The following is a 62,659-nucleotide window of genomic DNA, read 5'->3' as shown; positions in this document are numbered from 1 at the left end:
TGACTGGGATAACCCAAGCATCCTTTTAGATCTATCCCTATAGATCTTCATCCCTAGGATGTAGGATGCTTCATCCAAGTCTTTTATGGAGAACTGCGATGACAACCAAACTTTTATTTTCTGTAGTGCAGGGATGTCATTCCCTATTAAGAGAATGTCATCCTCGTACAAGACAAGAAATACCATAACTGGATCATTTGCCCATTTATAGATACAGGGCTCTTCTCCATTCTTAACGAAGCCATACGTTTTAATCACTTTATCAAAATGCATGTTCCAACTCTGAGAAGCTTGCTTCAATCTATAAATGGATCTCTGAAGCTTGCACACCTTGGACTCATCTGTGGATGTAAATCCCTCAGGTTGTATCATATACACCTCTTCGGTCAGCTCTCCATTCAGGAAAGCTGTCTTTACATCCATCTGTCAGATCTCATAATCCAGATGGATAGCTATTGCAAGCATTATCCGAATGAATTTGAGCATTGCCATAGGGGAGAACATCTCGTTATAGTCAATACCATAATGTTGATGATACCCCTTGGCAACCAGACGGACTTTATAGGTCTCTACCTTTCCGTCTACACCCCTCTTCCTTTTGAAGACCCATTTACACCCAATGGGTTTAACCCCTTCAAGTGGGTCAACTAATGTCCTCATGGACTCCATTTTGGATTTCATGGCTTCAAACCATTTCTCAGAATCAGATCTCTGCATTGCATCCATATAGGTGATCGGATCCTCATCGTTCTCATCGAGTTCGATGGGATCACCGTTCCGAATCAAAAAATCATAGTATCTATCCGGCTGACGCGATACTCTACTAGATCGCCTTAATGGTGCAGGTACATTAGGCTCCAGATCTGATCTAATCAAATCCGACTCAGATTCAGCTATTGGTGTCGGTCTTCTATCTGTTGAACTTCATCAAGTTCAACCTTAGAGGCAACGATTCCTTCACCAAGGAACTTCTTTTCTAAAAAAATTACCTTAAGACTGACGAATACCTTTTGTTCATCAGCATGGTAGAAAAAATATCCTTTAATCTCTTTGGGTACCCTATGAATGTGCATTTGTCAGACCTAGGTCCAAGTTTATCAGTAACTAACCGTTTGATATAGATCGGGCACCTCCAGACCCTAAGGTGTGAAAGTGCTGGCTTACACCCTGTCCATATCTCATATGGAGTCTTAATTACAGACTTACTTGAAACCCTATTTAACAGATAACAGACTGTTTCGAGTGCATATTCCCAGAAGGATATCGACAAGCTGGCAAAACCCATCATGGATCGGACCATGTCTAACAGAGTCTGATTTCTCCTTTCAAACACACCATTATGCTGTGGTGTTCCTGGAGGAGTCCATTGGGAGAGAATCCCATTCTCTCTTAGATATGTGAAAAACTTACCAGAAAGGTATTTCCTCTTCGGTCAGATCAAAGAGTTTTAATACTCTTTCCAGTTTATTTTTCTACTTCACTTCGGAATCGTTTGAACATTTCAAATGAATCTGACTTATTTTTCATCAGATAGACATATCCATATCTGGATAGATCATCCATGAAAGTGATGAAGTAGAAATATCCACCTCTAGCACTTGTGCTCATGGGCCCCATACATCAGTATGTACTAGGCCCAAGAGCCCAGTAGCTCTCTCACCTTTTTCAGTAAAAAGTGACTTGGTTATTTTACCAAGAAGACAGGACTCACAGGTTGGAAGTGATTCACAATCACTGACTTCGAAGATCCCTTTTGAATCAACCTATTTATCCTGTACTTGTTTATATGACCTAGCCTACAGTGTCATAAGTAGATATCTGATACACTATCTAATCTAGGTGCTTGCCAGTAGAATAGACTACGTTAACAGGTTGTGATAACATATACACATCATTGTTCAAATGTCCACAAAAAATAGTAACACCATACATAATGATATTACAAACTTATTTCTTTATTGAAATTTCATAATCATTTTTGGCCAGAAGACCTACAAAAATAAATTTAAAAAGAAATTAGGACAGAAATGACAATCATTAAGAACAATGATATGAGACTCAAATACAAGTTTCAAGATTCTTAATGCTAAACTGGAACTGGTCTTCTATATCCAACGTTCAGGAACCTCTCGCCTTGCTCGAATCTCCTATTGACATGTAACTCCTGCAACGAATTGCAAATATGGTAAGGGCTACCGGTATCCAATACCCAGTCAGTTATATCACAAATAAAAAAATTACAAGGAGTTATTAGATAAATACCTTGCCCAGCAATAGCTTGCTTCTTTCTCTGCCTGTTCGAGTCCAGGGAGGCAATGTACTGAGGATAGTTCCTCTTCCAGTGCCTCCGCTTCTTGCAAAAGAAGCATTCAGCTTGACTCTTATCGGGTTTGTTCTTTCTGATCTAGCCCTGCACTGATGTCCCAGCCTGAACTTGCACCTTCTTCACTTTCTTCTTCTTGTTCTTCTTTCCTTTCTCAAAGGATCGAGAACCAGAAGACGAACCTTCCACTAAGTTCACCGACTCCTTGTGGAGTTGGTGATCCTTCTCAAAGTTTTGAAGCAACCCCGGTAACCCATGGTAGTTTACTTCAGGCTTTGTCATTCTATAATGAGTGAGAAATAGGAGATAAGACTTGAGCAGCGAGTTCAGTATTGCATCTTTCCCAAGCTGCTCATGCAAGGAAAAGCCGAGCTTGCTCAAACACTCCATCAGCTCGATCATGTACAATATATGATCAGTGACAGAGGCACCATCCTGTATTTTGGCGTTGAAGATGGCACAACTAGTCTTGTGCCTCTCCACATCATCGGGTGTGCCAAAGGCATCCTCCAACACTTGAAGCATGTCCTTTGACTGAGCCATCTCAAATCTGTGACTGAACTTGTTGCTCATGGCAGCCAGCATGATGCAGCGCACCGTGGTCCGATCACTGAGCCACTTCTGATAAGTGTCTCTAACTGTTCCACGTGCATTGACAGCAGGCTCCTCAGATACAAGATCCTTATCACATATAGGATCCGTTTATTCTCCAGGACTATCTTCAACTTTCGGTACCAGCTACCGAAGTTGGGTCCCATCAAAATTTTATTGTCCAACAATGATCGGAGCGATAGGAAAGTGGCCATATCTGCACAAAGAAAAACTATAACCTAATTAGTAATTGATTTATTAAACCTAAAGATTTAAACTTTAATCAAAATGTTTCTCTCACTATTTTATTCGAATTGGTAGTCTCTACCTCCAATTCGAGGAATTACCCCAATTCCTTAGTGGGTACTAGAATCATTTAGACTGCACACAAGCCCAACTTTGGTTGGCCAACCCATGTACATCTAAGGGTAGGTTTATAACCAATCATTTCTCTAAATAATTTTTAGTAAATTAAATTTTGCCCCAGTCCCTAATCAGTAGGCTTTGGCCTCCGCTGAAAAGGTCTGGTTAGGTCCAATCATTAACATGACCATACTTGGCCCATCTAGCCAATGAATGATTAGGCCCAACTTTGGTTAGCTAACTTAACCACCATTTAGAAAGATGCAGTCAAGAAATCATATTATGAATGACAATTCCATCAGCCGATAAGTATCAGGCTTTTGGGCCTCCAATGATTATCCAACTGATGGATCCATTATCATCCACTTAATGGGAGGCTATGATCTAGTTATCACCTTAACTATTTCATTTTAAGGATCTAATAATTTTAGAAGATTTAATTGATTTAGAGGAGGAGGTCAGATGAACCAGCTTATCATGATCCTCCCACTGGCTTCATCAAGTTAGCTTAAGGGAGACCATCAAAAGGGCTGGTCTAGGAGTACCTAAATCAGTCACACTGATTTACCTAGCTGACATGGGTCAGCTTGAATAGTCAAGTGATCCGATCAAAATATAATTTCACCAAAAGGTCAGATAAGTTCGATCAGTGGGAGGGTCTGCTAAAGCTTGCCTTAGACACCATCAGAAATGGCCAGATAAACGGACTGCCAATTAAAAACCACCGGTCTGGTTTACCTTAAACACTAACTGGTTTAATTAGTTTCAATTAGATCAACCTAATAGTTCGTGCTAGATCGCTTAGCTAATAATCAAATCCATTTGGTTCTCATTAAAGACATGGACTTGCCAACTATAACTATTGTAATTGATCTAGAAAATTTTTGACCTAATCTAAGATAATAATTGATTAGATTTAGTCAATTCTCTAATTAAGTCTATTTTAATCTAACCTTAGGTCTAACCCAATTAATGGACCTAATTCCACTAACCTATTAACCCAATGTGTTATGGTTTGTGTCTTAGGTTCTTCAATTCACAATCTTAGAACCTAATCAAACAACTTCTTAATTCTCAATTAAGTTTTGGGCTAAGGGTTGGGGTTCGACTTTTCAAAAATAATTTTCATATTTGTAAAATACTTTTACAACATGATTCTTACCAACCAAATTGCATGTTTGATTCATATCAAAATGTAAGTGAAATAAGCATGAAACTACTTTAGATCTAATCTAAACAAGTTCATGTAATTGAAACAATTTCAACTTTAAACTGTGCAAATTTTTCAGACAAATATATGATGGTTCTTTGCGCGAGAATTATTAACAAAGAGATTTTATTTTAGATTTAAATATCTTTTAAATCTAATAAATTATAAATTTAATCTAGATCATATCTAAAAATTTATGATGAAAGATAGATCTACACGAACTAGGATAACCTTTGCACTGTAAGGGGTAAACCTTACAGCAGGACAACCTACAGTTCGTGATTGATCTAAAAATTTTAATTTTAGATTTAACAATCAGATTATAAATTAGATCTAATCTAAAAAATAATCTAAATATGTATAAATAATCATGTAATAAACAACCTAGGCTCTGATACCAATTGAAGGAACCAGATCTAGGGTTTCAGAATTAAATCTTGAAACTTTTTCAAGATCAGACAGCGGAAGACTAAAATAAATCAAAATTTATCTTATAAAATTAGAAAATTTTTCGATCTAAGATCCTATTATATAATTATTAATGACATTAAATCAAAAATTAAAATATAAAGAGCAAGAACTACATGTTGATCAAATCAACATGTTTCTATGCTACATTTAATGTATGTAAAATATAATAGATCAGATCTATTACCTTACAAGTTAGATGTTCTAACTTTGCTGATCCAGACTTGAGGATGATGTTGCGAGCTGCACATGCATCTGGCCTTTAGGAGTCGTCCACACGAGCCCACGAATCATGATCAGAAGTCTTGATCCAGAAAATCAGCACAATATGCTAGTACTGTGCTGATCCTTCTTCGATGATCGATCAGATGTCTTCTTCTTCTTGATTTGGACTCTTCCAAAGATGAGAAGTAGGAGAAGGAGTTTTAGATATGAGACACTCTAAAAAAACTCACAGATGGAGGAAGGAAAGAGGTGAACACAGCAACCCTAGAAGAAGATCCTCTTCTTCTTCTCTTTGCTCTAACCGAGATACATAGTTTTGTTTCTATTATATCTCCACACCCCTACACTCTTTCTCCCTGATTTTCACACACCCCAAAGGCCTCTCAATGCTCTGTAATCCACAAATATCTCAAGAAGAAATTTATCTTAAATAAAGAGATATAAAGAATCCTTATCTAGGTCAAATACCTAGTTAAGAAAAATCCAAACAGGGCAAGAAAGGGGTGCCCAACTCTTGGGTGCCTTCTCCTTCTTTTTCTGCCATAGACCACCAACAAAGGGTGCACAATATGTGCCATAAAATTCATAAAAATTTAAAAAAAAATCTGGATAAAATCAGTGCCATAAGGAAAGAGTTTTAGTTTCCTAAAATTCTATCTCATAGAATTTGAAATCCAAACAAATTCCTACTTTGACTTGGTCCACAACCACATTCCATATAAGAGAGAAAGAGAGAAAAGCTTTGGGTGTGCATGAAGGCCTGGAAGAGAAGGTTTTGTCACACAGAATAAGAGAGAGTGGGCATGGGGGGCTAAGGTGGCTCAAGGTAGAATCCTAGTCTTACTAGGATTCAATCTATGATTTATTCAAATTTGGTTTCTCAAACCAAATCAAATCAAAACCAAATCAACCCAATTAAAATAGGTCTTAACCCAATTAAGAATCTAATTTAATCAGATTAAATTAGATTTAAATATGATTTAATTTTTTAATCGAATTAGAAATTAGGTTGACCCAAGTCCTAATTGAACTAGGACTAGTTTTTTCTTGCACTTGGCTTATCCAATAAACCAATTGGACTTGATTCAATTAAGCCTAAATTAAATCTAATTAAATCATATTTAATTAGACTTAATCTCAGCCATTGGCTTAATTAAATTAAATCAATTAGCAATTGAATTGCTAATCGATCCTCCTGCAATATTTGCACTAGGTTAAATGTCAATCGTATTGATCATTTAATCTTAAAACGATTCTTAATCATTGATCAACCATCTGATCAGATATGAACTCTAATGTGTGTGACCTCATAGGTCGAACCTAAGCTGGTAGTACAGAAATAAATTTTTGTACCAATCAAAGTGACCATCTAGCAATGGTACCCGACGGTCGGATAGGTCGAATGTGTAGGACAACATCCTTAGAACCCATGCAGATATAGTTTTCATATAATTCATCTCCTTGACCAAAATGCTCATAAGATACCTCAGAGTTCAACTGTCAACTCTAATCAGATTATCCACATTGTATTTTAAAATATCAAATCCATCTGATGGATTATCCTGGCTAAGATTTTGCTAAATTGAAATACAGCGACTCATTCTTCTCCAACTCTTAGAGTGGTCAATCCCATCTTGATCACACTCCGACTTTGCAAGTACTTGACTGTGCCCAGAAGCCTTCCGTTACTGAATTAGAAATTCAGTTAGTCCAGTACTAAAGTACAGTGAGTTGCTTGCAAGTCACTGAGGCGATCTCAGGTCTAAGGGACACTTATACCTTATCCCATCAGAGACATTCTCGACAGCAGAATGCTCTGGAGTTGGTCACGTTCAATGACGATGTATCCTTACATCTCACCTGTATGCCATACCAGTATTTTCACACTCCTTGGTTAAGAGGACAACCAACCCATATGGTCTATAGTGACCTATGCTCGATAGAAGCTATCGTCCTTATTAACAGCTTATCATTTGGTCGTGAACAGTTTTAAGGACTAATCGATAAATCCTCTTTTTATCGAATCTAAATAGTCCTAAGGACTTCATCACAACAATGGAGTTTATTAGAAGATGAAAACTTATGATGAAAATATCAAAAATATATTTTATTTATTAACAAATCAATTACAATACAAGGTTGCTCAACCATCAACAGGTTGACGATTGGCTTTTGGGACATATTTTCCAACAGGCAGCGTGTGGTCTGAGCATGTAGAGCCTGACCCAGCGCACAGGGCACGGCTCAGGCTCAAGCGTGCGAGCGCGCAGGCCGGCCCAAGCTCAGGCGCACGTGCGGGCGTGACCCAGGCCCACACGACCCGTGCTGGGAGCCCGTAGCCCGATCCACCGTGGACTGGGCGGTGCACAATCGAGCGTGTGGACCGCATGGGCATTTCTGTGTGTTTCTCACGGCCCACAGACTATTTCATGGATCGACGTGTGATTGAAGGGCGTGGGTTGCTTCCGCTTTCGATCCGACGGCTCCAGAGCTTTGTTTGGGTGCTGTAAGGACTCCTAAACCTAATTTAAAATGGATTTAAGCCTTATAAAAGGTTTGTTCATGAACAGGGACGTGTGGTGGTGCGGCGTTGATCCGAGAAGAGCCCAAAAAATAAAAGCGAACTCATGGAGAGAGAGAGAGGTAGAGACGCTGAGAAGAGAAGGAGCAAGAAGGCTCCTGGACAGCAGACAGCGGTCACTTCAGAGGTTCAGGGGGATCTTCCTAGAGAGAGCTTTCGTGAGGAAGAACTTTCTGTGATGGAGAAATTGGATGTACGAGAGTTGAAGATAAGATCTCCTTTTGTAATATTTCTTTTCTCATAGTAAAGTTTGCATGTCCCGTGGAGGTGAGCTCTTTTTTGACTGATCCATGTATTTGATTGTTTTCTGTTTTATTTCTTCTTTCTTCCTGCTGCATTGCGCAGTATCAAAAAGATCTTGGGAGGTAGTGTTCTGGCCAGACATCCAACCAACAGTCTTCACAATGGCCAGTGAAGGCGGCGAGGAGGCAAAGGGTGATGGGAAGGCCATTGGTGCGAGGGAGAGAAAGGAGGAGGCCGAAGAGGGTGAGGAAGAAAGGAGAGCACGGGGATCCGAGGGGTTTCTTAGGTTCCAATTGAGGTTTTTTCTCGAGGATACAGATTTTTGTGTGAGCTATGGCAGTGTGAGTGATAGAGGACCGAAAAAGTTGAGGGCAGAAGCATGGAGGGGAGTCTCGCGGTGACCGACGAAGGCGGTGAGGAGGTGGAGAGCAGTGGAGAAGCCATCGACGGGGGGGAGAGAGAGGAGGAGGCGGAGGAGGGCGAGAAAGAAATCGCATTTCATGCATGACATAGGATTATAGGCTAATTATTTTTTATTATGAAGGCCAAGATTTATTCTCAATGATATATTTATATAACTTCTAATTAATCTAGATAAGGTTTGCAGTAATCCTATTATTTTAAATGATGAAAGTTTCATATTGAAAAAATTTTCACATCAAAATTGTGGTATCTCTTATTTGTAGATTACTTGATTATTTTTGCTCATTAATTGGTTAAAAAGATCATAGAGATTATTATTATTTTATAATATCTTATTTAATTACATAAAAAGAGAAAAAAATTTACGGCATTATTATTCATGCTTGCAGTTTTTTCCAACACACTTCCATCTTGGATATGGGAGACAATGGCTTGCTGCTAATACCAACTGCACTTCCGAGATCTCGTGGGAAGAAATCTTTGCTGTTAATGAAACATGCAGCCCAACTCTATGTGGAGAAGGGATACAGCTGCACCGTCGAGGAAGATCATGGTGAGAATATCCAGCATTGGCATGGTCTCCAAAGGTCATCCAATCAATAGCTTCACGAAGTGTTCACCGTTGTTGATCCCATAAGAAACTAGCATTGTCAAGACTTGAGGACAGGAGGATTTTAGATTGGATTGGATGAAGTTATGGCATGTGATGGACCATTTTCAAGCAGACTTGAAGATGGTGAAATTAAGAATATTGTATGAAGGTGAGATAGAAGAGTTTCGGTGAATGAGTTAGGTGATGCTTGGCATGTTAAGGTGGTAACATGAGGATCTGAAGGAGAGGAAAACAAACTCAGTTGCGAACATGTCCAGAAGTTCTTGGAATGTGTCACATCTTGCATTGAATCAATTTGCAAATGATACACGTAACAACATTAATTATCCTACTTCCATTCACCTTGATTTTGTTCTTCCTTTCTTTGATATTTTGATTTCTCAAGTTTAGCATCTGGATATAGGGAAGAACTTTTTTTTTTTTTTAGCATTTCACATTTTCATTGAATTTGCAACTGAGCAAACCGCATCCATCTCCAAAAGAACAAACGAAGAAGGAGAGATACTTCTGAGAATCTGGACAGCTATTTCAGACATTGCTATTTTGGATATTGCATGATAAGTATCAAGAAGAATCTCTTAGACCCCAAAAGTTTAAAAGATGGTAATCAACCATCAAAACTTCAAAGTCATCACAATAAAGTCTAGTCATCTATCTTTGTTATAAAATGTTATAGCATAAGTTTTATTTGATAACTAAATTTCTGTAAAATTTCAGAACTATCCTTCCTGCTCGCTCGGCAAGAGACTTTTGTTTTGGCACAAATTGAAAGGATAGGTAAGACAAGTCACATGGTCAAAGTGTTTCAACATCTATGCAAACAGATGGATGACAAAAGATGAAATACTTTGAAATTTATGTAAGCATATAAACAACAAATGACAGTAGGCTTTGAGATCTGTGCGGACAAATGAATGATAGAGGATATAGTGCTTCGAAATATATGCTAGTCGATAAATAATAGAGGATGAAGTGCTTTAAGATTTATGCAATCAGATAAATGAGATAAAATTCTTTAAAATTTATGAAAGTGGATGTATGATAGAGGATGAAAAACTTTGATACCTATGCAGATGAATGGATGATCAAAGGAGTGCTTTAAGATCTGTGTAGGTGGATGGATGATAGAGAACAAAAAGCTTTGAGGTCTATGCAAATAATTGGATGATAAAGGATTGAGCATTTTGAAATATGTACAAATAGATGGATGATATTGGGTGGAGTGCTTTGAGATTTGTGCAAACAAATTGATGATAGAGGTTGGAGTAATTTGAGATATATACAAGCAAATAAATAATAAATGATTGAGTGCTTGAAGATTTTTATAGTTGGATGAATGACTATGGATATAATGCTTTGAGATCATATGAAGGCCACAATCTAGCCTCTGTAAATCAAGAATATTTTTATCTTTTTTCTCACTATGTTAAGTGTGTTAGATTCCAAACAAATGGATGAGTTATGTGGAAATGAATTTGAAGTTTTGATTACCAATTGACATTTTTAAAACTTTTGAGGTATAAATATAAATGGTCCAAATTTGAAGAAATCTCTATAATTTATACATATTGATATGGGAAGTAGAACAAGAGCCGCACTGTGAGAGAAATTATTAGTTGGATTGGATAGTCTACCAGCTCAGCAGTGGACTAGTCTACTTGTTAATTATTTTATTTGTGAATAAAAATTTATTAGAAAATTTCAACCTCCATTGATTTTTATATTCCCTGGGCATTAATATCTACGAAGACAATGTTAAGTTCACGACTCATTATGGTTTTGTTAGAATATATTTAGAAAAATAATTTTTTCTATCAAAAAAAGAAAAATAACTTTAATGAAAAGGTTTCCATGTTTATTTTCTTGAGTAACAGACATTCTCCAAATAATTTTTTTTTTTATGTGCTGCTTGGTACAACTCCAACTCAAACCTTTAGGGCTCATTCTTTAATGGATAAATATTATAAAAAAATTTATCAATTTTTTTATTGACCAACTTATTCATATTCTCACACTTCTCTAGATAGATAAATTATTTTTTTATCGATAATATTTACCCATGAAATGAGAGGAAGTCTTACCTATCTAGGAGCTAGATAAATCATTTTCTCATCAACTGAAAAAATAATCTTTTTTATTTCATTCTTAATATAACCTTAACCCTACAATAATAATATATAATACTATCTTATATATAATATAATATTATATTATTATCAAACAATAATAGTTTATTATTTTAATATAATATATTATTATAATAATATAATATTATAGTATAATATCTTATTTTATTATTATAATATAATACTAATATCTTATATCAATATAATATAATATAATATAATAATATATTTATTAATATTATATACTATATTATAATATATATTGTACTTTATTATATATAATATAATTTATTATGTTATATTATATATATAATATATATTATTTATATTTAAAAATATATATTATATAATATAATATATCATAATATATAAAATATAATATAATATATAATAATATTTATATAATAAAAGATTTTATGAGAAATGTGGAAAGATCTTAGCAACTTATCTAAGAAACTAGTAATGTAAAAGAATATACATAATAGATTTTTGAATTATTTTTTTAATATATAAATAAATATAGATTTGAAAAATATTTATCTAAAAAAATATAAATTTTTGAATAAATTTTTTTACTCTCAAATCTTAGTGGGAGGGCTAGAAACATGGACTCTTTTCCTTGAAGCAGTTCGCGCAGGGTTCACGCAGATCCAAACCAAATATGAACGGTCTAGGGTCGGAACTGGAGAGGGCCAATCACGGCCATGGCACGACATTCACGATGGAATAGGACCCGCATAATACATGGATAACAATATTCTAAGGGGTTCATTCAATCTCAGCCATCAGATCATATATGGATGGCCATGATTGGCGGAACCCCTCAGTTAGGCTGCAAAGGCGAGTTTGGTTTGCTTCTTTTTTCTTTTCTATAGCATAACAAATTTTAAACAATCTTTTGCTTCAATACTTTTATACCTTTTCGTCACTGGTGATCGGTCTTTCTAATCTCTTGAAACGAGTCTTGGATAGCCCATTAACCACTATTCTATTCTCTTTGTCATAAGTCCTGATCCAAGATGGATAACCTGCTTATGTAATCTCCAATGCATTCACCACCAACTTGCAAACTCACATGAAAATTAGAACGAACGAACAGATCACAGTTCACCAATCATTTCTACGCCATTGAGTTATTTCTGTCAGGAAGGATCTTATCCCCAACATTGTACATTGAAATAAAATAAAATTACTTTTAGAATGCATTCGGTCCGCAACCAAAATTAAAATTGGAATGGATGGAAGCAGAAATTGAAACAGCCACGTTCCGTAACATATTTGATTTGAAACCAGAATCAAAATGAGAATAAAATTTGAATACCAGAAGAAAATAAAAATTAGAAATTTTCTTTTGAAATTGGAATGAGGACTTCTCTGGATCAAAAGATTAGAATGGAAGTCACTCAAACATGCCCTCAAATAAAACCTAGTGACCTTGACTTTCACAAAAATCCTCACCACCACTATAGTATCAGTATAAAAAAAAAAAAAAAAATACACAATTACATTACAACAACAATCTCTAAACCAGTGAATTGCCAGTTTAGCACACCAAGGAGCACCTCAGGGAAGCAATGCGACACTGGTGATCTTGATCCTTCCAACTAGTTATAAAGGAAAGCAAGAAAAGCAAAGTCTTGCCGATTTCCCCCACTTATCCACTAATTACATGCACTTTACAAAGATTTAAAAAAAAAAAATTATGGAGAGCACGGGGGCAGGAATAGGACAGGTAGCCCACACAAGACAAACATGTTGAAAATTACAGACTAGTGTTCCTGCTTCACACGTGCCTTTAGAATTCCAGGAATAGGAGGTGAAGTGGGCAGCTTATGTGTAGAATTTGACCTCACAGGTTGTTGCACGTGATGCTGATACATACTCAGCGTGCTGGAGGACTCACCCCCATTGGAACTGGAATCATGGGCACCATCCTTCTGTGCTCTTTCACAGAATCTCATTTCTTTCAGAACAAATGAGTCATCGTGCAACTCAAAAGGAGTGCTGCATTTTGGGATTACATAAAACGATGTCAGTGAAACAATACAGTAAGAAATCGCTGTAACAGCCAATACAGGATTCTTCTTAGGGTTCTTGTGTAAATAATAATCTGTGTTGCACGATCCTCAAAAAAGTAGTTACAATCCAAAAGGATGCCTATGCTATTTCCAAATCGATTGTGTTTTTTTTTTTTTCCCTTTTTTCTTATATTCTTTGGAGTCTTTCAAGAGTTTTTGATATCTTCTTTAATTAATACTTTTGCATTCGTAAAAAAGTTCGAGACTAAACATGTAGAAAATTTATTTGATTTATGCATTTTAATTCTAGAGCACATATTTTGGAAATTACTAAAAAACAATGGAAACTACAATAAAACTAGGCATAGGCTTGAAGCGTAGAAGCTGACACTGAAACGTAGCTTACAAACCTTGCAAACGTGGAGAATAGTAGCCACATAAGTAACAGAAATCACCATCTCATATTGCTCGGCAGAAAACCAAACAGAGGCACGGCTTAAGGTTGGACAGTGATTAAGACTTCAATATGCACATCTCCCCTACCACAACAATCATCCGTAGAAGAACCCCCATTTGTTTTATCAGACTTGATGATGGAACTCAGAATGCATGATCAAAAGGACCAAGGTAAACACTTATTAAAGATTTTCAGATTTCCCAACAGTTTCTATTGATGAGTCCAAGTTGCCTATCATGCTTGAAGTTATCAATTTAAATATTAAATCTAGGATTACACCTAAATTAGGAGGAAATAATTATGTAATGATTGCTAAGAGCATTCAACTACTCACTTCATTAATGACCTGCATACACAGTGAAAGGCCACCATCTTTGGCCCGATGGACAGACAGACAGAGAGCACCCTAGCAAAATTTTTGGCCTTCTACCTTCATATGTATTCTGAGACATTAGTTACTAATCCTCAAGAAGATGCCAAACAGGCCCTGCACATTCTTTGCATGGTCATATCTACTAATCTAGAAAAACTTAAAAAACCATATCCAAAAAAACTTGAAAGGAGGTATTTGGTTTGCGACCGGAATTGGAATCGGAATGGATTGGAGTGGGAATCGGAAGGCCATATGTCCTCAAGCATTTGGTTCGTGACTGGAATTGAAATTAGAATCAGAATCCTTAGAGGAGAGTCAGGATTGGGTTTTAGGGGGTTAGGCCATTACAATTCCACCCTGGAATTAGAATCGAAATCGAAATGGCACTCCTTCCAACTAAACAATTAGAATGGGAGTCATCCATTCCTACTCCCATTCCAAGCCCAACTTCTCCACCAAACACCCTCTCATTTCTCACAAATTTAACATTGCAAAAGAAAATGTATGAGGGTGTTATTAGTGGCCATGAGAATTGGAATGGATCATGGATGGCCGCTTGGGCAATGGAATCATTTAAAAGAAGTCTGCTCTCATGACGACACTTTAAGAAATATAGAGAAATTAGAATAACATGATTTTCAATTCACAAGGCATTTAGATCATCCTCATTCAGTTGACAGATAACCAGAGCAAGTTAACTTTCCAAAGGTTGGCACAAATACATTGTCTAAATGCCTACGTGAGGCCCCTCTGTTTCTGAAGCAATCTAGCATTACAAGCAATCAAAATGGCAGCATACAGCAACCAAGGCTAGGTTACCATTTCTGAGGGCGGGTAATAATTCATAGTTGAAAAGCCTTCTTAAGTCTCCACTGTTGTTGAAGCAAGCTAATGTTATGCTCATGCGCATGCGCACACAAAAAAAAAGAGATAAGGGAATATATTCATTAAAATGGCAAGCCACAGCAATTCATTCCTAGTGCTGAACTAGTATTGCTTCAATATTCATCAAAAAGGAAGCACTGGGGGCTGTGCATCAGCTGGATTTTAAGCACACATAGATGAAATTCAGTTTTGAGGATTTTATACATATTGTGCATGAGTTCATGAATGAACATATGCATCTCTTTTACAGCTTCTGTTGATTCTTAGCAGTCTGAAATTTGGAAGTTGTCATATCATACATTATAAGGAAAAGGGGAAATATCCCGTAATCAGGATGCCTAGATGGAGTGGGCAATATTAGATGCAGGATTCCCTACTAATAGAACATACTCAGCTACCTCAAGATGTACATGTAATATGTAACTTCCAGTAAGTTTATCTAGAGCAAAATTCTTCAATTCCCCATTACAATGTTGGTTGTAAGAGGTTTATGTGTAATAGAGGAAAATAACAACTACAGTTTGTTTAGCCATTATATCAGCCATATGAGTCTACATTCAACAGTATTTAACCATTAGGAAAGTTGATCACTATGATAATAATGAGACCCATATTCCAGCATGGTTCAATGATTTGAACGTTGGCACCTTGATATTATTATCCAAGTTACCACAGAAAAAAAAAATGTAATATGCCTTTGGAAATGCAGATACATAGATGGTGATATTTTCTAAACAATGATGTGATTGATGCATGATAAACAAAGGAGAAGTTATATGCATTACCTGTTGAAGTCGAAATGCACCAACTGCATGTCTTCTGATATTTCCACCTCTACAGTTGCATGTGGACGAGTCTGTTTGTTCACATTTGGAAAGAAAAGGAGATATTCACATCACTATCTAGTCAACTGAATCTAAACAAGAATGTGATATCTAATGGATTGATTGTGATGTAAGTTGCACACAAGGACCCATTTGGCATTGTTTTTTTTAGAGTGCCACAAAGTGCTTCTTGGAAGACCAGAAGCATTTTTGGGTGATTTTGAGATATTTGGTAAAAATTTTAAAATAACTTTCTAGCTTCTCCAATAGCTGAAAAAGGTCTACACAAGAAAATTCCCATTTCAATTTTTTTGGCCAAAAGCTCTACTTGAAATTCATCGGGAAGTTTCTTTTCAATGAGAGGCCGGGTTCAAGTCCCAACAACAAATTTTCATTAAAAATAAATTTAAAAATGATTTATAAGTTAACATTACTTCATAATAACAGTTTTTGATAGTACCATATAATAACAAAATAATATAATATTCTAATAATATAAAAATATATGATATTATAATAATATTATATTATTATCATCATTATTATATTATATCTATCATATTATAATAAATAATATTATTATACAATGATAATATTATAACATAATACTTTTGTAACCCAGCAAATTAATAATACATATTATTACATTGTGATAATACTATTATTGTATAATAATATTATAAAAATACTATTACATTTTAATAATAAAATTAAAATTTTATTATTTATTATATTATTTAGATTAAATATAAAAATAAACAATTAATAAATTAAAATTAATTTTTTATAATATATTTATAATACAAATAATTAGGCAATTGAAAACACTATGTAACATCCTTTATTATCATGTATTGTTATTAAAAGCATTTTCTTAGTTTGGTTACTAAACAGATGATAAAGTTCCATAGCACTTCAAAAGTGTAATTAGCAAACAGTAAAAAACTTTTTATTAAAAGCTCCACTACCTAAAGTAATGCCAAACGGGGCCTAAGTCATCGTATCTTGTAATTAAAAAGACATGCAGGTTGTAGGAGCTCAAATGATGATAAAGTTTGCTCTTCAAACTTACTGAAATTATTTATTTTCTCTATCCTAATCATAGTAGTGTTACAGTTCCTGAACATTATAAGACTTTACCAGTCATATAGGTATGTAACAAACAGATTTTACTGAGTCTTTTCCCCTTGAGATTAAATGATTTAATAAGATGATATCTAGAAAATTTATATGGCTCCAGGAAGGGAAAAAGAACCTCAAAAGCAATGGTACCTTAACCAAGATAAAAGGTAAAGCCACTCCGCCTGAAGGAGCAATTCCAGATTTATATAATTGCTCATTCCGTTGTATCAAGTTCTGCAAACCTACAAACTTAATGAGAGAAGGGAAAACAATAAGAAATATGATCTTATCTCATGACATATCAACTTTAACAGCATAGCATATGCCTCTTACTATTTATTTCTCCCCTAAAGGAAAAAAATATTTTAATATCATTTCAAGCTTGCGGCATTCTAAACATCTCTACAATATTAGGTTGAATTACTCATAGAACATTGAACAGGCCGCTGCTTCATGCAACGGAAAAGGCTTGAGCTAACCCAATGGCGTGGGTTCAAGTCCTGGGATAGCCGCTTTTTACCAAAAAAAATGCAGGAGGATAGGTCTATCCCCAGTCTGCCCCTCCCAGGACTCCGGACAGTTGAGACCATAATTGGGTAATGGCCTTTTATTCACAAAAGTAGCATTATATCTTTAATATTAAACAAAAGCAGCAAGCCTTATCACAGTCACCAACCAGCTTACCCAGCTGGTTGGCATCCTTCACCTGGAAGATATCCAAGATTCAAACCTTGATGATGGCACCCCCACCATATTTCTCAGAAAATAAAATTAAGCCCTATCCCACTCATATTGTGGTACGAGCATGCCTATAACTCATGCTTTGGACCTGACATCAACCATCCACATGGATGTCAAACTCATAGCCCAGGCAACTCCAGTACGAGCATGTCTATAACTCATGCTTTGGACCTGACATCAACCATCCACATGGGTGTCAAACTCATAGCCCAGGCAACTCCACGTAAAAGAGGGGTCTTCCATAAAACCTAGAAGTGCAACTAATACCTATTGGTTAGGTAAGGATGGACATTTCTTCTGAAGCACACATAGACATCCTTTTTTTTCTAATAAACCATGGAAACATAGACAAGCAAGTAATGGGACCTTTTTGTTCTGGTTCTTCACAACAAGCAAGCCCATCAAGTTACATGTAAACTGAAATTAGCCAAATGAAAAAATTATTTGTTTCTCAATTATCTTCTTTGCACTAATATTCTTTGCCTACACAAGCAGTATATACTCAGTGCATTGCTGGATCAGCTACATGATTTGCTATCAGTATCTTGTATCTTTCCAAGAAGGCTATAGCTAAAAGGTTCTAAAATCTAGGAGGTGTCACTTCACATAAAGGAGTCTCAACATGTTCATGCAATCTAAGCAATAAATGTCTGTAGGAACAGATTTAAATAACAATCAAATATCAGACTAGCATATTTAGAGTTTAATCTATAAATATGCTAGCAATCTTACTTGATCTTGTAATTCATGCAAATATGCAGCTTTCTTTTCAATCCTACTTTTTAAGCCAATACGCTCTGCCTGCAATAAATAGGTGGAAGTAAAGACTTGCAATACAAGAGAAAAAGACAATGGCTTTTAGAAGTGAAAATAAATTAAAAGGTCTCATGCTTTTATCAGATACCAGCATCTGAGCATATGTGATACACATTTGGGAAAAGAAAATAAATATAAAATTTTAAATTATATTGCATGACAAGTTATGAAAAATGGTAATATTTCCATAAAGAAATAAATGTTACCCAAAATGCATTAACATGAGAGTGAGACATAAAAGGAAAGTACTATCATGAAGGGATGAAAGATTTCCAAATTAAGTAAATCAACAATCAAAAATTAAAACTTAGGTTTTCAATGGTTCAATTGCTGCAAGTGAAGACAAATGAATCAAGCGATCAAACCCGAAACTCAGCTATACTATTTATGTCTTCAAAAAAGAAAGGAATTTTTTTATTGGCTGAATTTCCAATTTAGCTGAGTTTCAATTGAAAAGGGACAATTTTGAGCAAGAAAGGACTAAGGTATCTTCATCACAGAATCTACAGGAAAATGTCATTTTTTTCACATAGTGTACACTAACCAAAACGTTATGAGGTGAGAAAAATGGTATAGACAAACCTTTAACTCTTCAATATCATTTAGACTAGTTCGAGGTAAGCCTTTCCACTGTATTTCCTTTTTATCTTTAGAAATAATGTCCATCGCCATAAGAACATTCAGGGCATCATACACCCTCCGCCGTATGTTCTTCTCATCATACTGTTGCTGTTGCTGTTTATTTTCAAAAACTCTTTTAACAAATGTCTATGAAATCACATCTAAAAAAAAAGAAACTAGCTAAAAGCATTTCTTCACTGCTCAGTGGAGCTCTAGACTACCTGATCTGGAGATGCCAGATTATTATTGGGATCTGCAAATTCAGCTACAAGTTCATCTGCAACCTGAAAAATAAAAATTCAAAATAAAAAAAAAAGCCATGAAACAAATAAAGCCTAGCAATTATAACGTAAACAGATAAGGACCTGATACCATAAGTAACTTGTCTGTAGACAGTAATCACTGTTCTTCCATTCAATGGATATATAACAATTTAAAATAAAACAAATATCATTTTTAAAAACAAGCATCTCTTATTGCTTCCTAACATGTTCGAATCAACAAATTGCAAGTGTATGGATTTACCATTTTGCTGTCGGGGAATGAACGGAATATACTACTGAAGGCTTACCAATAAAATTAATGTGGAATAAGAAGAGAAATAAACAAACCAAAATCCCCTCGCAAAAAGGAAAAAAAAAAACAGAAAATGAAGCTGCAAAAAAAAAAAAAAAAACAGATGAGCAAAACCAAAAGAGAAAATGATTTTTTGTTAAAAAACAGTGGATCTACCATCACAAAATGGAAACAGGACTAATTAAAAGAAAATCTAACAGGTGATTATCTAACAGGTAATATTTCACTTAAGAGAATTCAAAATAGCAACTTAAATACAGATCCTCCTATCTCCCTTATTATATTAGAACTTTTTTAAGGGGATGCTTGCACAAGCCCCTAGCAAAGATAAATAAATATAATGAAACAACAAAATTCAGTGGAAAAACAAACAGAAATAGATGTGTATGAGAAGCATATGTGAGATTCCTGTTATTCAGATGCTCACCACGAACTCATTGAAAAGGCTGAGATTTTGTCAATCCGTTTACTCAAAGTCCCAGCTGAAGGACATACAAACACAGAATCAGTTCATCTTGTTGTCGACAGACAGAAAATTAGCTAGGTAAGTCCCTGGATTTTCATTTTCTTTTCCAAATTCTTATAGGCATGCAAGATGCTTCTTTTTCTGACTATAAGAAGGAAGAAAGCACCTCGAGTCATAACACAATCAACAAGAAGCAATTACAAGGCTAGGCCCACAGCCCTGCATGTGCCAGTCCAGCACTTCCATAATAGATGCAGTACTGCATAGAAGTATGCCAATCCTTGGGCATAAGTCCCTTCCAATTTATGATTAACAAAAATCTATATTCATTTTGCAAGGAGCTACTAAATCTAGTTAGTTATAGTCAAACATCTTTCACGACAGGAATTTTTCAGAAATTATAATGGAGGACAGTTAGCTGGATGCCATTCTGTAATTCCCTCCTGATACAGAACATCTGTGAATCGATATAGCTATCAAGTACGTTTGCAACATAAAGCATCTGCTAACCTGTTGCTCATTGCCATCTTGACAGTGAAAATTTCAAAGATATATTGTCCCAAAAAACACAATTCAGAATGTACAAGCACCATCATTGTTGCCTCATGTTACAGAATAATATAGATTCCATGCACAAGACAGCAAAACATATGGACAAAAGGAAACCAAACAAAAGGAAAATGGATAGCTGCCTCACCTCATTGTAAGTGGTTCTTCCTTTGCTTTCCACTTTCTCACAGACTATGCACATTCAGAATTCAAATGTTAAAACTGAATAAAGTTGAATAATTTTTCAAGGACTAATCAAAAGAAATCAAAGTAACAGAAGGTTAATATTCTACAGCATCAGCATATCCTCATTCTTTGAGAGACTTCATGGAATATAGTCTCCTATTTTCAGGAAAGACATCTTCTCAAGATGAAAAGAATAACAAAAATTAACCAAGAAAAAGGAGAAGGATTTTTCACTCACCTTTCATGCTGAATTGGCGGAGTCCCCTCCCACTTTTATCACCTCCAACCGTCCGTGCTCCTCTCTTTTTCTTCTTGCCACTGCTCAAAAACCCATGCTAGTTTAAAAACTCAGAAAAGAATGTTGGCATCAAATTCATTGATGAGAGTTTCTTGTTAGGCAATAATTTTTAGCAGCAGCAATCAATTTCTACAATAACAAGGAAAAAAAGCAAAAAATGAATTAATTAAGATTATATGAAGGAGATACATATTTCTCTCATTGCAGTCACATATATATGACAAAGTAATATCCTCAATATTTTCCTAAATGTTTGAGGGTATGCCACTCTCTATTTCAATATTCAGCTTTTTCAAACTTACAAACAGAAGCAAAACCATCAAAGGAAGTCATAAGCCAAAAGACGCCAGAAAGATCGATATAGGAAAGACTTCCACCTCATTTAACAAAATAAACATATCTTTGATGTTCAAGAAGGAGAGTTCACTTTTTTTGCCTCGACGCATTTTTACTTTTTATGCCAACTTAGTTGATAGCAAGTTTCCATAAAAGATTTTATCAGCATTCACAACCTTCAAATATCTTGATCAATGAATCAGCATTGACATGGGTGTCAAAGTCCTTACAGCAAATCACTGTCTCGGTTTTCATCCTCAGTTATGAACCACTAAACAGATTAGGAAAAGCATCTCAGCAAAGCAGGAAGGAACAATTGACTCGAAGTTTAACCAATCAGCTAGATCATAGAGTCTTGTCTTACAGTTATCCCTATCAAAACCTTGACAAGATTACGAGCAATCAAGAAGTTCTTGTTCCAGTTCTTCAATCACATAATTTAGACTATGAAACTTCACCACTCTGATTCATGGAGAAACAGGTCATGTTAGAGTCATCAAAACTACATCAAGGACATAAGACATTCAATATTTTCATTTGACCTAGAGCACTAACTGGATCTTGAAGTTACTTCAGTACACTTGAAAACAATAGTAGCAGGCCAACAAATGTCATTTTGAGTACAATCTCCCCACTCCCCCCTTCTTTTCCTCAAGTCTCAGCAGTATACTTAATGGTTTACAATTTGAGCCATAATTCTCCTTGTGATTGCATCTTTATACATCCGCAATAAGAAAAAAGAGCCTTGCTAGGGCCTTTCATCTATTATGCCCAATTTCATTCTTCACATAATCTTAGAAAACATCATTGCTTCTTGCATTTCTCCATAACCTATGATATACATGATCCTTTGTAATTATGCACCTCCCTTCTTTTTGATCTTTATATCATAAATACAGTTTTAATTTGATCCAAAGTAGCTCATCAATATTAAGGGGCAGGCTTCAAGAAAATATAAAAGAACCAATTTCAACACAAATAATGAACCCTAATCAAGGACCAAATTCAGAAATAGGCTTAGAGTGAATCGATCATAACATTGTGGAGGGCCTCCGCTTCCTTACTAAAAAAGACGGCAACTACTTTCAGCGAGTTTAGAAGGCTAGTGAATTCCAATCCAGCATTTATCAGGACGTTTTGCTTAAACCTTGCCTTCTCTAAGAGTAGAGTATGGCAGGAGTCCATGCTCTTAGACAATTTACAATAATCATAATTGCTATGAATTGAATAGGCCTTACAACAAATGTAGAGGGCTTCCACTAGTTCAATTTCTCAAGTATCATTAACATGCTTATAACTCCTAGAAAGTCCTTATTCCAGCAACCACAAGGCATAAACGTCTCAGATATAGATATAGATATAGAGACAATAGATATGTCATAAAGGCTAAATAAGTTTATGAAGCCTCCAAATTTTTCCATGAAAGGTAATTCTCTCGAAAAACCTTCATTCACACACACAAGGTTAAAGAATGCACATAAATTCCTATGCACAATCAACTAATTCTTTACAATGTAAGTCACACATATCTCTTGTTCACCAAGTCATTGCATGAAAGCCACTGCAATTCACACCTGTACTAGTAAAAACACATCTACTGGTTCATAATAAGTGTAGGCTTTCTACGAACATTTAGAAAGCTCCTACTAGTGCTTGTTGTACTTCATGAAATGGAAAAAAGAAAAAAGAAAAGCAACTTTTGGTATTGCCCAATATAGAACAAAAACTGGCAAAAGTCAACTAGCTGATTTTAGGAGAGGCTAGAAAAACAACATTTTGCTATATGTTTATATGAAGAACATACCTATACTGCAAAAAAAATAAATAAATAAACCTTGCTTAGAAGTTGACATATTGAAGTAGCAAATAGATTAGGTAAAATCTAATATAAATCAACTCATCTTGGACCCCCTCAAAATCCAAAACATGATTTCAAATTTCTTAACCAAGATATGAATTTCAAAATTAAGTGTGATTTAGGTTTAAAGAATTATAGATCCAACAATATTGAAACCAAACAAACTTAAACAGTTCTTTTACATTGTATCTATTAGCAAAAACACCAAATAAATGACAAAGTCCTTCTCTTCAAAGAACTTTGTGCCGGTGTTTCACAACCCTTCTAAAAAAATATGAGTAATCGAAGCATGCCAATGATCTTCCTGATTAGTGCCTTATTTAGAATTTTTATGCTGCAAAAGGCACAGGGAAATGCAGACATCCCAATGGAAGCCTCCAACTTAGCACCAATATATGTTATTTATGCCAAAGATGATCAAATAATTATGCTTCTTTTCATTGAAAGCAATGAGACATAAGTACAATTAAATGCAAGATAATCCAATGTGGTCTCTCATATAGTAGAGACCAGGACATTATGCATTAGCCAGCCAGCTTGGACCAAGACAGCATCATTAGGCAAATTTGTGCATGCACATGCAACTTTCAACTCCACAGTTCACAAAACAACCAGGGTAGAAATAGAAAGGTGTTATGTCCACATGGAAGGGCCTTCTTCCTTCTAGGGAGGAAGAAAAAACAAGGAGAAGGAAAAAATTGAAGCTGTTACTGACTTAAGGTTATTATGGACCAGACAACACCAAGGATCCTATGAAATTTATGAAAAATCTGCAGAATCAAAAAAATATATATGTAAAAATCCTTAAATCACAAGAACTTGCTACTGCAATGCCTGAAGAAGAACAAAAGATATCCTATGTAAAATTTTATGATTTGGAAGATGTCTTGCAATCCTATCACATAGCTCTCATATTTTCCATGTTTGTTGTCAACCGTACAAATATATCACAAATGCTGTCTAATAGCCTTTCTATTGTTGATGCTGCCAGCTGTGCTTTTCCTTCCTTGTAACCTCTGGTGACCCAGCATATACCAAAAATTAAAAAGAGCTGTCTAATAAAATATCCTTAGGCAATAAGAACTAAAGCATTGCATGGTATAAAATCCTGAGCAATAAAGAAGCTCATAGTGGTTGAAAGATAGATTTGACGGATAACAAGCAAAGGCAACACAAAGAAGTTTCAGAGCTCTACAAAGTGGAATGAAATGGTAAAGAACTGATGAGATGGCAAGGATGTGTTGGACAAAGACCATGGAATCTCCAGCAAGGAAAAGGCTTGAATTAACACCAAACTATGAACAAAGAGGAACATAATTACCAACAAACTTCTAGCTTCTGAGACGCAAGAAACACATGACTTTTTCATCAAATTTACCTCATTCATCACATCCGCAAGAAACATATGACTTTATGTATAACAAAGGTGTAATTCAACATGGATTCAATGTGCTAAAGAAAAGATAATTTTTAACATCTAAAACTCCGCATAGCCTTGAACAACATGGTATTCTAATTCCTCAACCACTGGAGATAATCAATCACAGTTATATTGAAAAACCTCAGACTATGTAACTAATTATATATAATTTGTTTCTAACTCCACTAAGTGAACTCGTACATAACAATCAAAGTAATTCACCATAATTTTCAGATCCTGAAGTGGTATCACCTCAAAAATCACAGCATAACAACACAAACCGACAGCAAATGACCTCCGTGGTATCAAATTCCTACGAACGTGCATGAATTCAAGCAATGCTGTTCCCAAAATAACTAAATTTGCAATTAAGATAAAGGAATTGGGCAAAGAGATTGGCCTGACCTCACGGCCCCTTGGGAGGAGCCGGCATCGTCCCCATGGATGTCCAGATGGTTCAGCCTCACGAAGGTGCTCTCGCTCGCGGGCGTTGCCGCCGTCGGCTCGCTCCGGCTCGAGGGGGACCCGGCGCTCCCGCTCGTGGACGCCGATTGCCCGCCGGAGAACGCCGGCGTGCCCCACGACGAGAGGGCCCCGCCGGGGGGGGGCTTGGGGAGGGTCGCGGCAGTCTTATTACCGTCCTCCTCCTGGCGGTTGCCCACGCCGGTGACCATTCCGGCGAGTGATCGGGCCGGAGAGTGGATCAAAAAGGGAAGAAACCCTAAAAAGATAAAAGGGAAGAAGGGAGAGAAAGAGGCAGCAGTGATGGTATGTTACGGTGGTGGGAGCTCCAAGCATGTTACAAGGGGTGCAGGGGCAAAGGGAAAAAAGAGAAAGCTTGCCCGAAGGACAGGACCGTTTCCTGAAAGTAATAAAAAATAACTTTTTATAGGATGTAACTGACTGCCGTAGAAATCCTTTGTGGCGGTACAGAAATTCCGACGCGAGGAGCACCATCTTATTCAATTATTCTGTATAGTTATCATTTTTCATCGTACGTATAAAATATAATTTAATTTTTTTATTTAAAAATTTTATATAATAAAATATTTTTAAAAAAATTATAATTATTTTTAAATTATAATATTTTTTTAAAAATTATGATATTATGTAAAAAATGTTAAACTGAAGCGGAATATCATAATTTTTAAAAAAAATATCATAATTATTAATAAAAATATTTTTATTATATAAAATTTTTAAACAAAAAAATCAACCTACTGACATTAAATACATATTGAAAAGTGATGGCTATGTGAATCAATCAGACAAAATGATGCACTCCATACTGGATTTTCTACACCGTCTGCAGTGCACAAAGAATTTTTTCTAAGTACTGAGGTTGTAGATAGGTCTCACTGGCCCATAGACTACTACCGACTGGGCTGGGATATAGTTCAATGCTGATTTTTTTCTTTAAAAACTATAAAATTTTAGGATTAAAATATTTTTAATTTTTTTTATTTGACTAGGTTTGCTCAAGGGGGATCCTACTCTATGGCTTATTTTACTTCTAACTTGAGTCTAATTAATCGGTCCAAGGCCCGTCATTTATCTTCACTATTTATCTTTTTTTTTTTTTTGGTGACCATTATAGTGCATGTGTTAGTAGAAATCGTGAGTTTCTACATATAATTTGGTAGGCATTTATATTGTTTATAAGATGACTATATCAAGGTCTAATGAAGAAAAGTAACACATCAATAAGAAAAAGAAATAGAGGAGCAGAAATTAGTAGCAACACGTTGGAGACCAAAAAAATCAAAGAAGCACCTCTCAAAATAAAAATCAATATTGTTGATTATGATCTAAGATGGATAAAGTGTTTAGAAACTAAAATCACTTATGTTGATGTTCAACTTTTTTTCATTGGATACATAAGTAAGGGATCTTAAAAATTTATGAGTTTTTATATCCACCAATTTTTTTATATATACAATTGCAAAAGTTGGAGGGATTATATACATGCATATAATTGTGGATATTGGAGGGTTGTAAAATTATACGTAGAAATCTGCATCTGCACTCTTAGATTAAAAAATTATAATATGTGCTTAATAATGATATTTATAATTTTTTTGTCAAAAAATATTCAAATATCACTGTGATGCCTCCGATGGAAGAATTTAGTAGAATAAAACTAAGACCTACGAAGACAAGGACAGAATCATCGAAAGAGGAGGATGAAGAGGAGGTTTGCTCAATTTGTACTGAGGAGATGGATAAGGTAGAAAATAAAGTGTAGAAGTTGATGTGCTCCCACTTGTTTCACAAGCATCACATAGAGGAGTGGTGTCCATTTTGCCAATTAGAGGTGCATTAACAGCTTGATATTTCAAAGATATACAGAGATTTGAAGATCACATATGAGAGTATTATATTTATGTGAGATGCTACTATGAATGTAATTAAAGGAATTTCCATCAAAAGATATAAAGAAATTTGTTAATAATTTTATGGAGTTTGGTTCCACAATTTATTTTTTTTTTTTTAATTTTTAGATTTTTAATTAGTTGTTAGGAAGTAATCATGATCTCATTATAATTTTAAAAATCTTTTTTAATGTTGTAGAATAATAAAATATATAATGAAAGAAGAGAGACAAATAAGAGAATGGGGGAGAGAGACAGAAAGAAGAAATCTTTTCACACGGTACTAAGCCTTCTCATTTCATTACAAGCCCTTTTATAGATTTTTTAATCCAAATTACAAAGACAAATAATATTTCTCATTCATTTATAAAAGAAAATAATATTTCTTATTCATTTACAAAGATAATAATATTTCTCATTTGAAAGAAATAATATTTTTCATTCTAATTTCTAAAGGCTCACCCATATGAGCTTCAATGACCATTTATAACACATTCTAATTTTTAAGTGGTCATCCATATAAGCTTCAACGACCATTTATAACACCCCCTTAGATAACCCATTCATGAAGAACGTGCCTCATAAAAATCTTGCTGAGAAAAATTTTGTAGGAAAAAAACTTAGCCAAAGAAAAAGAGTACAATATTCTCATAAAAATTTTGGACATACTGTCTCTTTAAAACCTTATTTGGAAAACCCAATAGAATAAAACCAAAGTGAAGAAAAAGAGTACAGTTCTCCCTCTGAAAACTAACTTTATAATCAACTTAGGCCTTTAAGCCGTCGCATCCCAATTTTATAAATTAATTTCTTAAATATGGTAGTTGGGAGTGCCTTAGTGAATAAACCAGCTAAATTTTCACAAGAGCAAATTTGTTGCACATTAATATCATGCCTTTTCTGAAGCTCATGAGTATAGAAAAACTTTGATCAAATATGTTAAATTCTATCTCCTTTAACAAATTCTCCTTTAACTTATGCAATACATGCTGCATTATCTTCATATATTATCGATGGAGTATTTCTTATAAAAGATAATCCACATGATTCTCGAATGTATTGAATTATGGTTCTCAACCAAATATATCCACGACTTATCTCATGGAGTGCAAGAATTTCTGAATGGTTAGATGAAGTTGCAACCATTGTTTGTTTTACAGATTTCTAAGAGATGGCATAATCACCATGAGTAAAAATATATCCAGTCTATGACTTATCGTTATGAGGATTTAATAAATAACCAGCATCACATATCCTAATAATTGATGCTCAGAATTATATGGGTAAAGTAAATCCATGTCAATTGTATCCTGTAAATAGCGCATGATATGTTTAGTGCCATTCCAATGTCTCTGATTAGGAGCAGAACTAAATCTTACTAATAAATTTACTGCAAAGACAATATCAGATCGGATATAATTAGCAAGATATATAAGTGCCCCAATTATACTTAGATACGATACTTTAGGATTCAGAAGTTCTTCTTCCTCTTCTTTGGATCGAAAGGGATCATTTTTCAAATCAAGTAACCTCACAACCATAGGGGAACTAAGTGGGTTAGCTTTATCCATATAAAAGTGCTTTAGAACCTTTTTAGTATATGCTGATTGATGTATGAAAATTTCACAACCATAGGGGAACTAAGTGGGTTAGCTTTTATCCAAGTCTTTCATTTCAAATTCTTCTTTCAAATAAGTTATAGCCTTTTAAACTTCTTCAAGAGTTCCGATGATATTCAAATCATCTACGTACATAGCAATAATAGCAAACTCGATATTAAATTTCTTAATAAAAACACATGAGTATATTGAATCATTAGAGTATCCCATTTTTAATAAATATTCATTGAGTCTATTGTACCATATTCTATCAGATTGTTTCAATTCATACAAAGATTGTTGTAATTTGACTGAGTACATATTGCAAAAATTTAAATATTTTACTTCAGGTATTTTAAATCCTTCAGAGTTTTCATGTATACGTCGCAATCTAACGATCCATACAAGTAAGCTGTGACTACATCAATAAGGCGCATATCACATCTTTCTTTTGCTGCTAAATTATCAGAAATCTAAAAGTTATGGCATCCATCACAGGAGCATATGTTATATCAAATTCTATTTCAGATTTTTACAAGAAGCTTTATGCAACTAATCATGCTTTATATCTCACGATTTCATTTAATTCATTTTACTTTCTTGTGAATACCCATTTATAGCCAACTGGCTTAACGTCCTTTGGAGTTGGAACTATAGGTCCAAATACTTTATATTTGTGGAGAGAATTCAATTCTGCTTGAATTACTTCTTTTTATTTTATCCAATCATCCAGTTGTTGGCATTCGTTAATATTTTTTGGCTCGTGATCATCACAAGCAATATTAGATACTATTGCATAAGCAAATACATTATCAACAATAATTTACTTTCGACCCCATATTTCATCTTTTGATGTATAGCTAATTGAAATCTCATTATTTTCTTGCACTTGGACTACTTCAAGAGCCTCAATTGAAATTTCTTCATTTCTAACAATTTGGTTATCTATTGAAGCTACATCATCAATAGTTTGTCTTACTTCAGAAGTTTTATTTCTCTCATGTACCACTTTATTTGAATTTTTTTTCTTAGAATTTTATCTTTTGCACCAAGTGGTCTTCCATGCTTTAAGCATGGTGCAGGTTGTTCTGTAGTCGTAGAGATCGATTGTTCTACTGAAACTTCTATCCAAGCTGAAGTATTTTCAGCTGGAATATGAGATTTGCAAATCTTTTTATATCTGTAAATGCATCAGATAAATTATTTGCTATACTTTGCAAATTAATAATCTTTTGAACTTCTAGTTCACACTGATTTGTTCTTGAATCAAGAAATGATAAGTTTGGTACATTCCATGATAACTTTTGTTGTGCTTCTGGCACTTTTTTTCTCCCTTTAATGATGAGAACACTGTTTCATTAAATTGATAATCTGCAAATTGAGCAGTGAATACATTATCCATCAGAGGTTCAAGATATCTAATGATAGATAAACTATCAAAACCAACATAAACTCCAAATTTTCATTAAGGTCCCATCTTAAATCTTTGGGATAGAGCAATTAAAACATACACAGCACAACCAAAAATCCGTAAATATGAAATATTTGGTTGTTGACCAACTATAAGTTGCAATGGAGAGTATTTGTGGTAAGCAGTTGGTCTAATTCGAATCAGTGATGCAGTATATAAAATAGCATATCCCCAAATAAATACAGGCAACTTAGTTTTCATCAATAATGATCGAGCGATAAGCTGCAACCTTTTAATAAATGATTATGCTAAACTATTTTAAGTATGCACATGAGCAACAGGATGCTCAACATTGATTCCAACTGATATGCAAAAATCATCAAAGATTTGTGAAATAAACTCAGCTACATTATTAATCAGATAGATTTTATAGACAAATCAAAGAATTGTGCTCGTAACTATATTATCAAAGCAAGCAATTTAGCAAATATATTGTTTCGAATAGACAACAACAAAACATGGGACCACCTTATGGAAGCATTAATTAGGACCATAAAATATCTAAATGGTCCATAAGGGGGATGAATTAGACCACATATGTCTCCTTGAATCCTTTCCAGGAATGTAGGACATTCAATTGCCAATTTTGTAAATAAAGGTTTATGTATCAATTTTTCAAGTGAACATGCAGAATAAAGGCAATCACTAGTTAGAAGAATCTTCTGGTTCTTTAATAGATGTCCATTTGATTTTTCAATAATTTTGTGCATCATCGTTGATCCAGGATAACCAAATTGTTCGTGTCAGAGAATAAATATTTCTTCCTTAGTGAACTTCTGGTTCAATATTATATTTGTTTCAATTGCACGAATAGTCGTATAATACAATTCATACGAAAGAACAGAAAATTTTTCTAACTCAAATTTTTTGTTTGAATCATAAGAAATGATGTATAAAAATTTTTTGCCATGTTCACTTTTTGTCTCAATATGATACCCATTCTGATGGATATCCTTAAAGCTCAATAAATTTATTCTAAATTGTGCTGAGTAAAGAGCTTCCCAGCTTTTAATTTTGTACCATCTGACAGTATTATAGTTGCTCTTCCGGAGCTTTCAATTATATTAAAAATATTAAAAATTATACTTATATTTTTATTTGTAAAAGTTAATTATGAAAAGTATTTTTGATCCCGAAGTATGGAATAAGTTGTAGCACTATCAGCTATGCAAAATTCTTCCACATTCATTTTTGAATTTAATCTAGAAAATAAATAAGATACTAATTTTATAAAATATATTTATTAATTTTAAAACATAAGTATATAAACAAAACAATTTTATTGAAACAAAGAAAATATAATGAAAATTATTTTTTAACTATTTCTACATCAATGATCATGTGGTCAATTTTTCTTTCAAAGTGGGCAAAAAAATCGGAGACGTCAAAAGGAGGCACATTTGGATTGCCATCATCATCATTAAACAAATTTATAAAGTTTGTCTCAGATTTCTTTTCCTTCTCTTTCATGGAAGCTTGATATAGATCTTCAGATGCTTTGGCGTATGATAGGTACGTGACCAGTGACCCTTCATTCTATATATATAGCAAACATTTCTCTCGACTGTATCTTTTTCTCTTGATCAGAGCTTGTATCTATTTTTGGATTCTACCACTTCGAGTTGCTTGCTCCAGTATTTTTGAAACCACCACAACCACGACCATGACCACGGCCCCCATGCCCATACTTATTATTTTGGGATGACACAGCATTCACTTCAAAGAATGGTGTAGAGCCGATCGGACGAGACTCATGATTCTTTAATAATAATTCATTATTCTGTGCCGCTATCAGAAGGTATGAAATCAGTTCAGAATATCTTTTAAATCTACGTTCTCAATACTGCTGCTGCTGGAGCACATTTGAGGTATAAAAAGTAGAGAATATTTTTTCTAATATATCCTCATCTATTACATTCTCCCCACATAGTTTTAAGTATGTGCTGATTTGGAATAAAGCAGAATTATATTCAGACAGTTTTAAAATCTTACAACCTCAGGTGCATCCAATCATACCGTGCATTTGGAAGAATGACCGTCTTTTGATAGTCGTATCTTTTCTTCAGGTTATTCCATAATACTAGTGGATCTTTCATAGTAAGATATTCAACCTTTAAACCTTCATCAATATGATGTCGAAGGAAAATTAAAGATTTCATACAATCCTATGGGGATGCGGTATTTCCTTTTTGAATTATGGTTCCAAGATTCATGGCATTAAGATGCATTTCAGCATCCAGAATCCAAGATAGATAATTCTTGCCCGTAATATCAAGAGCAATGAATTGCAAATTTATCAGATTCGACATATTTAAACTAAAAATTATAAAGTAAATAAATATCAATAACTTATGTCTTTTATAGATCTATTCTACAACTGAATAGCCTATGAAGGCTTCTAAAAGTAATCCTTAAGATTTCCTTAATATAGAGGTTGAGGAGGGGGATTAGCCAATAGATTGTGAGAATTTAATATTTTCAAAAAGAATACAATTAAAACTTAAAATATACCTTCAAGAACAAATAAAAGTAGATTCAAACTTGCGACCTCCTTCTACTTGGAGACGCCTTGCACCACTAGATTGGAAAGCTTTTCGTGCTGATAACATATTGTAGAACAATAAAATATATAATGAAAGGAGAGAGATACAATGAGAGAATGAGAGAGAGAGAGAAGAAATCTTTTCATATAGTAATAATCCTTCTCATTTCACTCCAAGCCCTTTTATAAATTTTTTAATCCAAATTATAAAGAGAAATAATATTTTTCATTCATTTACAAAAGAAAATAATATTTTTTATTCATTTACAAAGGGAATAATATTTTTTATTTGAAGAAAATAATATTTTTCATTTCAATTTCTAAGAGCTCATCCATATGAGCTTCAACGACCATTTATAATACATTCCAATTTCTAAAAGATCATCCATATAAGCTTCAACGACTATTTATAACACTTAATATATAATGAGAGTTTTAGAGATATTTATATATTAAAGTAGGATCCTTATTGAAACTTTATTAGGCTTCTTTGCTCCCCTCGTTAGGGCTGAAATTGAATCGGATACAGATTGAAAATCAATATATCTATGTCCATATTATTTTATTTGGCAAATACGGATATGGATATGGATATTATTCAGGTACAAAAAATTCATATCCATATTTATTTTAGATGGATATGAATATAAATAGGATACTAAAAATTTGGATATAAATATAAATATAAGTTGAATAATTAAACTTTATGACTATAGAATCCAATATAATACTAAGTGTATATAAATCAAATTAATAGCATATTAATGTGGTAATATAATTTTCTTAAAAATTTTTAAATACTATATAAAATTAAATAAGATTACAGATAGAATTGAATATTTGGATACAAACTAGATAGTTATTTATCTACATCTATTTTTATTTTTTTTGATGGATATGAATACAAATACAGATATTAGTCGGATGTTCAAATTTTTAACTATATCTGAATAAATTTATATACGAAAACATATCTGTTATAGTAATTACCGTGAGTGTCTCGGATCAGAGCTATATCACAAGATATTTTCAGTTCTCGGGTCATCAACATAATCGCTGATCGTTGTATGAGCTGAGGAGTCTATCTCCATGCTGAGCTGAGGCATCCCCGAGGTCTAATCTGTGTATGAGCTACTCAACCAACTTATCTCTTCAACGTATGCGACAGCTATTTATCTCGAAAAGATAGGATTTGGCGTAACCATCTCCCCTAATCTCGTGGGAGTGATTAAAGGCTGAATTATCTTACTCAATTTGGCATGCCACGGACTGACAATCTCAGAATCATGCGATCTCACAGCTAACAACTCAGCTGTCCGACATCCTTCTATATAAACAATCAGAGCCCCAAGGATCTAGGTAAGTCCAACCAAATTCCTCTCAAAGAATCAGTTACTATTCTTTTGTTTTATGCTTTTCTGACTTGAGCATCGGAGGATCCTCACTGGAGCCATAACCTCTGTTTGAAATTTATTTTGCAGGTCACTCCAACGCCAGCATTCCTGCATGAGGATCAGGTATCCGTCATCTACCTCAATTAATTTCAACAACAACAGATAGAGGAAGGACTTACATTCGTATTCACAACTCCAAGACAGACATCTTTCCAACTTTTCAATGCCGTCGCTTTCCGACAGACGGTCAGCCAAGCTGACAATCAAATTCAACTGCTGGTGCCAGAAATCTCTCCGTCGGTTCAATTGGTCATCCCTCCATCGGTTCAACAGGCCTAACTAGTGCTAATCACGGTCGATTAATTCGGTCGCTCTTTCAGTAAGCCCAACATCTGACGATCGTAATCCAAGCAGTCCAGACTTTTCTCACATCCTTTCAGACAGTGCTACAATCTCTCCAGGCTGTCCCTGTACCCCCTACAATGGTGCATCATACAGTTTTTTCGATAGTACTACTTGTGCCTTTCGCAGTGGCGGCTCCGCAAAATCTTACTTTGACTACGGCTCCCAGCCACTACCTTAATCAGAGCTGCAGACGTCTCCTTGAAGTCCTGAGAGGAGGTTGACTCATTAAAGTCGCCTTAGGACCCAACAACTGGCTAGGCGACGATCTCTAAGCCCATAATCGGGCCATGACTCAAACCCTGAACACTGATCTCTTCTGCGCTTCGAGATTGGTACTGTCTGTGAAGTTGATTTTGAAAGGCGTTCCTGGAGCTCGACCAACAGTTGGAACAGAAAATAGAAAAAGCTTTCAATAATAATGGCTCCTCGGTGTTGCCTATGAAGGGTATAACAGCCAGCCGCCCTTCGCCCCGAGGATTGTGCAGGAACCACTCTTCCTGCACTCCAAACTACCTTAGCTGGAGGTCTGCGATTGGACCACCGACTCCATCGATCATGTGAAGACTTCAAGGCGATCATGCTCCTTCAGAGAGCATCGGATGCGATCCTCTATCGAGCGTTCTCTCCAACCCTTAAGAGGCCGCTCGGTAGTGGTACTTAAGTTTGAGGCCGACATCTATCCATTTTTTTGAAGACTTGTGCCGATCTTTCATCGATCATTTTATCAATAGTCGATGATAATAGAAGTGGTCCGACTACCTCCATACCATTAAACAAAAGGAGGACGAGTCAATCCGCTCTTTTATGAATAAATTCAACGTGACAACCCTGGATGACCAAAATCTGGACCAGTCGACCATGATAGCCACAATGATAAGCAGTCTGTGAAAAAATGACTTGAAAAGGTCATTTATTAAGACTCATCCTTGGAATCTCCTGGATATGCTTGTCCATACGGAGAAGTATGCCCGCATGGAAGAGGCCTTGGCCGATGATACTCCTGTCGATTCAGCTATGACGGGATCCAGTAAGGAGTACCATCTAAAGCGAGAGGAGAAAAGACGCCAGTGCTCCCATTCCCCACCCTCGAGGTAGAATAATGGAGGTCGAAATCGTCGATCCCACAGTCCTCGGAGAATAGTTCGGCAACCATCACCTCTTGGATAGTATGATAACTAAATGCCTCAGACTATTCCTTAGAGAGAGGTATTATTACAAATGGGACCTGAGTTATCGAGCCTCGACTGATGAAAACAAGGTCGGAGTACCGTCGAGATCCGAATAAATACTGCTTTTACCATCACGATCATGGTCATGATACTGAAGACTGCCACCAGCTTCACGACGAGATCGAGAGGCTTGTCAGGCAGGGGTGGCTGAATTATTTTGTCCGAAGAGTAGCTCTTCAATACCGAGCTTCGAGAGTTCAGCAGCCACCCCTTTTGCCTCAGCAGCCTCTTTCTTTACCTCAGCTGCAGCAAGCGCCAGCGCGATAAGACCGACAGCAGGTCGGAGAGCAAATGGTGGAAGAAGAGCGATCCATTCGAGAAAAAATCTGCATGATCACTGGGGGGTCGTATGGGTCAGGAAAGTCCCTCGGCTTATAAAATCATCTTCGATCGTCCTAGCATGTGGACTTTGAAAGTTGTTGTCTCAAGCTACCATCTAATGGTGAAGTTTCCGACTAAGTATGGAGTAGGACAGATCTGAGACAACAAAGCTATGGCTCGTGAATACTTTACCGCCAAACTGAGAAGCAAAGAATCAACCAAACTCAGCAGAGATCCAACCCGAGTTCCCGTTAAGCTTGGATGCTAGGGAGAACCTAATTGACGGACGCCCCCAACCAACCGAGGACCTTTTAGATGTCCCGTTGAGGAAAAAAAATCCAAGCCGAATGGTGAAAATTAGCTCACAATTAGATAAGATAACCAAATGCCGAAAATTAATCTTTTACAGAAAAATATAGATCTTTTCATCTGGTCTACTGCCAACGTGCCTAGCATCGATTCTGAGATGATATCCCATCACCTAAGGGTGGACCCAATCTGTTGATCGATAAAAAAAAGAAGTAGAGTTTCACCCTGGCTAAGCCAAAAGAGTTTCGAGTTAGTGAGCTGGTGATGCGACGAGCCGAAGTCTCACAGCCTATCGAGCAGATGCTAGAAGGAGGGCTATCGCCCAACTCAAGATCCTTACTGGATAGATGAAGTGGTACGCCCAGAAACTTATAGGCTAAAGCAGCTCGATGGAACTTCAATCTTTAGACCATGGAACTCGATAAACCTCGGCATATATTACCAACTTACGATGAAAATAAAATTTGCAGGGCCATCAACTTACGATGGATGTCTGAGTCCTCCAAGAATTGCCTCCTTCTACTTACAATCTTAAACTATAACTATGGTTAAGTAGCACGAGGGCTAACTTACCAGACTCTCGAGAAGACCTCAGCGACTCCGAGGTAGGGCTAACTTACCAGACTCCTATAGAGTCTGAGTCGCACGAGAAGTAGAGGGAGATCCTTGAGGGATCCTTCGGAGGGATAACTAATCAGACTCTTAGAATACTGTCAGAGTGCAAGATACCATAGGTACAAGCTTGCCGCTAACACACATTGCCTCTCACACGAAGATGAAAAGTGCTAGATGTCATAGGCACAAGATTGCCACAGACACACAATACCACTTGTGAGGATTAACTTACCAGACCCCTGTAGAGTCTGAGTGGCACAAAAAGTGAAAGCAGACACTTGAGAAAACTTTCAGAGGGATAACTAATCAAATCCTTAGAATACCACTGAGAGTGCAAGATATCGTAGGCATAAGCTCGCCGCTGGCACACACTACCTCTCACGTGAAGACAAGAAGTGCTAGATGCCGTAGGCACAAGATCGTCGCAGGCACACAACGTCACTCGTGAGAGCTAACTTATCAGACCCTCAAGAAGATCTTGATGATTTCAAGGTGGGGCTAACTTATCTGACCTCTACAGAGCCTGAGTCGCATGAGAAGTGGAGGGAGACCTTTGAGAGAACCTTCAGAGGGCTAACTAATCAGACTCTCAGAATACCATCGAGAGTACAAGATGCTGTAGGTACAAGCTCGCCGCTGGCACATACTGCCTCTCACGCAAAGACGAAGAGTGCTAGATGCCGCAGGCACAAGATCACTGCAGACATACAATGCCACTCATGAGGGCTAATTTACCAGATCCTTGAGAAGACCTTGGTGATCCTGAGGTGGGCTAACTTACCAGACCCCTGCAGAATCCGAATCGCACGAGAAGCGAAGGGAGACCCTTGAGAGAACTTTCGGAGGGCTAACTAATCAGACCCTCAGAATGCCGTCGAGAGTGCAAGATGCCATAGGCACAAGCTCGCCACTGACACATATTATCTCTTGCACGAAGATGCCATAATTATAAGATCACTGCAGGCACACAATGCCACTCGTGAGAGATAACTGATCAGACACTCGGAATGCCATTGAAGAACCCTAGATGCTAGAGGCACAAGATCATCGCTAGCACATACTACCTCTTCAGAAGAAGAATAAAAAAATGGACAACGTATAGCCAGAGGCATTATCTCAATAGTACTCCTTTCGCCTGAGGCATTATCTCAGACTTAGGAGTAGAGGGGTAGTGTTGAGATGATTATTATGATACCTCAGATCCATGGATGACCGAATTATATTCAAGTTGTTCTAAACTGCTCTAAATATGCTCATTTCAATCAAAATTATCCTAAATATATTTCTACTAAAATTGAGCTACCTAAAATCTTACTCATGCTGAGCTGAGCACTAAGCATTTTTTCATGCTAATCTAAGCATCTATTTAAGCTGTTCTCTAGGAGTCGAGCAAAATTCACAAAGTCCATAGATGCAAATTTAAAATTAGAAATGAAGCAACGACTTTCAAAATAAAGTATTCTTTTTTATTCATTAAAGTCTGTACAAAGAAAAAATCAATGCTCCAAGCACTTTATAAAGAAAAAGCTTGTGTTTCGAACACTTTAAAGGATGGTTGCTCCAGGCACCATCTTGCGAACTAGAGAAGAAAATAAGGAAGGGAAGAGGAAGAAGAGGAGGATAGCAGAAGAAGGAGAAACAAATAAGAGAAGAAGATGAGGAGGGACATCCCGCTGCAATTGATGGAACATCAGATTGGCCAGATGAGCTGGTTCAAGCTTCATCCATCGAGGACTTTGCCTCCTTATCATCAGAGTGAGCTGATTCAATCTTCATGCATCGAGGTCTTCACCTCTTCGTTGGTACTTCCATCCTATATGCCGTAAAGTTCTAGATGGGGTATTATCCTCAATAGATAGATCTTACAATCATTGAAGCCTTAGATGAAGGCGGCAACGGCATCGTCAAGTATTTTCCTCCTGAGTGCTATAAAATTTCGAAACTCTGCAATGCAGCGCTCTCGAATTGCAGACGGGATGTGCTCAAAGTGATGGTGGAGCCTGATCGTAGGAGGTAAAGGAGGGGGGCCCATGATAAGAGGATGCACCGGTCTGCCTAGCTCTCTCCCTTTTGTAGGCTAAATACCTCCGACGGGCATCCCTTGCAAAGGCATTCTGATCTTCACCTGTTGCTTAATTAACTTCAAGGGTGGCAGATTCGAAGGCAACTACATGACAGCAGATAAAGAAGGGAACTTCCTGCCACAGAAGGAGGGGTAGAGATCTTTTTGCTCTCTGGTTCTCTATTTGTAAGTGCTAGTAGCTATATCAATCGCCAATCGATGCTTCCCAAGAGTTAATGGCCAAGCAGTTAACGACGCATCGGCAATCTCGACTGGTGCCTCATCCGAGGAGGATTCGACAATGGATGAAGCTAGTCAAGTTGGCAAGCTGGGAGGAGCAGGTAGGCTCAGAATCTCCTCCTTCAGGCCTTGATCTGCATGGCCCACCCAGTGGTCTGCAGTAGCTGAGGTGGTAGGCAAGCCATTTTTCACCCACATAATCTCATGACCTTCCAAATGAGAAGGTTCAGACTCCCTGACCTCCAAAGTCGGTTGTGTGGGATCTCTGACTCTGGCCTGGAGGCTCCGTCCGGTGGCGGGCTTGGCACCTCTTTTCTGCAAAATTTTTCTCTTCTCTTTTGGTAGGCTCGAGCTCTTCCCAGCATCCAGGTATGCGATCATGATGATTAAATTGTATAACAAATAGAACCAGAAGATTTAAAGCCAAGACAACTGACTCACATACCTTGAGAAGTGACTTGACTGATACCAGCATTAAACAGTGTCTGAGCTAACAGCAGTGCTTTCAACTCTGAAACTCTGAAGCTCCACAGAGCTGCCATCTCCTGTTTCAGACTCTCGTTCGTTGATAGTTCTTTTAGCGCAGCTTCTCGGGGTTCATCCAGGTGGTAAAATTTTAGTCTTCACCTAACGTCTGCAAGATGAAGAGAAATCTTGGCTTCCAACCATATACGATGGAAGGTATATTCAAAAATATCAGGCGGAAGATGTTCTTCTTCTTTTGTGGAGTCACGTATCATCACCCGTGCGAGTCTGGGTGCCGCTTAAGGTAGAAAAAAAATAGAAGAATGTGACATTTGGCATAATCTCAGCCAGCAAGCATACCATGGTGAAGCCATAAATATGCAGCCACACATTTGGCACCACTGTACATGATGATATTTCAAAGTATTAAAGGAGCGCCATAAAAATGGGATGGAGAGAAAGCCTCAACCCAGCTTGAAAGCACTCCTTGTAGAAGCCCATACGTCCTAGAGATGAACGGCAGACCCGATCATCCGGTCCTGAGACTTCAAGTTGAAACACGGAAGGTATTTGATATTGCTCATATAGCATGATTATATCCCACTCTGTCAACCCTGATCTGAAATCCAGCAGCGCAAAGTCAGGCTCCATAGTGGCTATCTCTCTCTCTCTTGCAGGAAGACCACGAAAGGACAAAGAAGAGAGGAACTTGCAGTGGAAGGAGAAAATAAAAAATTTACAAGGTCCACATCTCATTTCGTCTGGGGATTTTAAATAACCTTAGAATCAAATGGAACCTCCAAAAGCTGCCCCCTATCGCTGTATTAATTGCAGGAGACATGCATCAACAGAAGATTAGCATACATACGACATGTGGAAACTGCGAATGGACATGATTGCTGTCGTCAATATGATAGTTAATGCCAATGGCAGGTGAATCACACTTTACGTCACTTTCGAAGGAATGTGTGCAGACGTGCTCCAATTCCTCCCACGCGGATGTAATTCGAATTTTAGTTTTTTCAAAATCTATACGATAGGTATGAAATTTCGTTCCAGATCGAAATGAGAATTATAATCTCTATTGCACTTACAATTCTAACCACAGCTAGAGCCGACTCAGATTTTTGCCCTAATTTTAGCTCGGCTCGTGCCTTGCTTGAAGCACAACACAGGCTAAGTATTCATCTAGGCTATTACTCTAATCAAGTTTTGTAGTTATAGCCAAAGATCGAGCATATATCAAAGACTTTGATTCATATATTTAAAAATCTGATTCTTATTCATCAAAAGAAGAAGAATACATCTGTTCCTATGAAGATTCTATTACAAGACCAAGGACCTCAGATCATAGAGAATAAAAGAAGAAGAGGGCATAAATTACTCCTCAGGACGTCTGCAGGATGGTATTCCTCGGCATTGACGATGCTTTTGGTTTGAATGGCTACGTCGATCTTGTCCACCTCATCCAGAAAGTAGGATGTCATTATAAATCTCGATCAGTTATCCAATGACACCGCTTGTAAATCTTCGTCTAGATAATTGATTTGAAGATATTTGATGAAGTCAGAAGGAAGGTGCACCTGGACAATGAACTTACACTTTTTGAAGCCCGCAAAAATTATCGCTTTGCAAGCTTGGGCTATGATCTTAGCCCCTTCTTTCTCCAACTGCTTTCTTTTGCTTTCAGCACATTTGAGTAAAATCTTCTGATCTATAAATTTATCTCAAAGAAGCTTATAATTTATCTTTCTCTCTTCAACCTCTTCTTCAGGTGCTCCATCTTCGATCTGATCTCCTGGACTTTCGAGAGTGGCTCTGTAGAGGCCTGAACCCCCTTGGAAGTGGAGCATCCATTCTTCTCGAGGAGCTCTCTCTCCATGGCTTGTACCTTCAAAAATTCTAACCCTCTTGGACAGACCACCATTGGGGCTCCTTCGAGAGGGAGTTTCAAGACAAGGAGAACCTCTTCTCGCTTCAAGTGTTCTCCTTAGATGCTCCAGGTTATCATGGATCCGACGATAATTTCTCTCAGCCTAGACCTCTGTCTCTCGAGGGTTCTAATTTATCCTTCAAGATTTTCAACCCCCCCCATCGGTCCTAAATTTCTGTTGTTCGAGGGTCTCAATCTATCTTTCGGCCTGTCGCAGTTCTTCATCCCGATGGAGAATCGACTCCTGGGCCTCTTAAAGAACCTTCTCTGTAAGGCTGAGTTTCTTGACCAGCTCAATATTATCCTTCTCTAGATGCTCTAATCGGTACTTCAGGAAGTCGATCTCCTCCTTCTCCATCATTGGAACATCGAGGTTGGAACTAATGAGGCTCGTCAGACATTAGTCCACATATACAAGGATCTTAAAGCATCGGCAGATCACTTCTTCCTTCTTTGTTCGTTGAGGAACGACCTCTCAACTGATGGTAAGAGGTTCCTCAAGTACTCCACCGTGGATTGGAGGCTCTCTACTATGGATGGAGCACGAGGAGTCGAATCTAAAGGTTCCGCATGAGTAGTGGATGCAAAAAAGCATCCAACACGAGTCACCATCTCCAGAGATCCCCCAGTCTCCATCATCATCGCCAAATCCTTCTTTGAATTGTCAACCGTCTTTTCCATCTGCGCTACCTCAGTTGGTTCTCTTTCAGAGTGTCCTTTGGTGCTCATTTTCGGTGTCATCTCCATCAGCACCCCATCGATCGAAATTTTTTTTGAAAAGTTCTGCATCACGGCTTCCAATGGTAGGATCATGGGCTCAATGATATGAGCGACATATTCTTCTTCCCCGATCGTGGGTCACGTTTCAGTAACCGAAACCACGACCTACCTTCTACGAGTCAGAATTTGCTCAAGTCTCTTCATGCACTGTGAATCCATCTTGCTTCAGAAAATCATGATGAATAATCAGCATAAAAAAGATCTGTGGCTATCTCTATGGATCTGTGGTTATCTGTGCCTTCAAAATGCAAATTTAAAAGAGGAAGAAAATGAAAAGCCACTGTAAAGTGATTAAAATCTCGAAGAGACTATTGTCTGAGTGGTTCTATCAGTTACGCTCGTCCGCGTCAGTCGCATTAAGCTGACGTCATCCGCTTTAAATACAGAAAGCAGGCGTGAAGGCAGAAATATGTGGCATTAGATCCGAGGTACTTTTAGAATACTTCTTTCACCTGATTCTCAGACTCAGGAGTAGGGGGTAGTGTTATGGTAATTATCGTGAGCGTCTCGGACCAGAGCTATATCACAAGTCATTTCAAGTTCTGAGGTCATTAACATGACCGCTAACTGTCGTATGAGTTGAGGAGTCCATCTTCATGCTGAGCTGAGATATCTCTGAGATCTAACCTGTGTATGAGCTGTTTGACCGATTTATCTCTTCAACGTGCGCGATAGCTGTCTATCCTGAATAGATAGGATTTGACGTAACCGTCTCTCCTAATCTCGTGGAAGCGATTAAGGACTGAATTATTTCGTCCAGTTTGGTATGTCCAACGGTCCGACAATCTCGAGATCATTCGATCTCACAGCTAACAATCCAACTATCCGACATCCTTTTATATAAACAACTAGAGCCCCGAGGATCCAGATAGATCCAACTAAATCTCTCTCAGAGAATCTGTTGCTGCTCTTTTGTTCTCTGCTTTTCTGACTTGAGTGTCAGAGGATCTTCATCGGAGTCACAACCTTTGGTTTGGGACGTTTTGCAGATCACTCCAACGTTAATGTCCTGCACAAGGATCAGATATCCGTTATCCAACCTCAACCAATTTCAGCAGCAACAATATCTACATAGATATTATCCGATCTACATTCATCTCTATCTTTTGTACATCCTAGCCCATTGCAAGCTTTAAAATTATTTTGTCCAAGCATAGACACCTATGCATATATATTTTTTTTCCATATTATTTCGAAAGTGATCCTTTACTTCGTAGCAAGCTCCTGTGTCCCATATAGGTGAATGTTAAATAGAAAATATTTTCTTATCGCTTTCCTCTTTCTTAAAACTCAGTTCCTAAGGTAATTACTCACCTTACAGAACACAGTTAGCCAATTGGCTAGCTGGTTTTATTTTACTACAAGCATGCACTTGATGCTAGCACTGCTTTCTTCCTTGAGAGCTTAGGATTATATGGAAGCATGTGATAAGGACTTAAACAGTGTTACATGGCAAAGTCCAACCTAAGCCGTTCGCCTACAACCAAGTATGCCTTTCTATGGTTTCTCTGGAAAGTTGCAATGTAAGACTTGTTTAAGCTATCTACTATAAAGTTCCTTCAACTTAGAGTTTATGGTTGGTTCTACGCCAAAAGTAGCAAGAAGGAGGAAGGCCAAGCATAAACTCAAAAGGTTCCTCAGGAATATAAGAAAGATGCATCAGAAGGTCGAGGATAGTTTCATCAAACATATAAAATTGGGAGAAACTCTTTGTGCACCGCAGGCGGTGCATCTCGGCACATACCGCCCACGATGATTGGCTCGAGTGCGGGGCCAGCGAGTATTGTGGGAAAAAAAAATTTCGTCCGACCCCGTGCCCGAGTCAATCACTACGGGCGGTACGATCGAGCTGCACCGCCCACGATGCATAAAGAGTTTCTCTAAAATTGGACATATGGAATTAGATGGTAGCCCATCTAAGCAAATAGGATATGATGGCCCAACAGCACTGCTAAGCTTCCTCATATATAGGTAAGACTGGAAATGGGCTTGGGCAGGCCCGATGGGCTTCAGACTAATCCGACTACATATTGGGCTTCGGACTAGGTCCGAACAAAATCATACCGAGTTTGGGCTCAGATATAGAGTCCATTTCATTTTTGGGCTAGGCTCGGGCCTATCATTGGTCTGGCCCGAGCCCAGCCTGGGCCTAACTATAAGCCCGACCTTAGTCTGAGATTCAAGCCCAAGCCCAAGGTCTAAATCTAATCTTTTATTATATAAAAGATAGTTAACCTGAGTCACCTAACTTCACTTAGACTCGGGGACTCCAAACTTCTTAACAAAATGCTCTTCTAACTCTTCTTATTTCCCAACCACACCACTGCTTTTTCTTCTTTGTTTCCTCAAATTAGGGTGAAACCTTATTAGCCACCACCAAGGGTTAAGTTATCCTCTTCGCCTCCACCACCGGACATCGGTTGGCTACTCCAAAGCCCTCATCGTCATTCGCCAATCGATAGTCATCGGTGTCAGGGATATTTTTGAAGGGCTACGTGGGTTTGAGCACCACCATCTTCATCAACATCTTATTCGTCCTCTTCGGCAATGACCCGACCTCCTTGCTCCTCATGCTCACCATTGTCCCTACTGCTATCTACACCACCACCATATTCTTCCTCCACGAGTCTCCTGTCGATGTGGCAATGGTGGAGGATGAAATCGAGACCAAGTACTTTCGGATGATAAACACAATGGCGGTAGTCGCTATCGTGTCTTGCATCTTCATGACCATCCTCCTCACTACTCCGACAGTAGTCCCGATCTACATAGCCATGCCATGGTGGAGGAGACACAGGAGGGGAGGATCGGGCTAACAATCAGGGAGGATCACACAATATGGGAGGCAGCGAAGTCGTGATGAACTCCGTGGACCTGGAGGATGGTAGTGGGTTGAGACTTGAAAGAGAGAAGGAGCTGTGGAAGTTGAGAGAGAGGGAGAGAAAGGAGAGAGAAATAGAGAGAGAGGGAGGGGGTTCGGGTCGGATTTCGGGCTCGAGCTCGGGCTTGAACCTTAACTTTTAAAATAATTTTGAGCCTAAGCTCATCCCAAAATCTGAAAAAATATTTCGGACCAAGCTTGGGTAGGGATGTGGCCCAGCCTAGTCCAGCCAATTTCCAACCCTACATATAGGATGATTGGAGACAAAATAGAAACTTAGCTGGGCCCTAGCATAGGTTTTTTCTTGGATCCTGAGTTGAGCCAACGTACAAGTGAACTTCTGTGGACTTGTCATGGGCGTAATTTCAAGTCTTTTGTTTTTTTTTGAAGAACCCAACTTAGTTCAAAAAAAGAAAGAAAAGAAAGAACCCAACTTAATTTAACATAATTCATAAGATAAGGATATCGATTATATCTTGTCCATGTATAATTCATATATAATTTTGTAAAAAGGACAGGATCCAGTCCGAAACCTTGCCCAGGTAATAGCGAAGCCTTACGCTCAAAATCTTATCAATGTACAACATAGCATCAGGGGTGATAGTGAGGTCATTAGCCCACCAAACCAATATGATACGTCGTTATGAAGGAAGTGAGGTCATTATAGGTCGAGTGGGACGTGTCTGGAAATAATAAACTTGATATATTTCCATGTCATAATTATTATTTTAATTATTTTACTCTTAAACTTATAATGAACTCAGAGCATATGCAAATAAAATATAAAAATTTGACTAATCAATTCATGATTAAAGTAAAATAAATTATAGTTGATTGCACTTCTATTACATGTTTCCTAATTTACTGTAATTATGACTACCTTTTCTTTCATATAATTTATGAAGCTCAATTGCATTTGTTTTTTAATAAATTATAATCATTTGTTTTTTTTTTATTTTAAAGGATGGAGACTTTAAGAAGGTTCTCTATTTTCAAAAAAAATGGATGGACAAAATTTATAAGAAAATATTTCAAATATAGTGCTGTGTATTTGCCAAATATATCTCTCAAAAATTTAGTCATCTCAAACAAGAATTAAATTCCCATCTCCTTTTCATTTTCAACGGTGCGGTCCTGTCGAGTGTTGATGCAATTAGTTTAAGTTGTTTAGACCTCGATTAAATTTATTTTTATTAATGCAGTTTATTCTTAGGTTAGGTTGGATCGGTTAACATTTTTCAACATACCTATTAAACTGGGTGAGGTTGATGCTTAACTTGGTCCAGCAAACAAAAGTTGCAATCATCTTGAAATCTGTCCAACCTCAGCTCAACAGATGAAGTTGATGGTACGTAAGACTCAAACCTACAAAGTAAAACCTATCAAATGCCTTATTTTAAAGAAACTTTGATGACAATAATTGGAGAGGATTTGGACTCTTGGTCCAGTTCTAGCCTCTCTAGTTCATGTTTCATCCATTCTTGCCGTGTGAAATGCCGAGTATATTGATTTGTACTCAAAAAACTAAAGTGCCTGCTATTGATTAGTGGAACTTGAGTTTTGCTACGGCGCTCTAAAGGGTATTTTAATCATTTTATTATTTATCTAATTTTGATCATCAGATATATGGATCATTTAGATTTTAACTGACTAAGTTCTAATATGCATGATTGGTGCGATAAATATTTTAAATATCAAAACCATTTCATATCATATTATATTATTATTTTTTTTAAGAAAGCTTTCTTTGTAGGCTATCCGAAGGCCAAAAAGAGGAGGAAACTATGGTGTACGCTGGGAGGGACGGTAGTATGGAGCAGCCACGGGTCGCCAAGGGAGGGACAGTGGCATGGAGCAACCACGGGCCACTGGCGGGGGTGGGTGGAAACCATGGGTGCATGTCGAAAGGGATGATGGTGCGAAACAGCCGCTGGCTACAGACAGAGGGCCACGGAGCAGCGACGGGTGCCTAAGGGGGTCGGGCTGCTAGGTGGTAGGCGGCATGGAGGAGTGGCGAGCATCGCCAAAAGGGGGGTGGACCATTGGCTTGGGGGTGGGCTGGGGTGGTGCAGAGGAGCTGCAAGCGCAAGATTAGAGTTGGAGGGAGGTGAGGCAGAAGAGCTACTAGTGTTAGGGGGTTCGGAGCGCGAGGGGCCGAGGTGGGCACGGAGGACCCACGGGTGGTGCACAGGGGAGGAGGGCACGGAGAAGAAATGCACCAAGAAAGAAAGAAGAAAATAAAATAAAATAAAATAAAATATTATTTTTAAAAAATTATATATAAAAAATAAAATATAATATCTAAAATATTTTTAAAATAAAATATTGTAAGGAGTATGATAGTAAAACTTGCGGAACCTACTTAAATAAATGGCTGTTGATTTAATTGGATAGAATTATACATGAACAGGAATTGAGAGGATGACATAAACTCCTTTAAATCACTTTCCTTCACACATAGACAGAGAGAGATGCCTGCAGGGGGAGACACACATGCGTACTCGTGCATGCACGTGTGTGCACGCATGCATACTTGCACATGCATGCGCAGAGAGAGAGAGAGAGAGAGAGAGAGAGAGATGTTAAGGTTCGTAGAGTTATAACCAATTTGCAAGGGTTGACAATGCAATTTCAGCCTTGAGGTAGATAGTGAGTTTACGTAGACTAGGTTTCGAGTTATAACTTTCAATCAATTTGAAATTATCTAATAAAATATCAAGCTCCTATAGGTTCGATATATCATCTACTTGCAGCCATTCACCATCTTATTCAAAGATAAGGGGCATAACAGGCATTTTCATCCCTAAAATAAATTGAAGTCTACATCAATCAGTAAAATATGTATATATTTTGAAATTAATGTTTGGTTAGTGTTAGGAAACGCCGTCACATGGCGGCCGTTATGCTTGTAAAAATTTTAAAAAATTTTAAAATATACAGTGGAAAGAAAATTTCAAAAACTATTTCAATATCGTTCTAGGACAACCATACAACATAACATTTCAACGTAATATCAAGATAACCTTATATCCAAACGATGTTAAAATAAATTATTAATTAGATCTAATGTAATCAAGCATACAAAAAGAACATATCTCAACGTAAACCTAGGCATCATCATATATACAAGATTAAGATCTATGTAGAAATAAAAATATGATTTTATCTTTCCGGGATAAATCTTCACCACGATCCGATGATCTGTGGATATCTTCAATATCCGTTAAAGTCGTGATTTGATGATCCATAGATGTCTTTAAGATCTATTAAAGCCGTACAAGTATCTGACCTCTATAGGTATCCATACGAAGCTGATCTGATCAGGAGATTCCGATCTCACCGGAATGCTAGCTCTCTTATAGAGATCATTCTTTAGATTGTCGAATCTTTTCTCTTTTTTGATTCTCTTATCAAGAGAATCAAAGAGATCTTTATGAGGATCAAGAAATCAGATCTAATCTAATTTCTTTTTTTCTTTCTCTTCTCAAGAGAAAGAAAAAGATTTAGAAAAAAAGGATAAGAGATCAAATCTCTTTTATTTCCTTTCGTTTCGTCCAACTCTTGGACTGAATATGGAGAAGGAGATGAGGAAGGCGTCCAACTCTTGGACCAAAAGAAAGAGGGTATCCAACTACCTTGGACGTGTAGAATAGAGAGAGGGAGAGAGGTATCACGTCCATCTTATGGATGTAGGAAGAGAGAAAGAGAAAGGAAGGATGAGGCGTCTAACCTTTTGAGTTTCGCCTTCCTTTTTCCTTTCTTTTGTGCACCAATTTTCTCTTACGCATGCACGCCCTTTTTTCCAATGCTAACCACCACTTAAGATGGATAAGGAGGTGCCCCTCTTATCCCCTTTTTCAATCTAATCTCTAGGATTGTTAGGGTTTGTTAAGAGTCCAACTCTTCTTAGACTCTTGTGACGCCATACCCTTTTCTTGCCATAATTTTATGCACCATAATTTCCATGCCAAAATACTTTTGTCATGAAATCTTGGGTGTGAGGGAGAGTGGGGCATGTCATCTGATTGAAAGAGTCCTTTTGTGCAAGGACTCCTTATAGATAAGATCTAAGTTGATTTGGGTTTCTTTTTAAATCAAAATCTGATAATCTAAACCTTTTAGACTTATAAAATTCAATCTGAGTCAAACTCAAACTAAGTCCAATCAAATTAAATCTGATTTAATTTGACTAAAACTCATCCTTATTATTTGATCAAATCAAATAATCTAGCAACAATTGCAATTAAGTCCTCTTATAACTCACTAACTCTTAACAAGTCCTCCATTTAATTTTTACAAATTAGTCCAATCATCAATCATATTGATAATTGAATTCTTTTATGATTCAAAATCATAATTCAATAATCTGATCAGTTAGAATCTCTTTTATGTGTGATCCCGTAGGTTCTATTCTGTCTGGTAGTGAGATATATTTTGATCTCCATTAAAATATCATTGAAACTTCTTTCAATAGATTGAAATAATTCTAACTCATCAATTAAGAATTATTGATCATCAAAATAATCTTCATTGGTCTCACAATCCACTAGTGACGTCTAGTAGCATGTAGTAACAATTGAATAGAATAGAAGGAATGAACCTTTAGGTGTAGTTACCGTATGATTCAGTTCATCGTGAGTTTCGATAAGATTAAGATCATGAAAATCTTGTCAAACCCCATCATTTATCATATGTAAGATTTATTCGACTTGAGTTCTTATGTGAAAACTATGAAAATACTTTTTCATCATTTACTCTGTCATAGCCAAAGTCTTCTGAACTTAGTCTTATAAATCACTTAGGGCTTTTCTTTTTCTACTAAGATCAATAGATCCCATTTAGGTGCACATCCTACTTCTACAATGAACTTACTGTAGCCAACATACATCTCAAGATTTTGTATGACTAGAAGATCAAGTTATGGTGTAGTCAAACTACAGCAATCTCATTGTGAATAATCGAAGTACCATAGGTCAAAGAACAACTCTACAACTACAGTATTGAGAAAATCACTGACGAGTAAGTAAACATCCAAATGACTTCTCGTATTACTCACGTTCAGTATTTTTGTTCTCTAACAAACAAGTGCACTCTCACTTCAGTATCCCCACATTATAGATTCGAGACTCATCTATCCAAAGAAAAATGATCCATATACTAATCTAATCGGATCAATCACCATCCTTATGATGATCCATCAATTGGAAGCAATTTAGGAATTAATTACTAATGATATATGCCTCAAATTCTCAACTTTTGAGAATATGTATCATCATCTTATTAATTTTCTGGATGATTCATGGACATATATACTACATGAATCGAAATTAACTATCCTAATTAATTAGGTTAAGTATGAAATTATATCCTAGAATGAATTAATGTGTTAGTCTAATTGACTTCTAAGATATACATCTAACAATTAGAATATAAAAATTTATAAATATTAATTATTTATAACATGTTGAAATTTTACGCAAGGTGTTGTAAAACTTTTGCTCATGCTCATGCCAACAATATTTTATGATGATGGTATTTGAAAGCATGAGTTAAACCTAAATTTTTTATTGAAAATATATCTAAAAATGAATTAATGGATCCTACCTAACTAGATCAAATAGCTTGTACATATAATAAGACTAGTACGTAAATATTTTAAAGCAAAAAAAAAGTTGGAACATATATACCATGTGACCATATACGGTCAACTCGTATCTTTTTTTTTTGTTAAAAAAAATAGAAGTTAGAGGAGAGCGACTCGGTACATCTATCTCCTGTGGGCATGACCATAAGGCTCCAATCTTCACTAGAAAATGTTCGATTTAGGACCGAGTTTGGAAGAATAGGTTGCTCCCTCCTCACTATATGGACGAATCCAACAGATAAATACATCACTCCAGTACCATCGAGGGCTAACAGATTAGATATCATTTTCACATGCCATGCCCAGACTGTCAGGATACGCTCTATAGGGTCAACTCGTATCTAAATTACCTCTTTGCACATCTGTAAGCCATAGACTTGAGTTCTTGTAGGATCATTCTAGGGTTTTTTTACTAGTTAGCTAGGAAACATCATGCGGATGTCATTTTAATGGCATTGATATGAATGTTCATTACAAGTTTAATATATTTGATGCACAATTAAATTCATGGCAGACAGGCTATAAACAGTGAACATGAGGTTGCTTGATTGTTGGTAGAATAATATCACTAATGAGCAGTGGTAGATTTAGAAATTTTGCTTCGTGTGATCAATATAATGAAAGAAGTAGAGGAGCCATGGAAAGAGAAAAAAATAATAATAAAATATTATTTTTTTTAAATAATAAATTTATAAAAAATGAGAATGTATAATATTTTAAGTATCTTTTATAATAAAATATTATAAAAGAGTATCGTATGTACCGTCCAATGGACGACTACACGTAGTCATATATGGGCATGCATCATATAACACAGTCCCACGAGGCCCCACGTGGCCGTCCATCACGCGATGGATGGCGCATGCTGTCACGTAGAGGATGCCATTCTTAAATATAAGAGATGCATGGATGAAATTGGGATGGGATATTAAAAATAAATAAAAAATAATTAATAAAAAAGAGAAAGAAGAAGAAAGAGATAGAGAGAGAAGTCAAAGTGATGTGAGAGAAAGAGAAGGAGGGGGAGAGAAAGGTAGGATATGTGAGTCATTAAAGAGAGAGAATGTATGTCATACTTATTTTTTTTGATGTGATATTTTTATTTTTTACTATTTTAAAATTTTATATGAGATATAAATTTATTTATAAAATTAATAAATTAATTTAGATTTTTTTCATTGGTATATACACGCATGTCTAATAATTTTTTTTTTGTGGGGTCAATTGACCCCACGTTCACCCATATGCATCCATCAGTGCCTACGGGGGAGGGAGAAAAGGTTTGAAGGGCATTTTGAAAATTCATCTTAATGATGCCACGTGTTTTGGACCCTCCTTCATGTCTTCACCCTTTTCTCGGTCCAAAAAGACGACGGCCTCGTGGGTCCCACGTCGCACATGCATGCATGAGGCATGCTGCTGCTGCTGATGACCATGATGGGGATTCACGGTGCGTTCCATGGATTGTCCACGATAAAAACAAGCCATAAAGTCCTCCACGATACGAACCCGAAATAGTATTCATCCGGTCCCTATTCTCTCTCGTCTCATCCTGTTTATATATCTCAATCCCCAAGCTATATTTCCCTTGCAAATCTCCAGAGAGACAGACAGAGAGAAAGAGCCCAAGTTATGGGTGAGGTGAGGATGGCTTCTCTTAGTTAGCTCTGATATATTTCTGGACTAATTGTGGATGTCTTTCTTGATTAACCTTTTTTCTTCTTTTGGTGATGTTTTTGGTTTCAGAAGGAAGAGAAGGGAGAGGAGAAGCCGAAGAAGGGAGATGGGGAGAAGAAGGAAGGACAAGGGGAGAAGAAGAAGGAAGAAGGAGGAGGAAAGAAAGAGGAGGGTCCGCCGGCGGTGGTGCTGAAGGTCGATATGCATTGCGAGGGCTGCGCCACGAAGATCAAGCGCTCGGTCAAAAGATTAGAAGGTCAAATCTCTCTCTCTCTCTCTATATATATATAGGATTTATTTTGGATATCGTGGTTCGATTCCATGGGCTAAAGGGAGACAAGGGGAAGCTTTGGGATATCCGTTGCTACCGGCGCACGTTAGCAAAAAGCCCCTTTGTACCTCCCTTTCCGGGATTCAGTTGCGTTTCGGCGCGAGGGGGCGATAATCTTTCTAAAATCTAAAATTGCCTTCGGCGCACGTTAGTGTGGAAGTCCGTTTCCTTATAATTATTTTGTATGCGGAATCGGAACTTGTTCGATTGGTGACAGGAGTGGAAGGCGTGAAGGCGGACACGGCGGCCAACAAGCTGACGGTGCTCGGAAAAGTGGACCCTTGGAAGCTCAAAGAGCGGGTGGAGACAAGAATCCGCAGGAAGGTCGACATCATCTCCCCCGCCAACCCCCCTAAGAAGGATGCTGCCGCCGGCGACGCCAAGAAGCCCGCCGAAGACGCAAAACCCAAAGCGGTAATTACTTAATCAATTTGCTTTTCACCCCATAATCACAAAGAACTAAAAAAATAGCTTTTTAATTACAATTATTGATCATTAATATTTTGTGCATTTACTGATTTTTCTATTTTTTGGAATTTAATAGCCTGCGGTCTCCACCGTGGTGCTCAAGATTCGCCTCCACTGCGAAGGCTGCATACATAAAATCCGGAGGACTATTCGCAAAATCAAAGGTAATCGATTGCATTTATTATTTTTTAGGATAACATATAAATCCACTAAATTTTCCAAAAGAATGGAATAAACCAGATATTATTGCTTAAAATAAATAAAACGGTGTTAATTATAAGTTTGGTAGTTCGGCCTTTCCTGACCGTCAGATGGGTTCAAGTCCGCATCTCACGGACGACCTCACACCGGAGAAGCCAGTTACGAGTTTATCATTGGAAAATGACCCTGCTGATTTATCGTTATTACGCTCATATCCAGGAGTGGAAGAAGTCAACTTCGACGTGCCGAAGGATCTGGTTACCGTGAAGGGCACGATGGACGCGAAGAGCCTCCCGGCGATCCTCAAAGAAAAACTGAAGCGAGGTGTTGATATCGTCCAGCCGAAGAAGGACGACGGCGGCGGCGGTGGCGAGAAGAAGGAGAAGGGCGGCGACGGGGAGAAGAAGAAGGGCGGCGACGGCGGCGGAGAGAAGAAGGAGAAGGGTGGCGACGGCGAGAAGAAGGAGAAGGGCGGCGACGGCGAGAAGAAGGAGAAGGGAGGGGACGGCGGAGGAGGCGAGAAGAAAGAGAAGGGCGACGGCGGCGGAGGCGAGAAGAAGGACGGAGGGAAGAAGGACGACGAAGGGAAGGCCGCGCAGCCGCCGGCGGCCCTAGTGGCGCCGGCGCCGGTGTCTGAGGTGAATAGGATGGACTACTACGGGCCGTACGGTTACCGCCTTGAGATGGCGCACGCACCGCAGCTCTTCAGCGACGAGAACCCCAACGCCTGCTCCATAATGTGATGTTCCACGGTGCATCCTACCGCTTGTTAGCGGTAATGAGTAGCAACTTGTAATCGATAAAAAATGTAAATAAATATAGAAAAAATAGGAGGAAAAGGGTGATAGAGAACCGAGCTGGGGACTGTGGCGGACAAAATAGCTTTTGGGGCTTTTGCTAGTGGGTTTAATTCGATTTTGTTTGTTGGTTAATCTGTTTAATCCAGCTGTTTATGATATCAAATCCACCAGTTATTAACGTGCCACGCGTCCGATAAACTGTCTCTTTTTGTCTACCGACAAGACTAGATTGTTCTCCCTCGCATGGGATGATCACCCACCTTTCAGAAATTATTGCATGGATCATGAATAAGTGGATCATGGCAAATTTCGAAGCATATGCATAATAGATGATGCATTACTAAAAATTGATGAAATGAGGTAACGTGGCATGTTATCCATCGTGAGATTCGGCATGATCGATTGGATCCGATCCAAGGAATAATTTGACCATCCATGTGATTGATGTGCAGAAATTAACATGGACGGTTGTGATTCAGAAATAGGTGTCTTAAACCTGACAAGTCGTGTTTGGGACTTAATTGCGAATTTTTTTTGACTAATTTGGATAAAAAAATTACACTTAGAAAATACACAAAAATGACCGGTTTTTACGGGAAACGTGGAAATATATATATATATATATTGATAATTAAAATATGATTTTAGCCGAGGTGTCTACTAAAAAGATGTAAACTTTTTCAAGGCATTTGATTCCATGGACGGTTCCGATTCCGAGGAGTCCAGAAGATTTGACGTGAAAACTAGATTGCAGAAAACAGTTTTCGTGCGGCGTTTAGTCACATCCTCAAACACTGCAGGTTAAAAAAAGAAAAAGGTTGCTGAGCATGGTGAAAATGTAACTGAGAAATAAGATAAAATAAAATATGAATGAACTTAGCGTAGCATCTTAGCAGTTTTGTCCAAATTGCTAAAAAAAAATATATATATTTATTATTCAGCTATCCTCGAATAAATAGTTTAAAAAAAAATTATGGACAACTTATCCATAAATAGTTTAAAGATATTTATATAAATTAATTACAAATGAATGATGCTATGATTTCCGTCCATTCACAATCCATCTACATAAAAGGCATGATTTTAAATGGTGGTATTACAATCATACCATAGCTATTATATTACTATAGATTCTACCATCATATAAATAATATAAAAAAAATAAAATTATCATTATTTTTACTTATATTTTCAAGAAAGCATTTTTAATGGAAAAAATGCTTCATTAGTTTAGCTCTTATTTAATAAAATAAGTAGGAGAATTGTGGTGGCTAAAAATAAGAATGCATTTTTTGATAGATGGATAAAAAAAATATTTGTTAAATAGAATTATAAACTTTAGTAATATTTTCTTCAATGTTGTTGCAGTCATTTAGGCTTATTCTCATGCTTATATTTAGCTTGTTACTGGCTACTAGATGTCTAAACATATATAAGCTATAGTATTGCATGCTGCATGCATAAGGGAGCGGAATCAAATATAATTTGAATGCTGAGTTTTAAATATTGAGATAATACTACTCTATATTGATCATAAATCATAGAAATTTCTCATTAATTATGCTTATCTCATTACAAGAAGATGAGCACTTGATGTATGCCCTCTTCTTTGGATTCTAAACTAAAGTATTGTTTTATTTTTGTTGATGATCTTTTTGCTTCCTTTGCATGACACATGATGGGTTCCAATTAATCACCTTTTCTTAAACATACAAATATATGTTTCAACCCATTATGCTCATCACATATACCATCAAAAGTATTGCATTCCTCCTTTCACTGATAGGTACTAGCTACCAGTGACATGTGGAGTAAGGGCTTGGCCATGTATGCAACCATATATGGAGTGTTTAGCTGCGATTGTTCTCTTCCATGAGACAGTTGCTTAGAATTAGAGAATATTGCAAATAATGATTATTTAACCTCGTAAGTTAAGAAGGATGACCGGTATGATAAGAAGAAAAAGGGTAAAACTTATAAGTGTAACCAAACCTTTAAACAACAATATAATTTTTCCTTGTTTATTTCCAAATGATGTGACCATAATATGTTCAAATCTTAATCTTACATCAAGAAATTTTTTGGTCATTGCAAGTACATCTAAATCTTATTTAAAGGATTAATAATATTATATCTTAGCTTCGAATGAAGTTCTAAAAAATTAATTTGCCATGTCATTGTAGAGCCCTATCCATATAAAGAATCATGTGAACCTTTTTTTATTCTAATGAAAATAAAACAGCAATCATCTTCAGCTATTTTAGTTGATCTTAGGGCCTTGTCATGTTTCAAAAATGGTTCTGATTTGTATCACATGCTGCATATCACAAATTATAACTTACCAACCAGTCTTCCATTAATTCTTTAGGTCATGGATAGCTAGCAGCATATTCAAAGCATACAATATATTGTAACGTTTTTTTCTCCCTTGATGACACAAAGGAGACCAATAAGCCAAGAGGTATGGTCAAGAAATGAAGGTTCCAAAATGAGAATCTTTCTAATTAATTACTTATAAAGGATGCATGAGGCATGATTTGATCATACAAAAAGAAATCATGTGGATTTTATAAAACAACTCCGTACCTCACAGCATCTGCATTCTTTATTGTTCCCTACGGTTGCGTGGTCACACCAAAAAGATTCTCAGAAAACTTCATCATGATGATTGCTTGGCCTTTTTTTTTTTTTTGTTTCCATTAAATTGTTTACTTTTTGAGTCCTGACAAAATACAATTCGGTGTGGTGTCCTAAGCGTAGTCGTTAAGGCACAGGCCATCTGGTGGGCAGGACCCACCACCTTGTTTGGGTCTGGGTGTCTTTTATCTAAAACTAAAAGATTCTATGGTGGATATATATTGGATGTCCTGGAACGATAGGTGTACGTAACAAGATTTTCAAGGTTTATAATTGAGTTTTTCCCCACTTTCAATCTGCTGGGAGATCTTAAATCAAACTCTCCCTCTTTGAAAATAAATAAATAAATAAATAAATAAATAAATATAAAGAGAGGATAGGAGTTGGACCTTTCACATGAAAGAAGAATTCATCACCTTCCTTTGCATGAACCGATAATTGTTCACTCATCTCGAAGCATTTTAAACTTTTTTATTCATCTATCTACATAGATGTTAAAGTGACCATTGGGTGATCTAATGGCCGATTCACACAAACTAAGATGAATCCCTCCTTCTGTCTCATTTGGCATTGGAAGTCAAACTTGAATTTGTATATAGAGGATAAACAAGATGAATCATGTCATGAATCCATATATATCTAGACATTTACACAATAGCCAAAGCTATATATCATAGTACCATTCATCACATGTATCTTCAATCCAATAATATGGCTATTTGATGTTTCACTATCGTATGATGTACTGACAGGCTAAGACGATGTTAGCTTGCCTCGTTCAACTTGGGCTCTAACTCTGAAGAGTAGGACACGGCTCAAATCTTTATACTTTTTTTTTTCTTCTCCTTGTTTTTGTTAGAAACTTTTTTTGTATGTTGAACTTAGCTTACCATATCCGTGTTTTGAAAGTTGGCCATGACGAGATCTTGGCACTTTTTACCTTTTCTGCTTATTTTTGGAAGGAACTTCTTTCCTTTGTTAAATTTAGCTTACCATACCCATTTTTTGTCAACACTTATAAGATGAAATTTTACCAACTTTTAGAAACTAAGACCATTTAACATATTCATGTTTTGCAAGTTGGACACGTCTCAAATGTTGGTATTTTTTTCTTTTTTCTGCTTATTTTTGATAGAAACTTCTTTCCTTAGCTAAACTTAGCTTATTATACCCATTTTTTGTCAACACTTATAAGATAAAATTTTACCAACTATTAAAAACTAAGACCATGTGCTTTTATTTCTTATTTTTATTTTAAAATAAAATCACATAAATCAAAATAAAAATACTTAATAATATTATTTTTATATATTTTATTTTTAAAATTATTTTTAAAAATCATATTAAAAATATTTATTTTACTATTTTTGAAAATAAAAAATATATCTTCACTACTATCACTGATATCATCTCCATAATCATTGCCATTACTCTAATCGCCATCACTATCATCTCTTCCATGCCGCCACCATCATCACCACCATTGTTGTGCCTCCACCACCATCTCCATCATTACCATTGTCATCATCACCATTATTGTTATTATCACCATAATATTTATCGCTCAACTAATACTTTTTCATGCTTAAGCTATTTTCAACAGTAATTTTAGTTTGAGATCTAGATCTAGATTCGCCATTAAAAGTGGTTTTGACCGAAGGAAGGATTCCTTTTTGATGGGGACCAATTTGGATAGGTCTTTGGGCTGTTTTTAGTCCGCAATAGCTAAATTCATACCACCGCTATAAAAAAAAGGCTATAAACAACCTTTTTTGTTTGCACAACATAAACTACCCAATCCACCTAAAACAATAAAATTCTATTCATATCTCAATCTTACAATACAGGCTCAAAAATCTACAAGCCCATGATTAACAAGTCATTGCACTTGATCTATGCCAACACATTTTTCCCAAAAAAATATTTAATCTATTTCTTAAATTTAAGGATAAAAGAGAAATACACAGAACACGAGTTTATTGATTAATATAGTTGACTGAAAAAATAATAGATAGTAAAAAGAATATATCATAACCATACATTAATTTTCTCCCAGCGTGCACCTATACGTGCTCAACACTTGGTATCCAACAATCTGCAACCTAACAAGGAACGAGGACTCGGAACCGATGAAAAGAGATTTTAATTATATATAAACAAGCATGGGCAACCATTGGGTTACATTCTGAGATTAAAATGAGAACATATAAATCAATCACAAAAATTATACGTGAGCTCATATCAGGAGGCCAGGGGTGAGAGATGCCATGCATTCAACAATTACAAAAAGGTGTGGATCTGACAAAATATAATAAGCTGCTAGGGAGTTAGGCCAGATACAAAGCAAAGGCTTGTACATCCTGCAAACTAGCATGCAAAGCTGTCAAATTCTATCCTCATCACCACTACCATCCTATATGACTCACCAGTAGAGGCAACCATACTCCAATATTATTCCCTTACCTTCACAAACTGCAACAAAACCATCAAATCACGAACAGTTGCTGCCTAATCTAACCATGCAGTAGAATCTTTAGTTTATCATTCACCTTTAAACAGTCCTCTTTGAATTGATCACATGATTGCCTACTTTTCGCTTCCAGGAAAAGCAGCCTCCTGCTGGAAGGAAAGAATGGCCTTGTGCTACTTTTCAGTTGCCACTGGGGTTGGGCCGTCAAAACCTAACCGTGACCAGTCTATCCGACAACTAAGGGACCACCCCAAGTCTCTCTCGGTCCTGGACCACCACCAAGGCGGCAACTCCCCATGTCTCTGTTTTCCTCGTCCACCGGCACGTGGAAAAGGAATGAGAAGCCCCGAGAAGGAGAATAAATAACACGGCGGGAATGGTAACACGTAAATGCGCCAGTTGTAATGGATGTGGTTTTATGGCGGCCACAATTGCACCTTCATGGTTCGAAACTGGCTCCTTTGTGGTGCACCTGATGTATGATGGACAGCCTGCAAACAATATGTATGTATGCATATTATTTGCTAACCATCCATCCTGTGATAGATAATCAGTGGATGCACCATACATTGCGGTACACCACAGAAGACCTGTGCTTTAATTGTTCAACTTATATTATTAAAAAAATATTATGAAGTAACTTTTTACTGTTTTCTATCAATGTTTTTTCCTTTTTGCTTTGATAATTAGCAAAAGAATGAGGAAGATCGTCCATTGATTTTATTTTAATTGATATATTTTTGAATCATTAGTTGAAGTATAACATTTGATAGATAGCAGAATGGTTAAATGATACTATTATTGCTGTTATTGTTTATCAGACTAGCCAATAGCTACTTATTCTAGAGATCATTGATCCCAATCTCTAATGATTGTATCAATTCTTCCTATTGGCATCCTCAAATGATATGATAATATCGAGACTCGAAGATAATGTTTTTTTATTTTGTTTTGCACATTAAAAAAGCTTGTGAACTTCACTGCTCTTAGTCAACTAATGATTTCAGTAAGATGGGTATTCACTGCAAAGTTAGCAAATGATTTGGTTTTAGATAAAATGGGTTCATAGTATAGTTCAATTGGGCACAATTTAGCACATTTAATCATGGTTCTTATGCAAGTTAATTGGCATTTTTTATGCATGATTTGATATTTTTTTGGGTGTCATTCAGCATGGGCCGCACATTTTCTCATGACCTAATATGTTTCAAGTACAGTACATCACAATTCAATTGCAATTGCCTCTCAGAACCAAAGAGCAAGGGGAAAAAAACTAAGCAAAGTCCATTAGCAAATTTATGTTTTTATTATTCCTGGTCCATTATATAGTTGAAGTGGTGTTTTCCTTTTCATTGATTGCTTGTTAGTTAAAGAGTTGCATTCATGCAATTGTATAAAATCAAGACACTGTTAGGTGCAAAGTTATAGCAGTGTGGTTTTCTGGCATTTCCTCTGCTTCTAGAACCAAGGGGCAGAAATAGCTGCTTTGATCTAAATGATGTTCTTTAATCAAAAGATGATACATTATTTTATGTTTTGGTTACACAAAGATAAGATATTGATGTTGGCCATATACGGCAGTGCTGGTACCTAACGGAAGCTTTTCCATTGGCGTCGGTGGGAGGGTCGGGGAGTGGGCTTGCATCAGATCCCACGCGCAACGGCGACCCCTCCGTGAATTCTCCCACCGGCGATGGTGATCGTTTGACAGCGACGTGGTCCTTCTTATACAACGAGAGCCCACGTCAGCGTAAAAGCAGGGACCCGCATGAGATTTGCCACGTCTTGATTCTCCATTTGATGAGAAAAGCAGCGTGCTGTTTTGCGTTATGTAGTGGATTGCAAGGTACAGTGGGTCGCTTGATACTGTGAATGTGGTTTCATGCTGGCACGGGGATTTTTACGGCTTCGGTCATATGAATTTTTATTTATGAAAGCGATGGAGTGACGGAATTTTGTCTGGACGGGTTAATCTGGGAACTGGAATCTGTGAGCAGTCCGGGAATCAAGGATAGAGATTTCTAGGAAGTGACTCTTTGATGGGATTTCTCCTTGTCCTATAAGAAATTATTCATGAATCAAAGCCAAGGTATTTTGTGTGTGAAGTCAAGGAATGCCTAGAGATTTCTAGGGAATGACTCTTTGATGGGATATCTGCTTGTCTTATACGAAATTATTCATTCAAAACCAAGATTTTGTTTCTACCTCCCTTTTTCCAAAAGCTAATGTTGTTTTTTCCTTTTCTTGCTCCAAATAATTGTGTTTAGAAGTTTATCAACTGTTTAAGGATTGCGTAGGTGGAGGACTCTCCTATGTCTCCATAGGAGGCTAAACCTGATTTTCCAAGATTATCACTCAAAGCTCATGTTAATTTAGCAACATTCTTAATGGAACAGTTTGTGTTCAGCAGCATTGTCATTAATTTAACCCATGGATATATTGCAATGGCTGCATTGGTGCTTACATTCGTTGTGCATGTGCATTTGTTTATAGATGTTTTAGAAAACTTTGTCTGCAATTCATAAAATTAATATGAGATTTTTTAGAAAAAAAATACTGCATCAAACTAGCCGCTTATTTTCCATTCAAGTCCCAGTGCATTAAAATTCACTGGTTATATACTTATAGTTATATTGATATCACCTTTTCTTTAAATAAATCACAAGACAACTGAAATATTTGTGTTCAATTTGTAAAAATAAATGTAATAATTTGCAACTTGTCTAACTCATCTAGTAACCTGTAATCTCATCAAATCAAAGTATGATAAAGAAAGCTTTGGCACTATGTGAATGCTATTCTAAAATATACTCCATAAATGTCAAGATATGTACTCTTAGTCATTAGGATGATTAAAAATGAGTCCCATCATAATACACAGCGTATGGTAGGAATTCTTTGAATAGCATGCACAAATATTTTCAAAAGCATGCAATATAAGATGATCTTAATTAGGTAACCATTGGTTGTTGCGTACATTGATATCATTTTCGTAAAAGATATTAGACAACACCCAAGCAAATTAAAGAAAAGGATTCTCCATTGGTTAGAGCATCCAAAGCCCAAGCAAATAAATAATATAAGCAACAAGTAACCATCTAT

At 36.7% G+C, this 62,659-nt stretch overlaps 2 protein-coding genes across 2 annotated transcripts; one reads left to right on the top strand and one right to left on the bottom strand.

The window, feature by feature from the left end:
• Nucleotides 1-12,576: 12,576 nt before the first annotated feature.
• On the bottom strand, nt 12,577-25,546 carry LOC105042974 (transcription factor-like protein DPB). Its single transcript, XM_010920365.4, has 9 exons — nt 25,118-25,546; nt 21,039-21,118; nt 20,763-20,806; nt 19,245-19,307; nt 18,985-19,137; nt 18,319-18,387; nt 16,996-17,094; nt 15,685-15,755; nt 12,577-13,170 (listed from the first exon to the last, which is right to left on the bottom strand). The coding sequence occupies exons 1-9, from the start codon at nt 25,384-25,386 to the stop codon at nt 12,936-12,938; spliced, it is 1,083 nt and encodes a 360-aa protein (XP_010918667.2). The 5' UTR covers nt 25,387-25,546; the 3' UTR covers nt 12,577-12,935.
• A 26,930-nt stretch (nt 25,547-52,476) lies between these two features.
• LOC105042975 (heavy metal-associated isoprenylated plant protein 3) lies at nt 52,477-54,628 on the top strand. The gene is made up of 5 exons (XM_010920366.4): nt 52,477-52,614; nt 52,720-52,906; nt 53,199-53,395; nt 53,526-53,613; nt 53,870-54,628. Exons 1-5 carry the CDS (start codon nt 52,606-52,608, stop codon nt 54,391-54,393), a joined length of 1,005 nt encoding a protein of 334 aa, XP_010918668.2. The 5' UTR covers nt 52,477-52,605; the 3' UTR covers nt 54,394-54,628.
• Nucleotides 54,629-62,659: the final 8,031 nt, after the last annotated feature.

Source organism: Elaeis guineensis, chromosome 4 (assembly GCF_000442705.2).
Source record: "Elaeis guineensis isolate ETL-2024a chromosome 4, EG11, whole genome shotgun sequence".
Lineage (NCBI taxonomy): Eukaryota > Viridiplantae > Streptophyta > Magnoliopsida > Arecales > Arecaceae > Elaeis > Elaeis guineensis.
This window is presented reverse-complemented; position numbering and strand designations above follow the sequence as displayed.

Coding starts and splice junctions, on each gene's coding strand:
- LOC105042974 (XM_010920365.4), bottom strand. CDS start 25,386: ATGGTCACCGGCGTGGGCAACCGCCAGGAGGAGGACGGTAATAAGACT. Junction 18,388..18,984: donor ATGATATTGAAGAGTTAAAG/GTTTGTCTATAC, acceptor TATTTATTGCAG/GCAGAGCGTATTGGCTTAAA. Junction 13,171..15,684: donor GTGCATTTCGACTTCAACAG/GTAATGCATATA, acceptor CCCAAAATGCAG/CACTCCTTTTGAGTTGCACG.
- LOC105042975 (XM_010920366.4), top strand. Junction 53,396..53,525: donor AAGACGCAAAACCCAAAGCG/GTAATTACTTAA, acceptor GGAATTTAATAG/CCTGCGGTCTCCACCGTGGT. Junction 53,614..53,869: donor GACTATTCGCAAAATCAAAG/GTAATCGATTGC, acceptor GCTCATATCCAG/GAGTGGAAGAAGTCAACTTC.